Consider the following 72089-nt stretch of genomic DNA (forward strand, 5'->3'; position numbering starts at 1 on the left):
ATCTAATCTGTGCTGTTATAGGGCAGAGCCCTCTGCACTCCTATTACAGTTATTAGGCTGCCCCCTATAGGTTTAGCCAGGTTGACCACTCCCCTTGGCAGACTATATAGTGTCTTGCACAAAGAAGTGGCTTCCTCTTTTGGCTGCATGCTGTGTTCTGGGCAGATCCCAACTGAGCCTGGACCAGAACATAGGCCCAGAAGCCATTTGTACCCTAGGGGACCTCATACCCTAGTGATAAGTCGGGGACAGGGCCCCGTGAATGAGGTAAAGCCAGCACAGTCAGATTATTAATAGCACCCTCTAGGAGTGGTGAGCATAGATAGCTTATTTAGTAAGGGCAGCACTAGCCCCACCAAAGGAGACTGTAAGGGTTTAGTCTAACCCAGGCTTTGTATGCCTTGCTGTAGGGACCACAGTTAAGACGTAGGTTTCAGGCAGTTCCTTACCCTGAACCATAGTTGGCTGGAGGGGATCCGTTCCAGTAAAGGGCATCCATTCCTGGTATACAGCTAATACTCTGCATATCCTTTCAAGTGGGCTATACTGTTTCCTTAAGGGTCACATCTGCTGTTATTCTCTGTGACCATCCACTGCTGTGTCTGTGAGTATAACCCCTGCTGCACTACTACACTGTGCCTGTATCCAAATAAACTTGTACCATAGTTAACTATAAAGAATCCTCTGGCGTCCATTATTCTCTATTTGCACTACACACCTCAGCTAGTTGTGGTTCAACTACACCCTCGCTCCATCTAATTCTCCCATATAGCGGAGGCTCACTCCTTTGTATTATGTGTCGCATGTAACCCATGCTCTCCCTTATACTACTAGCCTGGATTTGTCCTTAAATAGGCCAAATAGGTGTTACATGTCTGTAACTGTATGTTACCCAACCACTTAGATTGTAAGCTCTACAGGGCAGGGACCTCCTTCCTACTGTGTCTCCTACCCCATGGCACTTACTCCCTGTGCATTTAAACTTATTCATCGTATTTGTTTCACTTGTACACTTGTCCTCCCTGTGTGTAATTGTGTATATTGTAAGATTGTACAGCGCTGCGTACCCTTGTGGCACTTTATAAATAAAGTTATACATACATACATACATGTGTCATTAACGGACTGAGATTTATACATTACAGAATCTGCATTAGGGATGCACAACAGTGACACCATGTGGTGAGAGTATTGTATAACAATGTGCGGCATTTACAGCCTGTGCTTATTGGAACCCTCTGGACCTCAGCACTTTAGTAAGCAGCCCCTGGGCTTTCTGTCTCAGCAAGTCCTAAAATAAAATATATCTCTGTCCTCAATACAGAACATATCTGGGAGGTTCATGACAGGCGCATCGTTGGGATTTGTTCCACCTCTTAACAACCTACCACACCACCCCTCGTAACCCAGAAGAATCACACAGACACCAAATTTTGGATGGAAAGGGCCGCAGAACATTTATTAACACTGAAGTTTAATTTAACACGTACCGTAAGCAAATAGCATAACACAAACATATGATAAACATAAACAAACATAACAACATGAAAATAAGATAACATATCATGAACATATGATAACTTGAACGTTTGTATAACAAACAACTGTAACAATCTAATAACTGCGCAACGCCACTAGCGCTGCCAGCTGCCATCCTAGCCCGGGACCACCTACTCCTCAACAAACTCACTTCCTGACACACCTCCTTACCCCTGAGGTGCCAGGCGTGCCAACCACCAATAACCATGCAACCATTGGTTACCGGACTCAACCACTCCACCAGCCAAACTATAATACCAACTCACCTGTTAGGGGAGGGAGGGTGGGCGTTTTCCTGCACTGTCTAAAATGGACTGGAAGCGGGAAACACCAACTGCCTATTTATACCCTCGCCTTGCTGCTATTTGAAACCACCAATCCCAAACCAGCTGGGAGTGGCCTACACCCCCCCACGACGCTGTCATGCCCCTGCTTCCCTACTCCCTGCTACGGGTCACCGGTCACTGGAGGGGCACTATACACTGTGAGCTCTATGTTCCTTTTCACCCACTGACTCAGGGAGGCCGATACTGTTCCTACGGTGCTCTCTAAATTCCCAAGGTGCCTCTCTTGCTCTTCTGAGCACTGCATGGTATTAGTGGTAAGTTACTGTGATATTATATTAAGCCGGCAGGTCTAGTGCTCCATCCCCTCTAGTCTGTCTGTAAGGTCAGTCATATAGTGTGGAACTACACTTCCCTGGGTACATTAATGGTAAGTTACTGTGATATTATATTTAGCCGGCAGGTCTAGTGCTCCATCCCCTCTAGTATGTCTGTAAGGTCAGTCATATTGTGTGGAACTACACTTCCCTGGGTACGTTAATGGTAAGTTACTGTCTAGTGCTCCATCCCCTCTAGTCTGTCTGTAAGGTCAGTCATATAGCGTGGAACTACACTTCCCTGGGTACGTTAGTGGTAAGTTACTGTGATATTATTTTAAGCCGGCAGGTCTAGTGCTCCATCCCTTCTAGTCTGTCTGTAAGGTCTATATAGGTGCATATAGCGTGCAACTACACTTCGCTGGGCCCCCACATTAAACTCTTCGGTGGGGCCTGGCCTGCATTTCAACTCCTACCGTCGCCTGCTGATCACACCCCCTGCCGCATGATCTCAGATAGGAAAGTACCCGGTGAGGGGGATATTCTTTACAGCTATAGAGGAAGCAGACCCCGCAGTCTGTGCCCAAGGGCTGCCATCAGAACTCAAGGGGCCCCATACAACAGAATTAGCAGGGCCCCCGGAAGCTTAGTGGTTTAAAAACAGAACACACATTGGTTGCCAGGGGACCTAAAGGTCCCAAGTGCTCCTTAAAAAAAGAAATATATTTCTAATATACATTTATTACAAAATTCATACAATTTTTATAAAAAAAAATATCATCCCTTGCCTGCGATTCCTCCTTTCACTCCATTCGTTCTGATTATTGAGTGCATAAATCTTGGTACTAACTACTACATCTGGTCTGGACGGCAGGAAAGCAGCTTTCAGGGTTGTTTCTGACCAAGGTTGGATATAGTGAGAGGTAAAGGCATAAAACAACTGTGTGCTGCCGCCCTGCCGTGAAGAATTTGGAGTAGCGCCAATTGTTTTACTGTTGTCCGGCCAGTGGGTGCCTAAGCTTTTGTGCAATCAGAAATCAGAGCTAGTGAAGTGAAGGGGGAACCACAGGGATTATGTTTTTTGTTAAAAAAAAAAACCCAGTATAGATTTTTTAATAAATGCATATTAAAAAAAAGTCTTTTTAATAAAGAACCTGGGACCATAAGGGCTCTTAGTTTTTCACTTTATTTCCCCTTAAAAATGTACTGCAATTCCCATTCTCTGATAATTTAAGGGGGGGCCCTGCGGTTGTAGGTGTGTAGGAAAGCATATCTTTATATTGTACTGATCACACCAGTCACATCCCTGTCACTAGGATCGGCTTCTGTGCGAGTCAGTTATAATCAAAACTTTGGCATTTAGCACCTGTCACTATTATACCTCATCTCATTACTGTTGCCTGAAAACAAACCCTGAAATATAAGCAAGAGACACTGAGTTACTATAAGTTGCACTGAACTGCTGTAATGAAGTTATTCTGATCAGTGCAAGATATAGGAAAACTGTAAATAAAAAATGCAAGAAAAGCACCAAATTACATTTTTAATGTGTTTTAAACAAGCTAGTAACTTACGCAGTGCTGGATTTCTTATTTGGGCGCCCTGAGGATGGCCCCCCACCGCCAAATCCGGGCCTGAGCTTACGTTCTTACATTGTATTACATTGTTTTATTAGCTTGCTCTCCTGTTGGCTATCCATTATAGTCAGAGACAGAGCCAATTAATCCACCTCCTTCAGCCAAGCCAAGGTTATGGTGTAACAGAGAATACCACTGTACAGGGCAGCCTGGAGGGGAAACAGTTGTCCTGGTGTGTTTTAGGGTCATAGGGGGACCGGCCATGTTGCACTTGGATTAGCAGGGCCCCCCTGCAGTCAGTGGCCAACAGCCTTCAGAACACAGGACTAGAGCTCAGGTGCCTGCTTCTTACTATCTCTGTGAGCTTCTCTGATTTAATCTGTTTTTCTACCATAAATAATGTTACACAGCATGATAAATAGGCCCTTATCTAAATCTGGTTGGGGCCTGGTCATATATCGATCAGGGAGGTCGGAAACTCCAGTCACCCAGGAGCAGCATCAGTCAGTGGATGGGGTTCTCTATTCTACACAGGCCCCTGTGTGATCCAACTGTTGGCCCCATCGTAAGGTCTCCTAAAAGTAATCATTACCTATGGCAAAATATCCCTCTTAAAGCAGAACTAAAACCTAAAAATGAATTTTAGCTAGAAGTATTTTATATAAATAACTTGGATCTTGTTGGGCCTTTTTTTGTGTCAGTGGCATTGCACATGCTCAGTGGGCTCTGGGCTGCTGTGGGGCAGCTAAGCTTGAATGTTACATGGAATCAGCAGAAAAAAAGATGGGGAGCTACTGGGGTATCTTTGAAAACGTTAAAATGTTAAGGGAAAGTGCAAGGATCTGAGGCTGAAGGGAAGAAGCAGCTGAGGCTGAAGGGTTTGCACAAAGGCAACAGATGGAGGGTGCCAGGTGGAGAACATGTCTGGATGTGGGTTTGCACAAAGTCAGCAGAGGGAGCCACATATGGAGAGACCTATCTGGCATGAGAATTGCTCATACACTGCCCTTTGGATAGAGAGTGCAGTGAGGGGAGAAAACATTGGCTTCCAGACCAAAAATATGGGGGTCCCATTTGGGGGGAGAGTGGTGGCTGGATGGCTGCAAGTGGGGCCCCAAAACATTCTACCCTGATGGGTTCCTCTATTCCATTTACGCCCCCACTCTGTGCAGCATTGCTATAGAAGAAGACTTGAATCAAATGTTTCAGGTTTCCTGTTTGATAAGAGAAACAAGATGCAATGCATTGTGGGATATGTAGTTTCCTTTAAGCAGAGGGGAAGAGTCATAAGCAGCGGTTGCTCTTAGTAACTATAATGTCACCTCTGAACATTCAAACTGCTGAACAAATTAGTCTAATAAATAGACAATATGTCAATTTCATTAAGATTGTGTCAACACCACATATTGGGAACAGATTGGCTAAGATGGCAGAACACCAAACTGGAAGGCAGAGTAGGTGCACAGAGAAACAATATAAAGAAGAGGCTGAGTGCAGTGATTACAAGAGAAGCCCCGTGTGTGGGAAAAGCATGGGCTGCTGGAAAGGTAGTGAAAGCAGTCTGGGGGGTTGTTTGGAAACAATGGGCTGCTGTAGAGGAGGGGAAAACTGAGTGTGGGACTAGGTGTAGGGGGAATTAATAGGTAGCACACAGAGAGGGATCATAACTAACCTGGGATTTTATTCCCTAAGTCTTACCAAGTCAGTACAAGCATCAATAAACTGTCATCCGCAAAGGAAAGGCAGAGAGATGGCAATAGGGGCCCCATGTGGTGTTTGGGGGGCTCTGGAACTGTGTGGGGGCAACTGCTGGGAATCCACCTGGCAGGGATTCTGCTTTCTGGCCTCGGGGATAACCCAGGCAAAGCCCATTTTAATGGAGGGGCAACCACTGAGGGGCTCACTGGCACTGGTTGTGTTCCCTGTACCCCTACAGAAGCCCATATATGTCTACTATGATAATTAGAGTTGGGCCTGGCTGTTTGCAACGGTGCAAAGTGTATTATTTATTTGGGGAATTTTTAGCAAAAATGTTAATAAATTATGTTGTCTGACTGGTTATTATGTTGGGTTAAAAACCCACAGACTGTTCTTCCACTTCTTCTTATTCTTAGCACCCCCCATTTTCTAAACGCTACTCCTCCTACAGTTTTAGGGGTACAACACCCAAACTCCCCACACTTCTACGCCCTATAGCGGAGCAGGTTGCTTGTGCTTTTCTAAGCGATCCCGCCCCCCGTCTTTTTGTGGCGCCGCTCCGAACCCCCCAATTTTCCCATTGACTTTGACAGGGAAGATTTTCAAACTGCTGCCAATCTTACAGCTTTGAAGCTACACTCCCCAAACTTAAATAACATAATAATAGGGTCACCCTGAATGAACGGCAACATTTGTTGGATTTCCCCAAAGTGGGAGGGGCCAACAACAGCCAATCATATTTCAGCCATTGACTTTTATGGGGAAATTGAAACTGCTGCCAATCTTACAGCTTTGAGGCTACACTCCCCAAACTTGAATCACACAGTCATGGGCTCAGCCTGAATGAAAATATAATGATTGTTGGATGCCCAAAAGTGGGCGGAGCTGTGAACAGCCAATCAGATTTTACCTATTGACTTGGCGGAAATCCAACCTGCTGCCAGTCTCACAGTAATAACGCCGGGGTCCCCAAACTTTTACAGGCACCAGGTAACTGTGGTTCAGAGTTAAAAAGTGGGAGGAGCCACCAACAGCCAATCAGATTTTAACTATTGGTTTTCAATGGGGAAATCCAACCTGCTGCCACTCTCACAGTATTAACTATGGGACTGCATTTTTAGGTTTTAAAAAGTGGGTGGAGCCCCAACAGTCAATCAGACTTCACCTATTGAATCTTTTTAGTTTAAATTTAAAATGCTTCTTTTCTCACACCATTTATGCCAGGGTTCCCAAACTTTGCACAGTCAGTCACTAGATGACTACATATTCAGGGTTAGAACAAGTGGGCGGAGCCACCAACAGCCAATCCATGTCCACCCATTACATTTAATTGGTTTATATTTAAAAGGATGCCATTATTTAAGTATTAATTTCAGGGTTGTTAAACTTTCCACTGGGTATTTGCAGTTCAAAGTTAGAAAAAGTGGGCAGAACCACCAACAGCCAATAACATTTCACCTATTTACTTTCCATGGTGAAGTGTAAAATGCTGTCAGTCCCACAATTTTTATGAGTCCCCAAACTTTGCGAAGTTGGTCACTGGGGGACTGCAGTTCAAAAAATAGGGAAAGTGGGTTGGGCCACTAACAGCCAATCAGATTTCATCCATTGAATTTTATTGGTTTAAATATAAAATGCTGCCATTCTCACACTATTTATGCCAGGGTGCCCACTGTTTGTCACTGGGTGACTTTGAATCAAGGTTAGAAAAAGTGGGCACCCCCACCAACCACCAATCACAATTCACCTATTGACTTTTATTGGTTTAAATTGAAACTGCTGCCGTTCTGTAACTATTAATCCTAGGGTCCCTAAACTTTGAGTTAGTCACTGGTTGACTACATATTCAAGTTTGAAAAGAAGTGGGCAGAGCCACCAACAGCCAATCAGATTTTACCTATTGACTTTCAATGGGGAAATTTAAGTTGCTGCCATGCAGACACTATTAAAACCAGGGCCCCAAACTTTGCACAGTGGTTTTTACTCTATAACTGTGGGTCCAAGGTTAGAAAAAGTGGGCGGAGCCAACAACAGATCAGATTTCATTCAGTGACTTCATGTTTTTCAACCCAACATAAAGTTTGTTCTTAAGCTTCCCTCTCTAGTTATGATTACAATCTTATGATAGTTTCAAGTTTCAAGTTTATTGTCATATACAAATAACAATGAAGCATCATTACTGTAATGAAATTTTTTTGACCCGTGTTCCTCCCAACTTTACATAGACAAACAAAACAAAAAACAAAAAAATACAAATATTAAATATAATAAAAGTGTGCAATAAAGGTACAAGTATTTACAATAATAAAATGCAATGCAATATTTGAAATTGTGCAGTGAGGATTTAAAGTGGCTTTGCTTAAAGTGACACTGCGAAGAGTCCAGTAGTTATGGGGAGTGTGTGTTGGGCAGAATGTCAGCAGTTCAGAAGCCTGATGGCTTGTGGGTAGAAACTGTCTCTGTATGTGCTGGTGCGGGTCTGGATGCTCCTGTACCGCCTGCCTGATGGTAGGAGCGTGAAAAGTCTGTGGCTGGGGTGGCTGGGGTCAGAGAGGATCCGCTGCATCTTCCTCCTACAGCGCTGTCTGCATGGCCGGCAGTTCAGTCCTGGGGATGCGCTCTGCTGATCTCACCACCCTCTGCAGAGCTTTGCAGTCCAAAGCATTACAGCTGCCATACCAGGTGGTGATACAGCCGGACAGAATACTCTCAATGGTGCATCGATAGAAGTTTGTGAGTATTCTGGAGTCCATGCCGAACCTTCGCAGGCGCCGCAGAAAGAAGAGCCGCTGTCTTGCAGCTTTTGTGATCCCACCAACGTGGTGAGACCAACTCAGATCCTCACTGATATTGATGCCCAGGAATCTGAAGCAGCTGACTCTCTCCACCTCTGCTCCCTCAATGTAAATGGGGGTATGGCCTCCTCCCTGCAGTCTCCTGTAATCCACAATGAGCTCCTTAGTTTTGCTGACGTTGAGCAGCAGGTTGTTGTCCCGGCACCATGATGTCAGGGCTCTCACCTCTGCCCTGTAAGCCGACTCATCTCCATCAGAAATGCAGCCGATGATGGTGGTGTCGTCTGCAAATTTGATGATAGTATTGGAGCTGTGTGTTGCTGTACAGTCGTGGGTGAACAGGGTGTACAGCAGGGGGCTGAGCACACATCCCTGGGGGGCACCGGTGCTAAGTGTCAGTGTGGATGAGGTGATGTTGCCGATCCGAACCACCTGAGGTCTGTTTGTCAGGAAGTCCAGGATCCAGCTGCACAGGGAGGAACCGATGTTCAGGTCACGGAGTTTCATGACAAGTCTGGATGGTATGATGGTGTTGAAAGCAGAGCTGTAGTCAATGAACAGCATCCACACGTATGTGTTTCTCTGGTCCAGGTGGGAGAGGGCAGTATGAAGTGCAATTGCTATTGCATCGTCTGTAGATCTATTTGACCTGTAGTCAAACTGAAGTGGATCAAGTGAAGCAGGGAGTAAAGATGTGATGTGAGCCTTGACTATACGCTCAAAGCACTTCATGGCAATGGAGGTGAGTGCTACTGGGCGATAGTCATTTAGGCAGCTCACATTCATTTTCTTAGGGACAGGAATGATGGTGGTCCTCTTAAAACATGTTGGGACAGCAGACTGGAGCAGGGAAAGGTTAAAAATATCTGTGAAGACATCTGCTAGCTCATGGGCGCATGCTTTGAAAACACGACCTGGGATGTTATCTGGTCCAGGAGCTTTCCGTGTGTTTACTTTTCTGAAGTGTTTACACACGTCTGCCTGAGATATCTGATAAGGGCGACCGTCCTCTTCCAACAAAAGCTCCTGAGATAGGTGTTTATCAAAGCGTGCATAGAAGGTGTTCAGCTCATCAGGTAGAGAAGCAGTTACCTCCCCCACTCTGCAGCTCTTTCCTTTGTAGTCTGTGATGGTCTTCAGTCCACTCCACGTGTTCCTGATGTTAGAGTTGCTATAGCAGGACTCCACCTTTTCTCTGTACTGTCCCTTAGCTGTTTTTATTGCTTTCCTGAGTGCATACCGGGATGATTTGTACTCACTTGGGTCTCCGGATTTAAAGGCTGCAGTCCGCGCTCTGAGGGCTGCTCGGACCTCTCCATTAACCCATGGCTTCTGGTTGGGGTAAGTCCGTACATTAACCCGCGGTACGACGTCATTGATGCATTTGTGAATAAAGTCCATTACGTACTCAGCGTAGTTGTTGATGTTGTTGTCAGCGGCAGTCCGAAAGACTTCCCAGTCCGTGATGTTGAAGCAGTGACGCAGGGTGCTGTCTGACTGGTCGGTCCAGCGCTGAACCGAACGCATCATAGGCTGCTCGCGTTTCAGCTTCTGCCTATAGGCTGGCAGCAGCAGGACTGAGGAGTGATCTGATTTGCCGAAGGCTGGTCGAGGGCGGGCTTTATAGGCATGTGCGTACGGAGTGTAAACATGGTCCAGGATGTTCTCACCACGCGTTGGAAAGTTTACATGCTGGTAAAACTTCGGCAGAACTTTCTTCATGTTGGCTTTATTAAAATCGCCAGCCACGATAAAAGCAGCCTCCGGGTGTAACGTTTCCTGCCGGTCGATAGCATCAAACAGTTCATCCAGTGCCCGTGTGGTGTCGGCGTGGGGAGGAATATACACAGCGGTACAAAATATTGCTGTAAACTCCCTGGGCAGATAAAAAGGTCTGCATCTGATCATAAGATATTCAAGATCAGGAGAGCACCCAGATGAAACTGTCTGTACATCAGTACACCACAGTTTGTTGGTCAGTACACACACACCACCCCCCCGGCATTTACCTGAGTCTATTGTTCTGTCCCAGCGGTGAATGGAGAGTCCCTCAGGAACAATGGCAGAGTCAGGGATGGAAGGGACAAGCCATGTCTCTGTAAAAACAAAGGTGCTGCAGTTCTTAATGTCCCTATGAAAAGTTATCCTGGCTCTTAGTTCATCCAGCTTGTTTTCCAAAGACTGGACGTTCGCTAGAAGAATGCTGGGAAGTGGGGCGCGGTGTTGTCTGTTCCTCAGCCTGACCAGGATCCCAGCTCTTTTCCCTCTTTTCCTCCGGTGTTTCTTCTGCCAAGGTAGCCAAGGTAAGTCACCTCTGTTCCTAAAAAATTCAGTCTGTGAAGGTCCGGATTGTGAATTTTGTCGAATGTCCAGGAGAGTTTGTCTGTCATAGGAGATGAGAGCATTGCAGGTTGCAAAAAAACTAAAAAATAACACGACAAACATAAGAAAAAAGCAAAGTTGAGGAGGACACTGAGCAACGGCTGCCATCCTCACCGGCGCCATCTTGAGAGCTTGATAGGAGTTGGGGGTTTTGCTTTGAGTGACAGGAGGTTGATTACACGCTACAGACCTTATGGGAAATGTCAGATTTTAGGATTCTGCGCTAGACCCTGCCCCACAGGCTGGTAACAAATCTTCAGGCAGTTGCTGGGGCTGCGGAGTCTCAGGTTAATCAGTCACAGCAGTAAAAATGAAAGTGAAAGCTGTATCTGTGGCGGGAAATTCTAATCAGTCCAAGGGAAGATTTCTGGAGGGAAGCCGTACGGTGCCATTATGCCCCTGCACAGGGTCCCACTGAGGGGAGAGTTTCCATTCCAGAAGGTTACGGTTATATTGCTGTGTCTGGCTCATACTGTAGGTAAGAAACATGGTCCTGATATCTCTATATAGTACCCACACCTGGCATTCTCCTGCACTTGTACTGTCAGCCATGTACTGTGAGATACGTGCTTCTCACTAAATAGCCTATTTATATGTCTCATCACCCCCTACTGTTATTATAAGGGATAATGTACCCCCTACTGTAAATGATAAGGATATTAGCAGTCACTGAGGGGTTCTGTGCCCATATAAAGGCACAAGGCTGCAGGCTGAGTTATACAGGGAACTCTGAGTATCACTCATGTATTATAAGGGATAATGTACCCCCTACTGTAAATGATAAGGATATTAGCAGTCACTGAGGGGTTCTGTGCCCATATAAAGGCACAAGGCTGCAGGCTGAGTTATACAGGGAATGCTGAGTGTCACTCATGTATTATAAGGGATAATGTACCCCCTACTGTAAATGATAAGGATATTAGCAGTCACTGAGGGGTTCTGTGCCCCCCATATAAAGGCACAAGGCTGCAGGCTGAGTTATACAGGGAACTCTGAGTATCACTCATGTATTATAAGGGATAATGTACCCCCTACTGTAAATGATAAGGATATTAGCAGTCACTGAGGGGTTCTGTGCCCATATAAAGGCACAAGGCTGCAGGCTGAGTTATACAGGGAACTCTGAGTATCACTCATGTATTATAAGGGATAATGTACCCCCTACTGTAAATGATAAGGATATTAGCAGTCACTGAGGGGTTCTGTGCCCATATAAAGGCACAAGGCTGCAGGCTGAGTTATACAGGGAACTCTGAGTATCACTCATGTATTATAAGGGATAATGTACCCCCTACTGTAAATGATAAGGATATAAGCAGTCACTGGATTAAAAAGGCAAAGGGGCCGGATGTGGCCCGCGGGCCGTAGTTTGCCCACCCCTGTCCTAGAGGCATAATGCACCAAGCCCCATGCAGATAAAATTCTCAGAGGGCCCTGCGCACCTACCCAGCCCTCCCTCCAGCCGTCAGCCCACCTGCCTGTGTTCCCTGCTCCCCAGCCGCTCCCACTGAGTAAGTAAGCAGACCCCATAGTCTGGGCCCCCTGTCCCCCTGCGATTGTGTGGTCTGTTCCCTCTATAGTTACGCCACTGGCTAATCCAAAGGCTGGCCTTGGTGCATCCCAATATAAAATAAAATGTCATTTATTATTCTTTTTTCCCATAAAAACAATCAACGCACCAGAGGCCCCCCCTATAGATTAGAGGAAAGGAGCTTCCATGTGAAGCAGTTTAGGGGGTTCCTCACGGTGAGGGCAGTGAGGTTGGGGAATGCCCTTCCTAGTGATGGGGTAATGGCAGATTCTGTTAATGCCTATAAGAGGGGCCTGGATGAGTTCTTGAACAATCAGAATATCCAAGGCTATTGTGATACTAATATCTACAGTTAGTATTAGTGGCTGTATTTATAGTTTATGTATGTGAGTGTATAGATTGGTAGGTGTGGGTTAGGGGTGCTGGGTTTGGATGGGTTGAACTTGATGGACTCTGGTCTTTTTTCAACCCTATGTAACTATGTAACCATCAGTAACTCTCTCTCAGTAACTGCTATGTTTCTTTCAGTAACTGAGCCTGGGGTAAAATGCAAGCTCCTAGGGCCTCCCGTTATAGGGGGCAATGCTACACTGAGGTGCCAACTCCCAGGATCCTTTGAGGTTCTGCAGGTAACCTGGCAAAGGAGCAAAGATGGCTTCCGAGAAAACATTGCTACCTACAGCAAAAGGTATGGGGTTAATGTACTGAGCCCCTTTACCAAACGTGTAGAGGTCAACACAGACCCAAAAAAGTCATCCATGAAGATTTCTGCACTGACAGAGGAGGATGAAGCCTGTTATATTTGTGTCTTCAATGTCTATCAGCACGGAGCCTACACTGGGCAAGTCTGTCTCCCTGCCCTGGGTAAGTTTAAATATAAAGCCCTCGAAGTATAAGAAATTCAACTATAAGGAAAGTTGCGGTTGAGGTTGTTTTCTTGCGAGGGGACATAAGTAATCTTTACATGTACATTAGAGTGCATTAAAGACAGATAGAGAAAGAACTTTTTTCACGCAGTGAGGGGGTTGGGGAGTGCCCTGCCGGAGGATGTTGGGTAGGGGGTTCCTCGCACTGAGGGCAGTGAGGGGGTTGGGGAGTGCCCTGCCGGAGGATGTTGGGTAGGGGGATCCTCGCACTGAGGGCAGTGAGGCTGGGGAGTGCCCTGCCGGGGGATGTTGGGTAGGGGTTTCCTCACAGTGAGGGCAGTGAGGCTGGGGAGTGCCCTGCCGGAGGATGTTGGGTAGGGGGATCCTCGCAGTGAGGGCAGTGAGGCTGGGGAGTGCCCTGCTGGGGGATGTTGGGTAGGGGGATCCTCGCAGTGAGGGCAGTGAGGCTGGGGAGTGCCCTGCTGGGGGATGTTGGGTAGGGGGATCCTCGCAGTGAGGGGGTTGGGGAGTGCCCTGCTGGGGGATGTTGGGTAGGGGGATCCTCGCAGTGAGGGCAGTGAGGCTGGGGAGTGCCCTGCTGGGGGATGTTGGGTAGGGGGATCCTCGCAGTGAGGGCAGTGAGGCTGGGGAGTGCCCTGCTGGGGGATGTTGGGTAGGGGGATCCTCGCAGTGAGGGCAGTGAGGCTGGGGAGTGCCCTGCTGGGGGATGTTGGGTAGGGGGATCCTCGCAGTGAGGGCAGTGAGGCTGGGGAGTGCCCTGCTGGGGGATGTTGGGTAGGGGGATCCTCGCAGTGAGGGCAGTGAGGCTGGGGAGTGCCCTGCTGGGGGATGTTGGGTAGGGGGATCCTCGCAGTGAGGGCAGTGAGGCTGGGGAGTGCCCTGCCGGAGGATGTTGGGTAGGGGGATCCTCGCAGTGAGGGCAGTGAGGCTGGGGAGTGCCCTGCTGGGGGATGTTGGGTAGGGGGTTCCTGGTTGCGGTGGCAGATTCTGTTAATGCCTTTAAGAGGGGCTTGGATGATGTGAGATGTTTGCTCTATGGTATTTTTAAATTGCTCTTCATATCTTTCTTTTCTTTGGTTTTTGAATTATTTAGCTTTTTGTTCAGCACCTCTCCAAGGTGGAATTTTAGAAGCTATCTGATTGCTACGGGTCTAGTAACCAGGCAGTGGCTTAAATGAGAGACTGGAATATAAATAGCAGGGGGGGTTGAATAGACAGATAAGTAATAAAAATTAGCAATAACAATGAAATTGTAGCCCCACAGGGCAATAGTTTTTTGGATGTTGGGGTCAGTGACCCCCATTTGAGACCCCCATTTGAAAGGAAAATAATTTAGAAACTAAAAAAATGACATGGTGGCACAATTATGAATGCTCAAGCCTTCGTATCCCAAATCCACGTGAGAGTTCCCAAACTCGCGCATAGTTTCTGTAAATCGGTTTCTCTTTTCCCCGACCAAAAAATAAAAAGCTCAGCAGGTTTTAGGTTTAAGTTTTTGGTCAGAGAAAATAAAAACCCGATTTGCATGAATTGGCCTAGACGCACTAGTCTGGGAATTCTCGCATGGTTTTGGTATATGAGCGTTCATAAATGCCCCATAATACTTGGTCTGGTTTAGTGCTGGGCTCTGTGCCTGCTGTTAGTAATAAGGCTCCTTATACAGGATACAAAAATGAATGCAGGTAAAGCACTTGATTCCAACTGACCCAAAGTGAATTCCAATATATTTAAGACTTTTTCCTTTGCTTCAGTTTCAAGCAATGCATTTATTTGCTCTGCTGATGGGTCTGAGGAGCATATCCCCAATATAACCCTGAATCCCCCCAAAACCAACACTGACCCTACACTGCAGTCAGAAGGTGGAATAATAAGGGCCATACGGAAAGGCACCCTTACAGGAGAAGACAATCTGACCTGTACTTTCCAGCTGCCCAGGACAGGCAGGCAGAAACGGGATATTACAGGTAAATTTTATTTTACACACTTTTGTTTTACTATTTATATATTATTTGATGGGGAATAAACAGATAAATGTGTTTGATTTTATTATGCGAGAGAAAAAATAGAGTATTATGGTACTGTATAGGCTTTCAAACTATTAACAGTTTGACTGCCTTCCTTTCCCCAATGTAGCTTGCCATCCTAGCCCCACCCTTTGAGTTACAGACTTCCTGTCCCGCCCCTTGTAAACTGCCATCAGAGTGTTCTACTCCCACCCACTGTTTGAGGCAGAAAACCCCTTCTTTCCCATACAACACTACCTTTTTCCTTTCCAATAAAAGTTTATTGTTTCAGCTGCACCGGCTTCAGGCCTGTCACTGGTTGTAACAGAACCTTTCATTTTCCTTTAGAACAACATAATGATCTGGATGATATATCTGAAGAAACTGTCTCCATAAACTGTTCTGCATCTGGCAAAACGAAACCTTATATAACATGGGAGTATGAAGGGAAACCCATCAGTACAGAATATAAAGAAAAAGTAATTGGTGATATCACAACGGTCAGAAGTACTCACTGGTACTCACAGGCCTGGCTATTGGCACAGGATAAGCCAATCATCTGTCATATTACAACCAGGCCCAGTGACACAGGTGAGTTCTATACCTATTTTATATATATATATATAAATATATATACAATGCAGAGACACAATCAATTCTCCTAGTTATGGTTAAGTTTAATTTTTACTTTGGTCAGTAGTGGGCAGAAACCACTAAAGGCTGGCTATGACTAAGGTCCACTGGGAAGTATTTATTATGAGGACGGTTCCGGGCTGTGGAACATATATATATATATATATATATATATATATATAATAAACAAAAATATGAATCGCATCGCTCAGGACTTATAACAAAATTGTAGTTTATTAAGTGTAGAAACAGAGAACTGACGTTTCGGCCACAATTGCAGCCTTTCTCAAACTTTGAGAAAGGCTGCAATTGTGGCCGAAACGTCAGTTCTCTGTTTCTACACTTAATAAACTACAATTTTGTTATAAGTCCTGAGCGATGCGATTCATATTTTTGTTTATTATCTACGCTGAAGAGGACTGCACCCAGGCACCTGAGATTTCATTATATCGTGAGTGCTGTTTATCGGGAACTCTTATGTATATATATATATATATATATATACTGTATATATATATGGGTATTGAGTAAGAGGAAAAAAGGAAGAGCCTCTTTGATCTGATTAAGATCTCTAATGCACCTCAGGAGGCACTTGGTAAGGGGTGCAGTTGGTCCCCATAGTTATATCTGTCAGGTTACACAAATGTAATCTCTCCTTAGGCAGTTAAGCTACGTGTAGTTAGCACGGGCAGCTTGATGCAACGAAGAGGAGGTTAGTCAGGTAGTGACCCCAGCGAACACGTTGCTCTTCAGGAAATCTGTTACAGTTATTGTTGTTTACACCATGAGTTTCAAAGCTGTAAAAAAAAATGGATCCTATACACAGCAGTGTCATTCATTGTATTATTATTCAACTTGATCCCTTAGGTAACAGAAGAGAACCCATTTCTACTCAAGAGGACACTGCTCAGAATTTACTCCTACATTCATTTGGTAAGGGCTTACAGAATGAACTGAAATTTTGCATGGCCAGTAACCCCCAAGAATGGATCATAGACAAAAGTATAAGTGTTGCCAATTTGGCCACCCAAATGGACAGCTTAATTAGGCTGATTCAGTTGTTTGACCTAAGGCCAACAACAGGATCACATGTAGACCAATTATTACCACTATTCGACGCATAGCAACCAATGAGGAATTTCCTTCCATTATTATAATTTCTATACAGTGGAGATTGCAACTGTTATTTACTCTGGTTACTGAATTTGGGACACTTTTGTCCATGTAACTATATGTTTACAAATTTGCTCATATTTTTTCCCTTTAGGCAAGCAAATGGCTCATACACAAGGAAACCCTTATGTCCGTTTAGTCGCAGTAATTGGTGCAGTTGGTGCAGTATTTGGTGCAGCTGCAGTCATTGCGCTGTGCCCTGTGTGTGTCACTTACTGGAAAACAAAAGCTCGGCCGTAAGTAACAGATATCTGAGAAACCTTTTCCCATACATTCATTATTTCTATCCTTCTAGTTTTTGAGATATTTCATGATACAGTATATAACTGATCTCTCTCAACCTAACATTTTTCCTGCTGCGAACATTCAGTCATGCTGTGAGTCACAGACTGATAGTGGGAGCAGTTAGAGACCATTGCTAGGGACCTGATTTTGACTTCTGTAACAATGGAAAAGAAGACAAGTCTCCTCTAGGTCCGTTAATCAGCTGGCTTCATTGCTATGTTGTTTCAGGAGTCTGACCCAGCAGTGCAGAGAATACAGATACTTCTTTCAAAAGCAATTACATTTCCAAATACCTTTAAACCCACAGACAATAATTAATGAATGTATTGTGCCTTTGCAATGAGCACTGGATCAAAATTCTGGCACTTGGTAAAGAGAGCAGCGTCAGGGGGTTCAGCAGAGCCCTGTCCTCAATGCCTGCTTTAGTTGCATAAGGACAGGGCCTAAATGGGTGCTGCACCTACTGACGCCCCTCAGCTTGACTAAGACTGCCCTTGGTCTCTGTTTTTACTCTTTCTGATGCACATACACAGCTCTGAAGTTTGGGGTAATGTGTGGTTATTATTTCAGCCAAAACAGAGATCCTCAGTCACAGCCACTGAAAGAACCTTCGTGTGTATCCAAAGAGTGTGGGACACCAAACACACACAGCCCTAGTGCTACAAGTGTAAGTAGTGAAGTACTTTGTTCTTTGCCTCTGCCACCCCTCATATCTGCACTTACTAGGTCTGAACTGGGTATCAAAACTGGCCCTGGCATTTCAAGTTCACAGAGGCCTAAACCTGCCCATTAAATAGTGACTGTCTATGGCATATTACAGCAGCCCCTCTGGAATTTGCCAGAATCCAATTGCCAGTCTGGGCCTGTAACTTACACAGAGGGGAAATTTGCCCAAACTGGGACTAATATGGGGTAAGGCAGATGTCAGCCATGATTGTTATCCCTCCCAACTGTGACGATTTCCATGGGACAGTCACGATTTTGACAGCTTAGCCCGATTCTGAAAAGTCCCTCATTTCCCTTTGATTTCCTGCACTAAATGCTAAAAAAGATACAAAGATTCTCAAACTTAATTAGATAACGGGGCTTTTGGAAGAGCCCAGAATACTCACCCCCCTGCACCCCAGCATCCATACATGGAATAGATACAGTGTAATAGCATTTTTTATTATTAGAAGAATAAAAGGCCAAGTGGCTACATACAATCTCACAATAAAATACAGCATTTATAAAAGCAGTGTTCAGCGTGATTAGCGTAAAAATTAGCCACGCTTCCTCAGGAACCAAATGTATATACACTGTACATATTGGCAGCTATTTAAACACAATGCGCAAATGCATGACGCCTACATGTATGTAAGTGAGCCATTGCACGGACGAAAAAAAGCCTCGCACCCAATGTGAGGTCTATTAGGTACTGTGCCCCCCACATAGGGAACTGACTCACTCATGACCATAATGAGCATCATACGATCCCATGTCATGCACATAATAAGCTAGAAAAATAGCTCATTATGCACATGCATTGCCCCAGCATGGCCGCCTACACCTTGAGTGAGGTCCTGGCATGGGGGGCACAGTAGTCAATAGGGAGCCATTCATTAAACAACCCGCTGTTTCCCCTTTGGGAGAGAAACTAAATTTTTGCAAAAGGTGCCCTTTAGCCTGGGGAGCTCTCTGTGTGGGGTTTCTATATTGTTATCATGCCTGGGATTCATCCAGTTACCCTGTTTCCTCTCACAGTTCTGCCAGCCCCATACACGTGAATACATAATAAATACATAATCGTACTTACTTGCTTTACAGATTCCCATCCCAAGTACCCCAGGGTCTGTTTTGTCAGAGAGAAAAAAGAAAAGACACAATGAGGAAACAGTAAGTGGCAAAGTTATTACTGAGAATGGGAGTTTATATTTGTATTGCTGTGTGTGCAGCGGCACCATGGGGCCGGCTCCATCTGTTCTATTTCCTCTACTGATCCAACAGTCAACAAATGCTTGTGTTTGGCCGGCCGACTGTTTGCATGTGAGTAGTTACACTGTGCGGCCTGTATTCATACTTACAATGTGATACACAATAACAAGGGAAGATATTCAAATATAAGATTCTGGCACACTAACGGGCACATTTATCAAAATCCATAATCAGAACGGTTTAAAAAAACAAAAAAACACAAAAAAAACAAAAAAACACAATGCTGGTGTGCTCATTGGTTTGAATAAACATAGGGGCCTTTCCATCTAGAATGGATCTAGATGTTAAAGGGGAACTCCACCCAAACACAACTTAAGCTTTTTGAAAAGTAAACATTTGAAGCAACAATATATATTGATTAGAAAATATTCAGCCTTTTTATGATGTTTAATGTAATAATATGGTTTGGAACAGTTCCCTAAGCCCCGCCCACTGCAGATCTGGCTGACTACTACAATCCCACAATTCCCTACACGTGATGTCAATAAGGAAAGGAACATCCCAGTGCAATGCATTGTGGGTTATGTAGTTCCTGCATGCTGTCTGTAAGCTGTGGGAAGTTGTTACAATGTGTAACATCAATGTTTTAGTCCCTCCTCCCCTGCCAGGATTACAAATGATGCAGAAAGAGTAGAACAGTTTTGCAGCTGGATTTCAGCATATAAAATGGGATTTATTCCTACTGTTTGAAGGAACAGATTACAGGGATAGGGGTATTAGGGGTTTCTGTGTTGTGTGGGGCTCTTTAACTAATTTTGGTTTGGAAGCTGGAGTTCCTCTTTGAGATAAAAAAAAAAAAATTTGATAAATATCAAACAAATGTCAGTCTGTAGTAGAAATTTGTGCACATAATGACATTTATAGATTCAATTTATGATAAAATGCCCCTATGATAAAATGTTACTCACATCAATAGAAACAATTACAAGTAGTAAGAAGATGCAGCGGCTCATTTAGGGCTGATACAGTCATATGAAAAAATTTGGGAACCCTCTTAATTCTTAGGATTTGTGTTTCTCATTGGCTAAGCTTTAAAAGTAGCAACTTCCTTTCCATATACAACATGCCTTATGGAACAGTTGTATTTCAGCAATGACATAAAGTTTATTGGATTAACAGAAATATTACATCAATACCTACTTGAGCCCCTTTCGCAAATGTAACAGCCTCTAGGCGCCCCTATAGCCATTGATAAGTGTCTGGATTCTGGATGGCGGCATTTCTGACCATTCATCCATCAGATCATTTGAAAGTTGCTTTGAGTAACCAATGCTGTCACTCTTCAGAGGAGAGTCAAACAGAAACACAACTTGCAATTGGCTACTTTAAATACCTTTTCTCATGATTGGACACACCTGCCTATGAAGTTCAAGGCTTGATGAGCTAATCCAACCAATTTAGTGTTGCCAGTAATCAGTATTGAGCAGTTACTTACGTTGAAATGAGCAAAATTACAAGGGTACCCACATTTTTGCACAGCCAGTTTTTCACATTTCACATGATTTTATTTCCTACAACTAAATAAGGCTTCACTAGAAATCTGTGTTCAGAAAACAGCCCAGTACTCAGATGTGATGGGAAATGAAAGACATACCACTGTTATCTTTGTTGAAAGTTGAGTAAATTATTATGCAGGCTGAGAGGGGTTTCCATACTTTTTCATATGACTGTAAAAAAGAAATCAGAGCTACACATTACTGTATATCACTACAGCCCGCAGCAGCGACTCACATTTTGACTGCTCTCCCGTTAAGTGTACTTTTTGCTTTTCAGGAAAATATCACAGCGACCCCCAAATCTGCTGCGCCAGAAACAAGGCCGGATTTCAAATCAGATCAGGAAAATAAACCTCCAAAGAGAAAACTGTTTAAAGACAGACAATAATCTTTTTTAAAACCACTAGAATGGACCTCTCAAATGGTAGCCTTGGAGCGTTCATGGATAAGTAAATGTGCCCCTATGTTCCAATCCCCTACACACTTCCTACATGTCTCTCAGTATAAGCACTACCAAGCAGGGCCCTTATTCCTCCTCCATTGGCTATTATTATTATTATTATCCTTTTATACTGTGCAGCTTTACAGAGATTTCATCCTATGTGCAAAGAGGATTTAATAATAAAAGTTTGTGAAAAAATGTTTGCGGCTCAGTGTTCCGCCAATGCTTGACTAGATTAAGGGGGAACAAGATGGAGGATCATTCTGTAAATGATTTGGGCAGCCAGATGGAGGCTATCACTCTGGGAAAGCACAAAGCCCCCCCCCCCCCGGTAAAATGTTATTTAAAAAGATATTTATTGGTGGTGGAACTGGATGGCAACATTAGCCAACTCCATATTCCATATTGTTTTGCCAAGTTGTATCCATGAGTGTTCATGTTTGTGTACTGGAACAGTTGCATTCATTTTATATTACATGCAGCATTTTAATACATTTGAGGCATAGGCTTATTTAGAAAGCTGTGTAATGCTGGTGTAAGATAAATAGCATATTGATAAAACTGTATTACTCGTCACTTTCAGTTGCCGTTCTTTGTGATTCCTGGAATCACCCACTAAATAGGAACAATGGGGTGTTTATAAAGGTGAGTGTTCCTTTAACGCTGCCCAAAAATTATCTAAAATTTCACACCACATGTCAAAGCAATATAAGGGTGTTTGGCAGAAGTGTACCTATAGAGCAAGCTGACCTGGCAACTGCAGCCCTGGTAGGAGGCCCATGGAAGTAGTTGTCCCTAAATGTACAGGCTGATAAAAGCTGCTGAGTTGGCAGCTTATTGGCCATATATGGGGCCTTTCATCAGCGTGCCCAACTATATCTTTTATCTATAGGGAGGCACAGAAATTCCCATCAAGTGATGGGCACATTTGTGCAGTTATGCAGCCCTCTCCTGGTGGTTCCCCTAAGCCCTCAACCTGCCCAATTGTACCTTTTCCCTTCCCCATCTCCCCTCGATCCACTCTCTACCTTCCTGATGTACAGTAGTCCCACCCCTTATGACAGCACCCACCTTACCATGCCCCCTTTTATCACTGACCCCCAGCCTGCCAGTAAAAATTTTTTTAAAAGGTGGCAACCCTACTGCCTGCTTGAGGGTAGTACCATTACAGGGGGCACGCCAATCAGATCCTTGCCCTGGGCCTGCTGGCTCCTTAAATTGGCCCTGGTCTAGTCTGTCTGTAAGGTCAGTCATATAGTGTGGAACTACACTTCCCTGGGTACGTTAATGGTAAGTTACTGTCATATTATTTTAAGCCGGCAGGTCTAGTGCTCCATCCCCTCTAGTCTGTCTGTAAGGTCAGTCATATAGTGTGGAACTACACTTCGCTGGGCCCCCCACCTTAAACTCTTCGGTGGGGACTGGTCTGCAACTCCAACCCCCCCCCCCCCCCGCATCCACAATGATCTCTTGTCGGATCCTAATTGCTGTAGGAAGATCATTTTTTGAGGCAAGAATTGTTTTCAAGTTCCTCACTGTGTTTCTTTATGTATATAGCGCTATACAATAATAGATAAATACAAAGTATGATAATACAAATAAATAGGTATGGTTGCAATAAGTTAAGAATCAATGAGACAAGAGGATGGAGGTTCCTGCCCTGTAAAGCTTACAGTCTAAATGGGAGGATAACTTACAGACACAAACAGTAGGGTATTTACAGTGTGTAACACAGCAATATAAGTGCATGGTGGTTCCAGTGCAGTTTGTTCCATACAAAAGCACCAGCCTAGGGACAGAAGTTAGTTATTTAATACACAGGGGGTGTTTGACATATTGCCCCCTCACCTCAGTGTAATCTCTCCTTGTCCATAACTAAGTTATGATACCTGTATATGAATGATAATTCCCTTTTTTAAAGAAGGAAATCTTGTTATGCAAGATTTAATTTAACCATTTATTAATTTTCACTGTTTTTCTACCATAAATAATTTTTAAATCTGATATCCGGTTGTGGCTTGGCCATATATTGATTGGGGAGGTCGGAAACTCCAGTCACCCAGGAGCAGCATCAGTCAGTGGATGGGGTTCTCTATTCTACACAGGCCCCTGTGTGATCCGACTGTTGGCCCCATCGTAAGGTCTCCTAAAAGTAATCATTACCTATGGCAAAGCAGAACTAAAACCTAAAAATGAATTTTAGCTAGAAGTGTTGTATTTTATATAATTAACTTGGATCTTGTTAGGCCTTTTTTGTGTGCCAGTGACACTGCACATGCTCAGTGGGCTCTGGGCTGCTGTGGGGGAGCTAAGCTTGAATGTTACAGGGAATCAGCAGGAAAATACATGGAGAGCTCCTGGGACATATTTGGAAATGTTAAAATGTTAAGAGAAAGTGCAAGGATGGGGGGCCTGAAGAAACAGCTGTGACTGGAGGTTTGCACAAAGTCTTGGCAACAGATGGAGGGTGCCAGGTGGAGAGCATGTCTGCATGTGGGTTTGCACAAAGTCAGCAGAGGGAGGCACATATGGAGAGACCTATCTGGCATGAGAATTGCTCATACACTGCCCTTTGGATGGAGAGTGCAATGAGGGGAGAAAACTGTCAGTTTCCAGACCAAATGCATGGGGGCCCCATGTGGGGGGAGAGTAGTGACTCAATGGCTGCAAAGAGTGGGGCCCCAAAACATACTCCCCTGATGGGCCCCTCAATTCCATTTATGCCCCCACCTATAAAAGGAGAATTAAATCAAACATTTCAGGTTTCCTGTTTGATAAGAGAAACAAGATGCATTGTGGGGGATGTAGTTTCCTTTTAGCAGAGGGGAAGAGTCATTAGCAGCAGTTGCTCTTAGTAACTATAATGTCACCTCTGAACATTCAAACTGCTGAATTTTAAACAAATGAAAATATGTCAATTTCATTAAGATTGTGTCAACACCACATATTGGGAAAAGACTGGCTAAGATGGCAGAACACCTCTGTGAAGCTCTGCATTTCAGGACATGCTATGGAGGCACAGGCAAATGGGGACAGTGTCTGTGATGGAATTGAAGTGGGGGTCTGAGCACAGGAGCTAGAGCAAAGGGGGCAGCGTGTGTGGGACTAGGTTCAGGGGGAAATAAAAGGTAGCACACAGAGAGGGATCATAACTAACCTGTGATTTTATTCCCTAAGTCTTACCAAGTCAGTAAAAGCCTAAAAAAACTGTGAAAGGCAGAGAGGTGGCAATAGGGGCCCCATGTGGTGTTTGGGGGGCCCTGGAACTGTGTGGGGGCAATTGCTGGGAATCCACCTGGCAGGGATTCTGCTTTCTGGCCTCGGGGATAACCCAGGCAAAGGCCATTTTAATGGAGGGGCAAGCACTGAGGGGCTCACTGGCTGTGTTCTCTCCTGTCTCCGTACAGAAGCCCATACATGTCTACTATGTCAATTAGAGTTGGGCCTGACCATTTGCAACGGTGCAAAGTGTGCATTATTTATTTGGGGAATTTCTAGTAAAAATTTGAATAAACATGGCCTCTCATTTTTTCAAATCTAATTATGTTGTCTGGTTATTATGATTACTATCTTGTGATAGGAGTTGGTAGTTGGGGGTTTTGCTTTGAGTGACAGGAGGTCAATTACACGCGACAGACCTTATGGGAAATGTCAGATTTTAGGATTCTGCGCATGACGCTGCCCCACAGGCTGGTAACAAATCTTCAGGCAGTTGCTGGGGCTGCGGAGTCTCAGGTTAATCAGTCACAGCAGTAAAAATGAAAGTGAAAGTTGTACCTGTGGCGGGAAATTCTAATGAGTCCAAGGGAAGATTTCTGGAGGGAAGCCGTACGGTGCCATTATGCCCCTGCACAGGGTCCCACTGAGGGGGGAGTTTCCATTCCAGAAGGTTACGGTTATATTGCTGTGTCTGGCTCATACTGTAGGTAAGAAACATGGTCCTGATATCTCTATATAGTACCTACACCTGGCATTCTCCTGCACTTGTACTGTCAGCCATGTACTGTGAGATACGTGCTTCTCACTAAATATTTATGTGTCTCATCACCCCCTACTGTTATTATAAGGGATAATGTACCCCCTACTGTAAATGATAAGGATATTAGCAGTCACTGAGGGGTTCTGTGACCATATAAAGGCACAAGGCTGCAGGCTGAGTTATACAGGGAACTCTGAGTATCACTCATGTATTATAAGGGATAATGTACCCCCTACTGTAAATGATAAGGATATTAGCAGTCACTGAGGGGTTCTGTGCCCATATAAAGGCACAAGGCTGCAGGCTGAGTTATACAGGGAACTCTGAGTATCACTCATGTATTATAAGGGATAATGTACCCCCTACTGTAAATGATAAGGATATTAGCAGTCACTGAGGGGTTCTGTGCCCATATAAAGGCACAAGGCTGCAGGCTGAGTTATACAGGGAACTCTGAGTATCACTCATGTATTATAAGGGATAATGTACCCCCTACTGTAAATGATAAGGATATTAGCAGTCACTGAGGGGTTCTGTGCCCCCCATATAAAGGCACAAGGCTGCAGGCTGAGTTATACAGGGAACTCTGAGTATCACTCATGTATTATAAGGGATAATGTACCCCCTACTGTAAATGATAAGGATATTAGCAGTCACTGAGGGGTTCTGTGCCCATATAAAGGCACAAGGCTGCAGGCTGAGTTATACAGGGAACTCTGAGTATCACTCATGTATTATAAGGGATAATGTACCCCCTACTGTAAATGATAAGGATATTAGCAGTCACTGAGGGGTTCTGTGCCCCCCATATAAAGGCACAAGGCTGCAGGCTGAGTTATACAGGGAACTCTGAGTATCACTCATGTATTATAAGGGATAATGTACCCCCTACTGTAAATGATAAGGATATTAGCAGTCACTGAGGGGTTCTGTGCCCATATAAAGGCACAAGGCTGCATATATTATAAGGGATACTGTACACAGTAAATGCTGGACTTCGTACATCCCAGTATAAAGGTAAATAATAATAAATGCCCAGTAATAAACCCTCTAATATTGTTCTCACTAAATAACTGCTATGTTTCTTTCAGTAACTGAGCCTGGATTAAAATGCAAGCTCCTAGGGCCTCCCGTTATAGGGGGCAATGCTACACTGAGGTGCCGACTCCCAGGATCCTTTAAGGTTCTGCAGGTAACCTGGCAAAAGAGCAAAGATGGTCTCCGAGAAAACATTGCTACCTACAGCAAAAGGTATGGGGTCAATGTACTGAGCCCCTTTACCAAACGTGTAGAGGTCAACACGGACCCAAAAAAGTCATCCATGAAGATTTCTGCACTGACAGAGGAGGATGAAGCCTGTTATATTTGTGTCTTCAATGTCTATCAGCACGGAGCCTACACTGGGCAAGTCTGTCTCCCTGCCCTGGGTAAGTTTAAATATAAAGCCCTCACTTATCATTTATGCACTTTTCAATGTGAAAGCTGGAAAGATATAGACAAAGATGGCAAATAACTCAAAAACTATAAAAAAATAAATAATGAAGACGCATTGCAAAGTTGCTAGGAATAAGGAAAGACTATGGATATTGGGTTTGTTTCCCTGTTGGAATGGCGCTTGCGATAGGACAGGGCTCTGAACATGATTCCAGATGAACCAATAATAATGACTTTTTCCTTTGCTTCAGTTTCAAGCAATGCATTTATTTGCTCTGCTTATGGGTCTCAGGAGCATATCCCCGAAATAACCCTGAATCCCCCCAAAACCAACACTGATCTTGCACTAATGTCAGAAGGTGGAATAATAAGGGCCATAAAGAATGGCACCCTTAGAGAAAGAGACAATCTGGCCTGTGCTTTCCAGCTGCTCAAGACGGGCCGGCAGAAACAGGATATTACAGGTAAATTAACTTTTATTTTATACAAGACTTTTGTTTTAGTACAGGTATGGGATCCTTTATCCGGAAAGGCCATCTTCCATAGACTTCATTATAAGCAAATATTTCTAATTTTTATAGCTGATTTCCTTTTTCTCAGCAATAATAAAGTACAGTAACTGTACTTGATCCTAACTAAGATATAATTACCCCTTATTGGGGCAGAACAGCCCTATTGGGTTTATTTAATGGTTAAATGATTCCCTTTTCTCTGTAATAATAAAACAGTACCTGTACTTGATCCCAACTAAGATATAATTACCCCTTATTGGGGCAGAACAGCCCTATTGGGTTTATTTAATGGTTAAATGATTCCCTTTTCTCTGTAATAATAAAACAGTACCTGTACTTGATCCCAACTAAGATATAATTACCCCTTATTGAGGGCAGAACAATTCTATTGGGTTTAATTAATGTTTTAATGATTTTTTTGTAGCCTTATGGTATGGAGATTTTAATTACGTAAAAAACCCTTCCTGAGTTACTGGTTCCCTGCCCCTCCCCCCACTCAAACCACTTTATTCTTCTCTTTTCTGATATGTAATTGTTTCAGCTGTACCGGCTTCAGGCAGGACATTGGGAAATGGGCTGTAACAGAACCTTTCATTTTCCTTTAGAACAACATAATGATCTGGATGATGAGTCTAAAGAAATTGTCTCTATAAACTGTTCTACATTTGGCAAAACAAAACCTTATATAACATGGGAGTATGAAGGGAAACCCATCAGTACAGATTATAAAGAAAAAGTAATTGGTGATATCACAACAGTCAGAAGTACTCACTGGTACTCACAGGCCTGGCTATTGGCACAGGATAAGCCAATCATCTGTCATATTACAACCAGGCCCCCTGACCTAGGTGAGTTGTGTACCTATTTTATTTATCATTTATTCTTTCCCAAGATTTGTCGCAGTTCTGGAGCTATTCAGAACATAATATCTGTATAGCACAGTAAGTGACAATTTGGGGGTTGGGTACTTGGGCCACACTATCAATTTTACTTTTCTTTCCTTTTTCTGTATTATATAAAGTTACATTATTCACTTATTAGCAATAATGAGCCATTCAGTGACCAATTTTTTATTTCACATTCTGCCATATTCTACCCATTCCCTTTCTGATCTACCCTTCTCCCTTATCCATTCATTATCCCACTGTCTACTGTCCATTTCTCCTCTGCACAAGGATTTTCGGGTATAAAAATATGTTGGGATTGCTGTTTGTATTGAATTATTAAATCTTACCTTAGAGGTAAGGGTTTGGCTAGTTAGCAAGGGCAGCCAAGGCCTCAGTGAGGAAGTTAGTTGGGTAGGACCAAGGCAAAGCTGTTTGGGTTAATGTTGTTTATACCATAAGTTTCAAAGCTGTAAAAATTTAATAACACCCAGCAATCCTATACACAGCAGTGTCATTCATTCTGTTTAAATGCACTTGATCCCTTAGGTGACGGAAGTAAACCCAGTGTTTCTCAAGAGGAGAATTCTCCACTTTTTTTTGGTAAGGACTTACAGAATGAGGAGAAATTTTAAAGGGTCAGTAACCCCCAAGAATTGCCACTTGCATATGAAAGTAAAGCTGACCATGCATGGGAAGATCTCATTTTTTGGTGGGGTTGGCAAATGAATGGATCTTAGCCAATAGAGCAAAGCCAATTAGGCCACCCAAATTGGGGGATTAAATTATGCTGATTCAGTTGTTTAACCCCAGGCCAACACTAGGATCACCTGTAGATCCATTTGTGAGCACTATGTCACTTATGGGACATTAAATATGTTGCCTATAGCAACCTATAATGAATTTCCTTCCATTATTACATTTCTATAAAGTGGGAAACACCAATGGTTGCTTTAATAAAAGGGTTTCTGAATTGGGGACACTTGTCTAATTAACTGTATATTAATGTTAATGCTAATTTAATCATTTTATTTTTTCCCATTAGATAAACAAACGACTGATAAACAAGAAACCCTTGTTGCTCGATTAGCCATAGTATTTGGTGCAGTTATAGTCACTGTCCTGTGCCCTGTGTGTTTCATTTCCTGGAAAAGAAAATCTTGTCCGTAAGTAACAGATATCTAAGAAACCTTTGCACATAAATCCATCATTTCTTTCTAATAGTTTTAGAGATATTTCATGCTACAGTATATAAGTGAGCTCTCCCGGCCTAATATTTTTCCTGCTGCGAACATTCACTCACAGAGCAGTTGGTGACCATTGCTAGGGGTCTGGTTTTGACTTCTGAAACAATAGAGAAGAAGGCAATTCTCCTCTAGGTCTGTAAATTAGCTGGCTTGGGGTAACATGTGGTCATTTTGTCACCCAAAACAGTGACCTTCAGAAACAGCCACTGATAGATCCTGCATCTGGATTCAACACGTATGGGACACCAAATACACACAGCCCAAGTGCTACTGACGTAAGTAGTAACCTATTCAGGTGAATAGCCTGACAACTCTTCCAAAAACACGGCTGTCCAGGTGAAAACTGGACAAGTTTCAACCCTATACAAAACTATGCAGCCCAATTAATTCCACCCAGGATGTGGCATCTTTGCAGCAGGATCTAGACAAACTGGCAATCTTGGCGGCTAAGTGGCAGATGAGATTCAATGTGGATAAATGGAAGGTCATGCACCTGGGATGTAACAATATGCAGCCACTTATACCCTTAATGGGACTGCACTAGGCAAATCCATAATGGAGAAGGAGCTTGGAGTCCTTGTAGATAATAAACTTGGCTGTAGCAAGCAATGCCAGGCAGCAGCTGCAAGGGCAAACAAGGTTCTGAGCTGTATTAAATGGGGCATAGATTCACGCACGGGAGGAGGGGGTTATTCTTCCCCTTTACAGAGCGCTGGTAAGGCCCCATCTAGAATATGCTGTTCAGTTTTGGTCTCCAGTGCTCAAACGGGACATTATTGAGTTAGAGAGGGTCCAGAGAAGGGCAACTAAGCTGGTAAAGGGTATGGAAAGTCTCAGTTATGGGGAAAGGCTGGCCCAGTTGGGTCTGTTTACACTGGGGAAGAGGCGCTTAAGGGGTGACATAATAACAATGTATAAATATATAAGGGGATCATATAATAACCTCTCTATTGCTTTATTTACCAGTAGATGAAGGGCATTCACCATTTACAACTAATTCTCCCTGAATCAGTGGTACTGGCTGATACATTATATAGGTACAAGAGGGGGCTGGATGGCTGTTTAGCAAGTGAGGGAATACAGGGGTAGGGGAGATAGCTCTCAGTACAAGTGAGGGAATACAGGGGTAGGGGAGATAGCTCTCAGTACAAGTGAGGAAATACAGGGGTAGGGGAGATAGCTCTCAGTACAAGTGAGGGAATACAGGGGTAGGGGAGATAGCTCTCAGTACAAGTGAGGGAATACAGGGGTAGGGAGATAGCTCTCAGTACAAGTGAGGGAATACAGGGGTAGGGGAGGTAGCTCTCAGTACAAGTGAGGGAATACAGGGGTAGGGAAGATAGCTCTCAGTACAAGTGAGGGAATACAGGGGTAGGGAAGATAGCTCTCAGTACAAGTGAGGGAATACAGGGGTAGGGGGGATAGCTCTCAGTACAAGTGAGGGAATACAGGGGTAGGGGAGATAGCTCTCAGTACAAGTGAGGGAATACAGGGGTAGGGAGATAGCTCTCAGTACAAGTGAGGGAATACAGGGGTAGGGGAGGTAGCTCTCAGTACAAGTGAGGGAATACAGGGGTATGGGAGATAGCTCTCAGTACAAGTGAGGGAATACAGGGGTAGGGAAGATAGCTCTCAGTACAAGTGAGGGAATACAGGGGTAGGGGGGATAGCTCTCAGTACAAGTGAGGGAATACAGGGGTAGGGAGATAGCTCTCAGTACAAGTGAGGAATACAGGGGTAGGGGAGATAGCTCTCAGTACAAGTGAGGGAATACAGGGGTAGGGAAGATAGCTCTCAGTACAAGTGAGGAATACAGGGGTAGGGAGATAGCTCTCAGTAACAAGTGAAGGAATTACAGGGTAGGGAAGATAGCTCTCAGTACAAGTGAGGAATACAGGGGTATGGGGGATATCTCTCAGTACAAGTGAGGGAATACAGGGTAGGGGGGATAGCTCTCAGTACAAGTGAGGGAATACAGGGGTAGGGAGATAGCTCTCAGTACAAGTGAGGAATACAGGGGTATGGGGATATCTTCAGTACAAGTGAGGGAATACAGGGGTAGGGGGGATAGCTCTCAGTACAAGTGAGGGAATACAGGGGGATAGCTCTCAGTCAGTGAGGGATACAGGGGTAGGGGGTATCTCTCAGTACAAGTGAGGATACAGGGGTAGGGGGGATATGCTCTCAGTACAAGTGAGGAATACAGGGGTATGGGAGATAGCTCTCAGTACAGTGAGGGAATACAGGGGTAGGGGGGATAGCTCTCAGTACAAGTGAGGAATACAGGGTAGGGGAGATAGCTCTCCAAGTGAGGAAATACAGTGAGGAACATACAGGGGTAGGGGAGATAGCTCTCAGTACAAGTGAGGGAATACAGGGGTAGGGGGGATAGCTCTCAGTACAAGTGAGGGAATACAGGGGTAGGGGAGATAGCTCTCAGTACAAGTGAGGGAATACAGGGGTAGGGGAGATAGCTCTCAGTACAAGTGAGGGAATACAGGGTATGGGAGATAGCTCTCAGTACAAGTGAGGGAATACAGGGGTAGGGGAGATAGCTCTCAGTACAAGTGAGGGAATACAGGGGTAGGGGGATAGCTCTCAGTACAAGTGAGGGAATACAGGGGTAGGGGAGATAGCTCTCAGTACAAGTGAGGGAATACTTGGTTATGGGAGATAGCTCTCAGTACAAGTTGATCCAGGGACTGGTCCATTTGCCATCTTGGAGTCAGGAAGGCTTCAAATGGGTTTTTTTTGCCTCCCTCTGGATCAGCTGGCAGTTAGGCAGGTTATATATAGGCATTAAGGTTGATCTTGAGGGACATGTGTCTTTTTTCAACCTAACTTACTTTGTTTACTGTATAGCAGTTTACTGCCTATTGGTTCCAGTTGATCTGGGGGTCACAGGGCTCCCAAGCTAAGAAAACAGGAGAAGGACTTTTTCCTGCCCGTAAGGACTATAGATGCAACTGATGACACCATTTAAAATGCCCCTGACTGGCCGTGTGTTACTCACATCAATAGAAACAATTACAAGTAGTGAGAAGATGCAGCGGCTCATTTTGGGCTGATAAACAAGGAATCAGAGCTACACATTACTGTACAGCACTACAGCCCGCAGCAGCAAATCACATTTTGACTGCTCTCCCGTTAAGTGTACTTTTTGCTTTACAGGAAAATATCACATCGACCCCCAAATCTGCTGCAACCGCAACAAGGCCGGATTCGAAATCAGACAAAAAATGATAAACCGTCAAATAGTTAACTGTTTTATGACAGATTATAAACTTTTTTTTCTAACATTTCAAGTACGTCAAGTACTGTTAAGGGTTGTCTTAGTTGGTGCATAACTGACAGCATTAGATTAATAATAATGAGATTTTTAGGGAAATCTTATGGGTAAGTTTTAAGCCACTACATGTCTGCTAAATGTCTGTTTGAGTATATGCTCTATCCAGCAGCACTCTTATTACCTTTTGTATTGTATTGGTTATTATTATCCTTTATTTATATAGTGCTGCTTTACAGAGATTATTCATCTTTCACTATAGTCCCTGCCCCAGTGAGCTTACAATCTAAAGTCCCTATCACATTCCCATCAGTCCCTGCCCCAGTGAGCTTACAATCTAAGGTCCCTATCACATTCCCATCAGTCCCTGCCCCAGTGAGCTTACAGTCTAAGGTCCCTATCACATTCCCATCAGTCCCTGCCCCAGTGAGCTTACAATCTAAAGTCCCTATCACATTCCCATCAGTTCCTGCCCCAGTGAGCTTACAATCTAAAGTCCTTATCACATTCCCATCAGTCCCTGCCCCAGTGAGCTTACAATCTAAGGTCCCTATCCCATTCCCATCAGTCCCTGCCCCAGTGAGCTTACAATCTAAGGTCCCTATCACATTCCCATCAGTCCCTGCCCCAGTGGAGCTTACAATCCAAGACCCCTATCACATTCCCATCAGTCCCTGCCCCAGTGAGCTTACAATCTAAGGTCCCTATCACATTCCCATCAGTCCCTGCCCCAGTGATCTTACAATTTAAGGTCCTTATCACATTCCCATCAGTCCCCGCCCCAGTGAGCTTACAATCTAAGGTCCCTATCACATTCCCATCAGTCCCTGCCCCAGTGGAGCTTACAATCTAAGGTCCCTATCACTTTCCCATCAGTCCCTGTCCCAGTGAGCTTACAATCTAAGGTCCCTATCACATTCCCATCAGTCCCTGCCCCAGTGGAGCTTACAATCTAAGGTCCCTATCACTTTCCCATCAGTCCCTGCCCCAGTGGAGCTTACAATCTAAGGTTTCTATTACACTCCAATCAGCCCCTGCCCCAGTGGAGCTTGCAATCTAAGGCCCCTATCACATTCCCATCAGTCCCTGCCCCAGGGGAGCTTACAATCTAAGGTCCCTATCACATTCCCATCAGTCCCTGCCCCAGGGGAGTTTACAATCTAAGGTTTCTATTACACTCCAATCAGCCCCTGCCCCAGTGGAGCTTGCAATCTAAGGTCCCTATCACATTCCCATCAGTCCCTGCCCCAGTGAGCTTACAATCTAAGGCACCTATCACATTCCCATCAGTCCCTGCCCCAGTGAGCTTACAATCTAAGGTCCCTATCCCATTCCCATCAGCCCCTGCCCCAGTGATCTTACAATCTAAGGTCCCTATCACATTCCCATCAGTCCCTGTCCCAGTGAGCTTACAATCTAAGGTCCCTATCACATTCCCATCAGTCCCTGTCCCAGTGGAGCTTACAATCTAAGGTCCCTATCACATTCCCATCAGTCCCTGCCCCAGTGGAGCTTACAATCTAAGGTCCCTATCACTTTCCCATCAGTCCCTGTCCCAGTGAGCTTACAATCTAAGGTCCCTATCACATTCCCATCAGTCCCTGCCCCAGTGGAACTTACAATCTAAGGTCCCTATCACTTTCCCATCAGTCCCTGCCCCAGGGGAGCTTACAATCTAAGGTTTACTTCATGCACACCCACTAGGGGCAGTTTTATCATAAGCCAATTAATCTGCCTGTGTGTATTTGGGTTTGGGGGGAAACCCACATTTTTAGTTGTATTTTCATTGTCATCCCTATATTCAGTGTATACAGCAGAACACAGGCAGCACTGTATTCATGGGTGTGGCCTTAAGTCCCTGTGCAGCAGAAGAGCAGTGGAAGGCAGTGTGCAAAGAGCAAAACCATGGTTAGTTACATCTGTTTTTTGCACTTTGCATCCCATCTTTTGTGTTGTAAAGCAGCCCTTTATTTTCCTTACCACTTAAAGCTTGTTGGAACTGCCTTCCTCTATTCGCCAAAATTAGAGTAGTCACATTTTATAGTGTTTTTTCAAATATCACATACTGTGTATTGATACATTGGACACATAGGGCAGTGTTTGTAAAACGGTGTAATTTATGCTGGTGTAAATTGTAATGTAAAATAAATAGCGTAATTCTAAAGCTGTTTTGTTTGTCAGTTTAAGTTGCTGTTCTTTGTGATTCCTGGAATCAGCCATTAAAAAGATGAGTGATGAGGAAACGATCGCTGTAATTTACCGTGCCGTTACGGGTGCTCAGCAGCAGTATACATATAGAGTAAACAGGCCCTGCAACTGCTGGGGGGGGAGGAGTGTGTGAGGCCTCACAGGGTTCTTATTAATAAGCAATTTCAACACATATTGGTAAAACTGGTCAACTTCTGGAAGTTTTGGGGGGCCCTGAAATGAATTTGCTGTGGGGGCCTCATACATCTCGTCATGCAACAGACACTTAAACCTGCTCCTTGAACGCATAAAAAATGTTTTAATTTCCCCAAAACACCTGAGTGTATTTCCATTTTACACAGTGTATGGCTGAAATATTACAGCTTAGTGGTCAATTACAGGAGCAGCTTTTTGCTGCTCCTAGTAGCTTGCAGGGCACTGCCCCTGAGGCAAGGGCTGGAACAAGTGGCAGGCTAAAGAGGCATCTGCCTAGGGTGCAACGATGGGGGGGCACTAGGCAGGTACCTCTTCTCCCTCCCCCTACTCCGCTCCCAACACCTCACAAGGTGCGCTCCACCCCCCAAGCCCAGGCAGGTTACCAAAGTGCAAACCCACCAAGGTACAGATTTGGGCTAGTTTTGGAGCCTTGGTGGGTTTATAGTTTGGAAACTAGCCAAAGTTTTTTTCCCTCTGACCTGCCTGTCCCACTGCATGCTGGGTAATGTAGTTTGTATCTAACAATTAGCCTACAGCTAAGATTAACATAAAACTACAATACCCAGCATGCAATTGGACAGTATAGACAGAAGCTCCCTTTTCTATTCTTCTTTGCTCAACCTGAAGCTGCAAAACTACTATAACCTGCATGGACTGGGCATAGAGGGCAGGGAAAGCCATCAGCCATCCCAGTAATTGGAGAATGGCACAGGGCATGGGTAGTAATTATACGCTTTAAAGGGCAGGTTTTCCCATATATACTTTTTATATATTTTTTAGAATTTTTGGGCTACTTTCGAAGTGGCTTTTGGCTAGTTTTGGGCTGGTTTTAAAACTGACTTTGGCTGGTTTGGAAAAATAAATCTGCTGACCCTGGTGTGCCCAGTGCTTCTATAGTAATGGTTGGTATAAGGGGGCCCTTGATGCAATTAATGGGGGTGGCCTCTGGGTGCCCTACAGTGAAATCCGGCGCTGCGTGTATGGCCACCTTTACTTACACAATAAAGCATAAATCTTCCTTAAATAGACCAAGCCTGGACTTGATTTATTTTTTTATTTGAAACCTTATTGAAAATCCTGTGGTCAGATAAAGTTAGAGATATATAGCTGATAGCGGAGCTGATCAGCATGAAACCAAAAAATACTTGAGGTTAAAAACTCTTAGGAGTTAATATACATAAGAATGGATGGTGATGCCAAAATTAAGGCAAAGTCAGCTGCTGAAAAGATATGTACCCTCACTGCATTTACTGTTCTTTTTTATGCCCACATACCCGACCATGGAAGTTACTGACACATGGGCATTAACTTATAGTACTGAATGTACTTACATGGATCCTGAGTGGATTTGCAGCAACATGTCTATAAAAAAAAAAAATAAGTGGAAGAGTTAACTGTCACCACAAAAAGTTACGGATTGGCATTTGCTTTTAAAATATAAATATAGAGGTATAGAATCCCTTATCTGGAAACGTGTTATCCAGAAATTTGCGAATTACAGAAAGTTCGTATCCCATAGACTCCATTATAACTAAATAATTCTAATTTTTTTAAAATTATTTCCTTTTTCTCTGTAATAATAAAACAGTACCTTGTACTTGATCCCAACTAAGATATAATTACCCCTTATTGGGGCAGAACAGTCCTATTGGGTTTATTTAATGGTTAAATGATTCCCTTTTCTCTGTAATAATAAAACAGTACCTGTACTTGATCCCAACTAAGATATAATTACCCATTATTGGAGGCAAAACAATCCTATGGGGTTTATTCAATATTTAAATGATTTTTAGCAGACTCATGGTATGGAGATCTAAATTATGGAAAGATCCCTTATCCGGAGGACCCCAGGTCCCAAGCATTCTGGATAACAGGTCCCATACCTGTACTTTAAAAATCTCACAGAACCAACCGCATCAATTTCCGATACACTGCCACCTAGTGGTCAGAATTTAAAAAAGAAAAAATGGGGGAGAAAGTCCGAAAGTAGTGCTGCTCATTCAGTCAGTTTATGCAGCAGCAGCTCCCTTGCAATGGCTGGTAAGGTAGGAACTGCATGTTTATCTCTGTCTCTAGCTATGTATTCACAAGGCTCAGCTCTTACACTGTAGCACTGTCGGTTCTGGTTTGGGGCAGCTGGAGATGTCACTTTAGTAGCTGCGACTGGGGCAGGCTGGGTAACTGCTTGCTCTCCCAATACTGTGCTGTGACACTTGTATTTTGTATTGCACCAAACAAATGTAAAGGGGCAATATACTGGGAATGTGGAAATAGTCTGTATTCTCTGTGGCTTGTTTTAATTGGCATGGATGGAATTTTATATAAAGGAGAGATAATTGGCTCATAATATGTTGTCAGCTAAATAGAAGCAAACTGCTTTGGCAATGGGATTTACTTGCAATACATTGCTGAGTTCTGGGGTATGATCCCCACCCAGGGGTATCTCCATAGAGTTGGGTTGATATCACTGAATGAGGGGATTCACGAAAAAGGACTAAAATATTTCTTTACACCTTAATATCTTTTAAGAGCAAGTTCTTTTTCCCACTAATCCCATTAGAAAATTTTCCTTCCTACATCAAAAAGTTGAATCACTTAACTTCATCTTTCTGAAGCTGAGGACATTATTCTGGCAAGCAAAATGTTCTTAAGAGAACAGTAACACCAAAACATCAAAGTAATTAAATTATAATGTAGAGTGGCCCTGCGTCAGTAAAAGTTGTGTGTTTGCTTCAGAAAGGCTTCTATAGTTTATATTAACAAAGCTGCTGTGTAGCCCCGGGGGCAGCCATTCCTGCACTGGTACAGCTGGGGTGTTTGCTACAGAAACCCTACTATAGTTTATATAAATACCCCGCTGTGTAGCCCCGGGGGCAGCCATTCCTGCACTGGTACAGCTGGGGTGTTTGCTACAGAAACCCTACTATAGTTTATATAAAAACCCCGCTGTGTAGCCCCGGGGGCAGCCATTCCTGCACTGGTACAGCTGGGGTGTTTGCTACAGAAACCCTACTATAGTTTATATAAATACCCCGCTGTGTAGCCCCGGGGGCAGCCATTCCTGCACTGGTACAGCTGGGGTGTTTGCTACAGAAACCCTACTATAGTTTATATAAATACCCCGCTGTGTAGCCCCGGGGGCAGCCATTCCTGCACTGGTACAGCTGGGGTGTTTGCTACAGAAACCCTACTATAGTTTATATAAATACCCCGCTGTGTAGCCCCGGGGGCAGCCATTCCTGCACTGGTACAGCTGGGGTGTTTGCTACAGAAACCCTACTATAGTTTATATAAATACCCCGCTGTGTAGCCCCGGGGGCAGCCATTCCTGCACTGGTACAGCTGGGGTGTTTGCTACAGAAACCCTACTATAGTTTATATAAATACCCCGCTGTGTAGCCCCGGGGGCAGCCATTCCTGCACTGGTACAGCTGGGGTGTTTGCTACAGAAACCCTACTATAGTTTATATAAATACCCCGCTGTGTAGCCCCGGGGGCAGCCATTCCTGCACTGGTACAGCTGGGGTGTTTGCTACAGAAACCCTACTATAGTTTATATAAATACCCCGCTGTGTAGCCCCGGGGCAGCCATTCCTGCACTGGTACAGCTGGGGTGTTTGCTACAGAAACCCTACTATAGTTTATATAAATACCCCGCTGTGTAGCCCCGGGGGCAGCCATTCCTGCCCTGGTACAGCTGGGGTGTTTGCTACAGAAACCCTACTATAGTTTATATAAATACCCCGCTGTGTAGCCCCGGGGGCAGCCGTTCCTGCACTGGTACAGCTGGGGTGTTTGCTACAGAAACCCTACTATAGTTTATATAAATACCCCGCTGTGTAGCCCAGGGGGCAGCCATTCCTGCATTGGTACGTTTAACGCCATTATTTATAAGTCTAATGTCAGTTTCCTCCACTTTGGTGCAATTCCTTTCCCCCCCTTGCCAGTGTGCATGTAACTTGAATGTGCAAGTATGGGATTGCATAAGATTGTATGCTCCACTGGTCACTGACTAATAGGAATCATTTCAGCATTCTTGTATGTCACTTTATGTTTCAGGGTTCTATTTATAATATGTAATTTCTCAGCAAAATAAACTGAGTTATATCAATATAAGCAGTTCCCCTTATATTGATAACAAAGAAGAGGTAGATCGGTGGGATACTTTTTGTATTACAGTTATGGGACCTGTTATCCAAAATACTTGAGACCTGGATTTGGATCTCCATACCTTAAGTATACTAAAAAATCATTTAAACATTAATAAACCCAATAGGGCTGTTCTGCCCCCAATAAGGGGTAATTATATCTTAGTTGGGATCAAGTACAGGTACTGTTTTATTATTACAGAGAAAAGGGAATCATTTAACCATTAAATAAACCCAATAGGGCTGTTCTGCCCCAATAAGGGGTAATTATATCTTAGTTGGGATCAAGTACAGGTACTGTTTTATTATTACAGAGAAAAGGGAATCATTTAACCATTAAATAAACCCAATAGGGCTGTTCTGCCCCAATAAGAGGTAATTATATCTTAGTTGGGATCAAGTACAGGTACTGTTTTATTATTACAGAGAAAAGGGAATCATTTAACCATGAAATAAACCCAATAGGGCTGTTCTGCCCCCAATAAGGGGTAATTATATCTTAGTTGGGATCAAGTACAGGTACTGTTTTATTATTACAGAGAAAAGGGAATCATTTAACCATGAAATAAACCCAATAGGGCTGTTCTGCCCCAATAAGGGGTAATTATATCTTAGTTGGGATCAAGTACAGGTACTGTTTTATTATTACAGAGAAAAGGGAATCATTTAACCATGAAATAAACCCAATAGGGCTGTTCTGCCCCCAATAAGGGGTAATTATATCTTAGTTGGGATCAAGTACAGGTACTGTTTTATTATTACAGAGAAAAGGGAATCATTTAACCATTAAATAAACCCAATAGGACTGTGCTGCCCCCAATAAGGGGTAATTATATCTTAGTTGGGATCAATCACGAGGTACTGTTTTATTATTACAGAGAAAAGGGAATCATTTAACCATGAAATAAACCCAATAGGACTGTTCTGCCCCCAATAAGGGGTAATTATATCTTAGTTGGGATCAATTACAAGGTACTGTTTTATTATTACAGAGAAAAAGGAAATCAGTTTTTAAATTCTGAATTATTTGATTAAAATGGAGTCTATGGGAGACGGGCTTTCTGTAATTCGGAGCCTTCTGGATAACGGGTTTCCAGAAAAGGGATCCCATACCTGTACTACATGTACAATTAATTATCTGTAAAATCAATAGTAACTTTTCTCTGGGCCTAACAGATCCATGTTTTAAATGGCATCGCAGTGGTTCTAGAGAAAGTCCTGATCTTAACTTGTGATTCAGTTTTGCACCCTTAGAAAGCAGTCTCATACTTATATACAAACTATTATTTATGTGTCTTATGGGTTACATAATAGAAGGTTCAAAGCTTGCCAAAGGTCTAGACATCAAGGAAGCAGGTAGCATTTACCTGCAAAAGCAGTAATCTTATGGGTTGCTACAAGTTACTGCAACTCGGCAAACTTTGTGCCTTTCATTACACATTGGGGTAAATCTAATTTGCTTTATAGACTTCTATTTACCTCATGAGACACTTACCCTCACATTCCCATTTGCTGTATGTACTTCCTGGTTACCTCATGAGACACTTACCCTCACATTCCCATTTGCTGTATGTACTTCCCGGTTACCTCATGAGACACTTACCCTCACATTCCCATTTGCTGTATGTACTCCCGGTTACCTCATGAGACACTTACCCTCACATTCCCATTGCTGTATGTACTCCCGTGTTACCTCATGAGACACTTACCCTCACATTCCATTTTGCTGTATGTACTTCCCGGTTACCTCATGAGACACTTACCCTCACATTCCCATTTGCTGTATGTACTTCCCAGGTTACCTCATGAGACACTTACCCTCACATTCCCATTTGCTGTATGTACTTCCCAGTTACCTCATGAGACACTTACCCTCACATTTCCCATTTTGCTGTATGTACTTCCCGGTTACCTCATGAGACACTTACCCTCACATTCCCATTTGCTGTATGTACTTCCCGGTTACCTCATGAGACACTTACCCTCACATTCCCATTTGCTGTATGTACTTCCCAGTTACCTCATGAGACACTTACCCTCACATTCCCATTTGCTGTATGTACTTCCCGGTTACCTCATGAGACACTTACCCTCACATTCCCATTTGCTGTATGTACCTCCCGTTACCTCATGAGACACTTACCCTCAACATTCCCATTTGCTGTATGTACTTCCGTTACCTCATGAGACACTTACCCTCACATTCCCATTTGCTGTATGTACTTCCCGGTTACCTCATGAGACACTTACCCTCACATTCCCATTTGCTGTATGTACTTCCCGGTTACCTCATGAGACACTTACCCTCACATTCCCATTTGCTGTATGTACTTCCCGGTTACCTCATGAGACACTTACCCTCACATTCCCATTTGCTGTATGTACTTCCCCGTTACCTCATGAGACACTTACCCTCACATTCCCATTTGCTGTATGTACTTCCCAGTTACCTCATGAGACACTTACCCTCACATTCCCATTTGCTGTATGTACCTTACCTCATGAGACACTTACCCTCACATTCCCATTTGCTGTATGTACTTCCCGTTACCTCATGAGACACTTACCTCACATTCCCATTTGCTGTATGTACCTCCCGGGTTACCTCATGAGACACTTACCCTCACATTCCCATTTGCTGTATGTACTTCCCAGTTACCTCATGAGACACTTACCCTCACATTCCATTTGCTGTATGTACCTCCCAGTTACCTCATGAGACACTTACCCTCACATTCCATTTGCTGTATGTACCTCCCGGTTACCTCATGAGACACTTACCCTCACATTCCCATTTGCTGTATGTACCTCCCGGTTACCTCATGAGACACTTACCCTCACATTCCCATTTGCTGTATGTACTTCCCGGTTACCTCATGAGACACTTACCCTCACATTCCCATTTGCTGTATGTACCTCCCGGTTACCTCATGAGACACTTACCCTCACATTCCCATTTGCTGTATGTACTTCCCGGTTACCTCATGAGACACTTACCCTCACATTCCCATTTGCTGTATGTACCTCCCGGTTACCTCATGAGACACTTACCCTCACATTCCCATTTGCTGTATGTACTTCCCGGTTACCTCATGAGACACTTACCCTCACATTCCCATTTGCTGTATGTACCTCCCGGTTACCTCACAGACTATTCCCATAACACTCACAAGTTCAAATCTGCACCACACACACAGGACTCCCTAATAGATAAGACAGTACACAGGCCAGATGCTCGCTTGGCCCACCTGCTAACATTTCAGGTGATGGCAGCTAGTGGCCATATTGCTACAGTAGTGATAGCAAGCAAATATGGTTAATTGATCATGGATTTAGCTCCCACAACGGCCTATCCATGGCCTTTCAAAAGAGTAAAGCTCCATTTTTCATTTGGTAATATTGTATAAGACAATTTATCAGCCCTCTAACTCTTACCACGGATCTGTAGCAAATTTTGGTAAACTCTGATTGCCCCATATTGTTCCGTACTGGCTCCACAACCACTGGCCACTTTGGGGGGTTAACGAAATTTATACTTACAAATTGGAAGACTATTAGGGGGTTTTCACATGGCAAGTTTAAAACTAAACCACAGAAGACCTACTTACATATATTAATTTTTAACTGCTATACATGTTCTGTTAATCAGTAGTTCTCTGTTTCAGTTAATAAAAAAACAGCATTGCAGGATTTTTCCTAATAATGTCACAGACAAAGCTTTAGTCATAGGCTCCTTATTCTTATTCATGAAGTTCCTTATCGGATATGCAGCCACAAAAATACTTACAGTGGAAATCAGTGTTTAGGTGATAATGGTCACCCATTGATGAATCAACACATTATGGTGTCAGGAGAGGGAAGGAGGCAAGCGGCTGCTGGCAAGAAGGAAGGGTTGGAGAGGGTGCAGATGAAGCGATGTTCCCTCCTAGACACACATTTTAAGGCTAATAATTGCAAAGTTTAATGCAGAGAATTTTGTGCAACATATCATGTAGCACATATTTTTTCCCATTCTACTTTTTGTACACACAAGGAAACCCTTGGGGATGCCGATATGTCAGACATTCCCAGTGATGGGACGGTAGCAGAGTAATTAGGGATTAAACATTTACTGGCAAATACATTGCTGGTAAATCTGTTATGCCAGCCTCAGCCCTAGATGGTATTTTACTGACTAAGCCTGTGAAATACCAGCAAGGTGGCAACCTTAAAGGTGGTGTAAAATAATGGTGCAAGGCTAATGGCTCACAAGTCAGTTTTTCCACTATATACACTACAGACTGGGCAGCATAAATGTAAATACACACCTTTATATACATCAACTAGCAATGAGCAATTTGGAGGAATGGGATGAAAGTGTAAAATCCTGTGTATGGAGAAACACATCACTATAAATAATTTAAATACACTATTTATTTGGCCACACATTTTTACACCATTATTTCAGCATATATATTTTTTATGCAGCTTGATAACTAGGCCCCATATGTATTTTAACTGACCCAACCATGCCCTTGTACACTCCTGGCCATGAGAATGGCCACGTCCCCAGCTCTGTTGGCTGATGCCACACTTAGGGGCTGATTTACTAACCCACGAATCCGACCCGAATTGGAAAAGTTCCGACTTGAAAACGAACATTTTGCGACTTTTTCGTATGTTTTGCGATTTTTTCGGATTCTTTACGAATTTTTCGTTACCAATACGATTTTTGCGTAAAAACGCGAGTTAAAACTTAACGCTACGAAAAATGCGCAACTTTTCGCGTAAGTTTTAACGCTGCGAAAAATGCGCAACTTTTTACGCAACTTTCGTAATGGATACGAAAACTCGCGTTTTTACGCAAAAATCGTATTGGTAACGAAAAATTCGTAAAGAATCCGAAAAAATCGCAAAACATACGAAAAAATCGCAAAATACCGATCATTACGAAAAAAACGCAATCGGACTCCATTCGACCCGTTCGTGGGTAAGTAAATCAGCCCCTTAGCGTATGGCGTATATTTTCCACTTGTCAAAAATACCACCATACGTACCTACCTGTGCCTGCACCCGAATGAATGAAATGTGCTCGGGTGCAGGCACATGTAGCCAATATCCGCCGAAGATATGAAGTCTCGCTTTTTTGGCGGATATTAGCTACATGTGCCTGCACCCGAACGTATTCCATTCATTTGGGTGCAGGCACAAGGTAGGGTAAATCTACAGTGGAGGGGCGTATTCTCGGCAAGCGTTTTTCGGCTTGCCGAGAATACCCCCGTGTGGCATCAGCCTAACTTTGCTTGTATCTGAGGTGATTAGTAGAGACCTTACAGCTCTTTTAGGCCGATGCCACACTGAGCGTATGGCGTATATTTTCGGCAAGCCAAAAATCACTTGCCGAAAATACCGCCATTCACTCTACTTGTGCCTGCACCCGAATGAGTGGAATACGCTCGGGTGCAGGCACATGTAGCCGATATCCACCGAAGATACAAAGTCTTGCGTTTTTTGGCGGATATCGGCTACATGTGCCTTCACTTGAGTGTATTTCATTCATTCGGGTGCAGGCACAGGTAGGAGGCGTATGGCGCTATTTTCGGCAAGTGATTTTCGGCTTGCCGAAAATATACGCCAAGCGCTACATCTGCCATTAGCCTTATATACATCAACTAGTTATTTTTAATGAGCAATTTGGAGGAACGGGATGAAAATCACATTTTATGTAGCTTGATAGCTAGGCCCCATATGTATTTTAACTGCTTGTCTGCCACAGAGATCTCTCAACTCACTCCCTCTTGGCCACGCTTTGTTCTGACACAGCCATGCCCTTTTACACCCCTGGCCATGACAATGGCCATTGCCCCAGCTCTGTCTTAAGCTGGTCATACACGCACCGATATCGTACGAAACCTCGTTTCATATGATATTCGGTGCATGTATGACAACTCGGCAAGGCGACCGATATCGCAGAAAGCTGCAGATATCGGTCAACTTGCCGATCAAAGGCGCCTGAGGAAATTCTATGTTCAGGGCTGAATCGCCAGAAGTAGGTAGAATTCCTATTGTTTCTACCTCCATATCTGACAATTCATCCCTGAACGTCAGTGGAGGGTTGGAGCTATCTTTTGTGCGACCATCGGTCAAAGATCAAAAATCACCACGTGTGTGGCCACCTTAACTTTGCTTTTATCTGAGGTGATTAGTAGAGAGCTTAGGCTGATGCCACACGTGGCGTTTTTACGCTGCGTATTTTCTCAGCCTAAAAACGCCGCACAAGCCACACAGCCCCTGACTATGGCGTTTTTCAGCCTAGTACTGGTGACGTAGCAAATCCCGTTTCCATGGTGCTAATAGTGCGAAATAGTAAAAAACGCCATGTGTATACATAGGAATAGCTTGCTGTGCAAATACTGGCGTATTTCGGCAAACACTTGAAAAATCCGTGCTAAGGCGTTTTCTAGCGTATTTACGCATTGTGTGATTTGCTTCGAGTCTTTTCAAGTTATTTCTATGGATGATGATATAGTGCGTTTTTTAGCCGCCGAAGAAAATACGCAGCGTAAAAACGCCACGTGTGGCATCAGCCTTACAGCTCTTTTAAGTTTAAACAAATTCAGGTGCAGCTTATTTGAAGAGGGGGTTGGGTCTGTTACTGTGGAAGACAAAGTGAGGGGCAAAAATCGGGTAAATCCTGAAAACTGCAGGCAATTTTTTAATGCTTACCGCTGTAATGCCAATGATTATAAATTTATATATCCAGTTAAATTTTTGCTCTAAGCCTTATTGTGTGTTGTTTGGCTAAAAGTGACATGGCAGTACTAAAATGTCCCAGCAATAAGGGTTAAACGGAGTGGTCACATATAGAATTATTTTATTACAGTATTGAAACTATGCAACTCTGGGGCTCCACCATTTGGGCTGTTCAGGAAATAGGAAGAAGGAGATGCCTGTGTGACGGGCAGTGTACAGGACGGCCTGAGTGCTGAGCGCAGACCTCTAGGATCAACAGTGGAGTGAGGAGGTTGTTGCCGGCTGGATAGTAAAGTGGACCGGTAACTGCTGTATAACTGAAGGACTACTCCAGACAAATAAAGGGAAGGGAAGATAAAGGAACAGAACATCTGGTATTACACTTGCTTTACTACAAAAATGTTTATTTGTCCCTCAGTAAATGAAGACAATTATCGGAAACAGATTGGAGATTTTCTTTCTACTTTAATCAGTGAGATAAATGATTTAACGTTTACACTGCATTAGTCTGGGGTAAAGTACAGTATCTGCACCGTATGTATGTATATATATTTATAAAGTGCTACTTAATAATAGATAAATACAAAGTACAACAATAAATACAGATAGATACAAGATAAATACAGCTGCAATAAGTTAAGAGTCGAGGACACAAGAGGAAGGAGGTCCCTGCCCCCGTAGAGCTTACAATCTATATTACTACCGTATGCAGTAACATGGGAGTATCCAAGCACCGGTATCGTTTACTGATTTACAGTTTGAAAGCCAGCATGTGATTGGTTGCTATGGGTTAATAGCATGGGGCAAATTCTGTGACTGTTATGTGAACATGAAAATATCTCACTATACATTTAATTTGACTTGCTATTATATTTCCCAGGCAGAATCCATAGAAGAATCCATGTTTCTCCTGTGCCTGCTGTGTGCGGTGTGCATGGTTTCCAGCGTCCGTGGTAAGTCCGTGGGATAAAGGATGTGTGTGTTTATACTAAGTATTTTAAAAAAATGAAACCAAAGGGTCATTGCTGCCTCCCCGTACTGGGGTCCTGGGTTTGATTCTGACTAGGCGACTGCCTCTATGCAGGTTCTGTGGGTTTCCACCATACACAGTCCAAAAAAACATACAGACAGGGTAATTGGCTTAGCAGCTACTTATGTGCCTGATAGTAGGCAAATAGATTGTAAGCTCCATTGGCAGGTGAACTGATGGCAGTAACTAAAATAATAAAATAGATGGAGCTATATGGAGTTTATAATTTGGTACTATAGATGTACAGTAAATATACAGGTGCGGGCACAGAAATGCCAAGGCTGTAAATCATGAGAGGAATCTCTGCCAATTCTAAAGTAGCAGAGATTTCTCCTTGCCGAGTGGGATGTACAGTTCAGTCACAGCTGCGGTGGGTATTACAAGTGGGTGGGAGAATACACTTACTGTACAAAAGCACACAGAGCCACCTCTGTAAGCCTGTACTTTTATCCTTCCACCCAGACTATTTAGAAAGTTCCATACAAAAGCCCTGCCAATAAACGCCAACGTACATCTGAATTTTCCTCTTTCGGGCCGTTGGATCTCCGTGTCGTGTAACTTCTGGTTTTTGTAAGCTCTGCTTTATCTCCTTTTCCCTCCCACACTTAAGGGGTCTTGTGAGTTGGGACACTTTATTTGGGAGGGACCCTGCTTCCTTAGATAATTATCCTTTGGTGTATATGTTTGCCTGGGTCTTGTTTCCTTTACCACTTCCTGTCCAGATATCTCCATGCAGTGTCTAAAGTGAAGCTTAAAGGGTAGAAATAAAATTATAGCCTCTGAAAACCAGTTGTTAATTGTGTTAAAATACTACTAGTATCATGACATTCCACACTGTGTTTTTAGCAAGGCTAAAATGCACTACACCTTGTGTCTCAAGCCTTTCTCCTTGTAGAGTGTAAGCTCTTTTGGGCAGGGCTCTCTTCCCCTCCTGTATCGGTTACTGATTGCTTTATATGTTACTCCTTGTAGAGTGTAAGCTCTTTTGGGCAGGGCTCCCTTCCCCTCCTGTATCGGTTACTGATTGCTTTATATGTTACTCCTTGTAGAGTGTAAGCTCTTTTGGGCAGGGCTCTCTTCCCCTCCTGTATCGGTTACTGATTGCTTTATATGTTACTCCTTGTAGAGTGGAAGCTCTTTTGGGCAGGGCTCCCTTCCCCTCCTGTATCGGTTACTGATTGCTTTATATGTTACTCCTGGTAGAGTGTAAGCTCTTTTGGGCAGGGCTCCCTTCCCCTCCTGTATCGGTTACTGATTGCTTTATATGTTACTCCTGGTAGAGTGTAAGCTCTTTGGGGCAGGGCTCTCTTCCCCTCTTGTATCGGTTACTGATTGCTTTATATGTTACTCCTTGTAGAGTGTAAGCTCTTTTGGGCAGGGCTCTCTTCCCCTCCTGTATCGGTTATTGGTTGCTTTATATGTTACTCTGTATGCCCAATGTATGAAACCCACTTATTGTACAGCGCTGCGGAATATGTTGGCGCTTTATAAATAAATGTTAATGTAATTTGGGTAACATAGGGTGGACACATTTAGAAAATCCAGCTAGAAGGGCTGCACTGATTACAGTTTAATATAATCAGTGCTTCCCTGCAACATGCATTTTTATATGTGTCCCTAAATTTTCAAGTGATCTGGTTACCCTAGGGTATCACCATGTGCTATTGCTTCAGGGCAGGGGTCCCCAACCTTTTTTACTCACGCGCAACATTTAAATATAAAAAATGTTGGGGAGCAACACAAAGAAAAAAAAAAAAGTTCCCAGGGGGTGCCCAAAAAGGGCTGTGATTTGTTATTTGGTAGCATAATGTGGACTGGCAGCCTACAGGAGGCACTGCTTGGCAGTATACATGGTTTTATGCCTCCAAGCCAGAAATTCAAAAATGGGTACCTGCTTTGAGGCCCATGGGAGCTACATCAAATGGAGTGGTAAGCAACATGTTGTTCACAACAGCACTGGTTGGGGATCACTGCATTAGGGTGAAGGCACATGGAGCTACTAGTAGCAGCTACTTTTTCACGGCTACTAATCTCCAGAAAATACCTTGCCGTAGAAATTAATGAGATTTGCCTCTGCTAAAACACACGTAGAGACAATTATCAGTAAATGATAATTCTATTGGTCTATTTTAGTAGCCACAACAAGTAGCTGCTACTAGTAGCTCTGTATGTCTTCACCCTTAAGTGTGCAACATGTGCTGCAGTAGGAAACCATACAAAACACAGTGAATTCACTAAAATCACATTTACTTTCTTGACGTAACAGGAAACATCTTAACCGAAAATGTAACGCTGGCAAGACTGGGTGAAAGTGTGACTTTGAGATGTAAATTACAAATGCCAGGGGAACCTATTCAGGTGACATGGCAGAAGATTGTAAGAAACAAAGAGGATCAGGTTGCAACATACACGGCTGAGGGTGGCCAAAAAGTCCTGGCGCCATACCAGAACAGAGTGAACATCACCGTGTTGGGATTAAAGGAAACTGCCATTACCGTGTGGAACACCCAGGCTGATGATGAAGGGATGTACCCCTGTATTTTCAATATTTTTGCAGTTGGTTCTGTAAAAGGGATAACTTATATCAGCTTTGGTAAGTAGTGACTGCCCTCGCCCCCCACCCCCTACCCCCGGATAGTGTAGCATTCCAAGACCATGCAGGTTGCTATTTGCATAACCTTGTTATGGGCTAAGGGGGCCCAGCCTGAAGGCCAGTTAGGGGGGGATTTGGGGTGAGTGCTTATTTGTGCCCTGGGTACCCCTGGAACTATAGTGGGGTGACTGTTACCCCAATGTTTCTATATATCTGTAACCTTGTTATGGGCTAAGGGGGCCCAGCCTGAAGGCCAGTTAGGGGGGGGATTTGGGGTGAGTGCTTATTTGTGCCCTGGGTACCCCTGGAACTATAGCAGGGTGACTGTTACCCCAATGTTTCTATATATCTGTAACCTTGTTATGGGCTAAGGGGGCCCAGCCTGAAGGCCAGTTAGGGGGTGATTTGGGGTGAGTGCTTATTTGTGCCCTGGGTACCCCTGGAACTATAGCAGGGTGACTGTTACCCCAATGTTTCTATATACCTGTAACCTTGTTATGAGCTAAGGGGGCCCAGCCTGAAGGCCAGTTAGGGGGGGATTTGGGGTGAGTGCTTATTTGTGCCCTGGGTACCCCTGGAACTATAGCAGGGTGACTGTTACCCCAATGTTTCTATATATCTGTAACCTTGTTATGGGCTAAGGGGGCCCAGCCTGAAGGCCAGTTAGGGGGGATTTGGGGTGAGTGCTTATTTGTGCCCTGGGTACCCCTGGAACTATAGCGGGGTGACTGTTACCCCAATGTTTCTATATATCTGTAACCTTGTTATGGGCTAAGGGGGCCCAGCCTGAAGGCCAGTTAGGGGGGGATTTGGGGTGAGTGCTTATTTGTGCCCTGGGTACCCCTGGAACTATAGCGGGGTGACTGTTACCCCAATGTTTCTATATATCTGTAACCTTGTTATGGGCTAAGGGGGCCCAGCCTGAAGGCCAGTTAGGGGGGATTTGTGGCAGTTATTTATTTTCTTTGCTGAACACCAAATTGAAAATTCCAGGTGATGTGCTGACAGAAAAGTCCAAAGCCGTAAGGCTGGGTGAAAGTTTATCTCTAAAATGTGTCCTTCGGAAACCTGTGGAAGTTACTCAGGTGACATGGCAGAGGACTGTAAAAGATAAACAAGACAATGTTGCAATTTTCCGGAAGGAAGGGGTGGAAGTCATGGACACCTATAGAAATAGACTGAGATTCTCCAGTCTGGATCTGAATGTAACCGAGATCATTGTGTGGAAAGTACAGGCTGGTGATGAAGGAGCCTACCGCTGTCTATTCAATACTTCCATGTCTGGAACTTTATCAGGGGAAACCTCTATTTATGTATATGGTAAGACCAATTTCAGAATTGATAATGAAGCACACAGTGGGGATTATTGACTTGTCTCGTACCTGCATTAGACTGATCGAAACCTCATTAGATTGATCAGAACCTGCATTAGACTGATAACAGCCATAAATGGTGATTGGTCACTATGGGTGTAGTGGATCATAGAATCTAAACCACTGCTAGAAATGGACTGAACTGTCTTGTCAGTTCATTGAAAAGTATATATGGCACACGTAGCAGCCAGATCAGCCAGTCGACAAGCAAAGGTTTCCATATGTGATTCCATATTGTCCACTATCAAAGAAAAATCAGTGTTTCTAGAGAAATACCAAGGACTGACACATGACTTTTATTATCAGTTATTTTTTCATTTATCTATTTTTTTGAGAACCACTCTTATTCATATACCAGTCTGTCAATTCAAACGAGTGCATGGTTCCTCTGGTTGTTAGGGAAGGTGGACCCATAGCAACCAGACAGCAGTATAAAATACAGAACAAGGTAACTAATAAAAGCCACCAAATATACACTTGTTTCAAGGTAAGCTGCCATTTGCCAGATCACCAAACCAGTATATCTTTATGTGATGGGTCTAATCTATTGAATTCAAACTTTTGGCCCTCGGGTGAAAGATGGGTTACATGAGAAGGCCTATGCAATGCTGATAGCACAGACCATACAATCTGGCTGTAGAAGTGAATGGCCCATGTGACTTTGCAGTTTGCACCCTTCCCAATTTATATTTGAATAGGCTATGATCAGGGCAGCAATCATTGTGGGCACATACATGGGAAAATAGCTGCCAAATTAGGCAGAAATCCTGATTGTGTTTGATTTCAGCTTTTATGATCAGTCTAATGTTTTCTGCTGTGTTCTTCCTCCCAGAACCCCTCAATGCAAACATGGAAGTCAAATCCCTAAATGGCAGGACAAACGTTACTTGTTTGGCTACCGGCTATCCACAACCTAATACTACCTGGAATGGCGTGGGAGAAGGAAATCTAAATGGGAGCAAGTTGGAGACACACGGTGGCATTGTAACTGTAAAAAGCTGGATTGTTGTAAACGCCACCGAGAGCGAAGTGAGGGAGAAGCTGGAATGTCGAGTTCAAAATGGAGAAAAGCCAAGAATCTTTAAAATACCGGTGAAATCATGTAAGTACTGTACTCAGAGAATGGTCCTATCAGGCTGGAGCATTGCCCAGAAACGCATTGTATGGTGATTGGTAATGACAATGGTTTTTATTTTGTTTGATTCCTCAGATCCCCAAACAACCATAGTAGTGCTAATCGTAGTGTTGCTGGTGTTGGTCCTGGCCCTTGTATTAGTGATCTGTCGAGCCAAGAAAAGGAGAAAGTAGCGGGATGTGTCAAGGTGTGTGTGTAATATAAACTGAATTGTGTCAGCCCTACACTGGTATAAATATAACTGCAATTTCAATGGGAAAACAGAAAGTTAAGGTAAGAAATGGTACATTTTCAGTCAGGTGGTTTATATGTTGTACAGCAGGGGTTTACAGTATGACATTCAAGCACACATTTTGATGATCAAACCTCCCCAGCCGCCAGATTAAACCTATTGAAATCCGGTTAGCGGTGAGGGTGTCCTCGAGGAACATAGGCGTATAGGAAGTGACATCACACATATAGGGAGTGACATTATGAACCTTGTATGCATGACATCACTTCTGGAACCCAAGGGGAGCATTTAGGTCCAGTGCTTAGGGTGGCACCGGCCCTAAATACAACCCTGGGTATAACCAATTGTTGGGCTTCCAGCCTGGGACTCACAGCATGGGTAAGTTGTTGGCAGCAGGAATAAAAGGGTAGGTTGAGGTTCCAAGGGTTCAGTATTCCCAAGCTTAGGAGCGTGCTTTATATTGTTAGACCTTAATGTTAACTCTATAAACACCCAGCTCCTCTTCGCCTGCCTTTTCAGGCTGCCATTGATCTGACCCCTTTACCAGCACCATCAGGTACCTGCCTGGATTGGTTCTTGTACATCACTGACTCTTTGTAGGAAGGTGGGTGTTGTAGTAAAACAACACCTGGAGGGTCACAGTTGCCCATAACCATTCTAATATCAGACTGTGACTAACTTGTGTTTTTGGTTGCTATGGGCTCCAGCTAGAGATGTATCCAATGCAGGATTTGGTCCAGGATGATTCAGCCCTATTCCAGTACTTTTCACTAAATCTGAATTTTGAACGTAATACTCTGAACAACCAAACACTGCAATTTTTGGTTCACAGATTATGCAATTTGTTTTTGTTTTTTCAAACTGAAATACAGTGTTGGATGCAGTTTGGCAATCGGTTGAATCTTATATGGTGGTTTGATTATTTGTCTCAAACCAAAAATGATGGATTTGGTACATCACTTTACAGGACTAAGGCAAACATTGTGTTTGTGCATCATCCCCCCTGGTCCTGCAAAGGTACATTGCACACCTGAATGGACCTTCTGCTTGTAAACCATATGGACAATACGTAACATATTGTGTTTCTCTCTCAGGTTCGGGTTTAAATACAACAGAGAACCAGGCAGCTGCTGTATGTAACTTCTTGTGGAGCAGAGAAGAAGTTATTTCTGTTAGTGTTAATTGTTTGCTTTAAGATGGAATATGCATTTCATGTGCCACAGGGCCCCCGAAGAGTTGCTTTATAGGTAGAAGGGGGACTAATAAGGACCTGCAGTCCTCCAGCACAGGGGATTGTGTGTCCTGTACCTGGTGTTTGTGGGGCATGTGCTCCTGATGATTGCCCTTGTTTTCCCCACAAGATATAGGGCCCCCCCCAGTGATCTCCTGTGAATGTGCAGCCCCACACATACAGTATACACCAGTATCCTGAAGTACTAGGCAGTGCATAACAGATCATTTTGTGAGCCTACAAGGGAGAAAGCAGGGCAGACAGTTGGGGTGTGGGAAGGAAAGAAAAGGCATGTATTTGTAGTTGCTTTTCAAAAAGCCAAAACATGCTGTTATTTAAAGGGAAATATACCCCTTTTCTTGACATGGATTTATACAGTTGGGCATATGTAGAAAAAGTATATAAACATAATCTGATCTTCCAGAAACAGAGACATACCTGATTCTAAGATTAAAAGGAGACCGTGATAGTCTGACCCACCGGTGCTGTGACCCAACCGCTCCGCACTGTTTGCCTTTTACCTCCTGGGGAGAGGAGAGGGGAGAGGGAGCGCACCCAGGGGCGCTTGGACAGGGGAATGGACTTGGGTCGGTGGGCCAGGGCCCAATTCAACCCTTGTCTGGTTCTGTTAACACAGTATAATGCAACCCCTGCCTTACTTAGTTCCAGTGCAATGTGATGGATTCTGCAACTTGAAATCCCTCTGCTTTCTAAAGGGACTATAGAAAGCAGAGGGGCTTCAAGTCCCAGAATCCTTTACTTCAAGAGAGGGGTTGTATTATACTGTGAGCCTAAGGGATGATGGGAAGTGCTTTGTCGGTAGCATGATTTCCTTTCAATCTGTGGAATTGGCTATGTCTTTCAAAAATAAGGTGCTTTCTACCTAAGCCCAAGTGAATGAGCTTATGTCAAAAAGGGGGGCATGTTTTCCCTTTAGGGCGCTGCTATTTCTGTGCCATGCATGCTAGTGAATGTGTTGGGGATCACTGTTGCGTTGGTTCCTGTAATTGTTCCTATTTCCTGTTTCAAAGACCGGGACAGACTGTGGCAAAAACACCCAAAGTGCCTTAAGTTTTATATTTTGTTATGAATATATACAAATATATGTGTGTGTTGCACATAGGAACCAGCTGTTACTAAAACATAATATTTTTTCTAAACATAAAATAAAGTTGTTTGAGAAGCAATTGTTCTGAGCTCATTGTCTTTCGCGTGCAGAATGAGGGTAAATATAGCATCTTTGGGGCTGAGCCAGCAAACAGCACAGGAAACTAGCATATTTGATTGAGGCTCAACAATTAAAGGGATATTTTCATGAGAACATAACGACAGGGGTTGAAAATTCCCCTTGAGATCTGTTGACACCCTCCAGGAAAGTGCCGGCCCTGCTGAAAAGGTTCCTCTTGGTACCTGTAATAATAATGGCCCAAAGGACGGCCAGTGCCGAAAAAGCCCTGCGTGCCATTACACTAAGTGCCAATTTTGACCTTTTTTGCATCTGAAATAACATTGGGCCTCAGAAATAAAGTATATTCCAGGGCCCACCACCACCCTATGTAAGGCTGGCAATCAATGGCCATGCATGGGTGGGTGATAGGGGGCCAAAGGGTTCCAGAAAAGCCTGCCATGCACAGGTAGGTGCAGGGGTGCTGAGAAGGCCCTGTGTTCCATTACCCTAAGATTAATATTTGACTATTTTTTTTCACCTGACATAACACTGGTCCCCCACCAACACCCTATGTACACGGCCATACACAGGTGGGTGGTAGGGGCCCTTTGTGTGCAACCCAGCAGTGGTATCATGTGACCAGGCCCCCCTACACCCTTGGGTCCTGCTGCTGCTATACTTACTCATTGCCCCTTATGTGCCAGTTAGACCAGATGCAGCAGTGCTTGGAGGTACTGATGCAGCAATGAGGATTTGGGTCAGTAATCACTGTGCAGATATAAAGCTACTGAATGAGAGGTGTGGGAGAAAGAGAAGGGAACGGGCAGAGACAGAGGAAACAAGGTCAGACAATACGGACATTGCAATGAGCCGGCTGACAGAAAGGCCACTGTAGGTGGAACAAATAAGGGAAAGATTTAGAGAAGCTGCTGAGTGATTTGTGTCTCTGCGGAACCAATAGGCCATTGTACTTGCATAAATATATGCCTATTGTTCCACATAGCACCCAACACGTTCCTTAGTGGGACCCAGTGACAAAACACTCTCTGTGCACTGAGTCGCCCTATATTTACCACAGGCAGTAGTAATAAGGCCTAGCAATGATTCTTTGTTTATTGCTTCCATAGACAAGTCTCCGCTTTAGCTGGGATGTCTCAGGTACAGAACTATTGACTGGGTGAGCAGTGGGATATCTATCTATCCTATCTATCTACACATATCTATCTATCATCTATCTATATATCCTATTTATCTATCCTATCTATCTACACGTATCTATCTATCATCTATCTGTCTCTCATCTATCTATCATCTATCTGTCTATCTATCTATCTATCTATCTATCTATCTATCTATCTATCATTTATCTATCTCTTTATCATCTATCTATCTCTCATCTATATATCTATCATCTATCTGTCTCTCATCTATCTCTCTATCATCTATCTATCTCTCTATCATCTATCTGTCTCTTTATCTATCTGTCTCTCTATCATCTATCTGTCTTCTATCTATCTATCTATCTATCTATCATTTATCTATCTCTCTATCATCTATCTCTTTATGTTAATTGTATAGGGCAGGGCTGTCCAACTGGAGGCTCGCAGGCCAGATGTGGCCCTCCAAAGGATTTTTATGGCCCCCAGTCTGCTCTAGGGCCCCATATACTTAATTGTATGATATCATCATTTTTATATAATCTGACCCTCAAACATGCAGTATGGGAAGTAATCGGCCCACTACATGTAATAAATTGGACAGCACTGGTATAGGGAATGCTTTAAAGTGACGTTGTTTAAATGCTATTTGCAGAAAATACTATATAGAATAAAAGATGACATACCATGGGTAATACCATACCAAATAACTTTTTTTTTTTTTTTTTTTATGGAAAAATACATTTTAATCCAGGTAAATAAGCTATCATGAACATGTAAATGTATATATATATTTATTATTTTCCCTAACATAAGCATTGCAACAAAAAAAGCTCATCTTTCTGTCTTGCTGATTTTACGATTATTCAGCTAAATAAGAAAAGTGATGATGGGTGGGAATAGTTCCGCTGAGCTCTGTATGTATATAAATAACAAAGGGAGGAGTGTTCCCATTCTTTAGAGATGCCCTATAGATTATTCCTGTGCTCTGTGGGGGAACCAACAGTTTGCAGATTGTTGTATCTATTCTAAGGGAACATATTTACATCGTCAGATTAAATACAGTGACTCATTTCTCTCCTCCCCAATGTCTAGGATAGTGTCTATAATTAGAAAATGCCTTAATGTGACAGTGTGTTTAAACCAATACTGTCATGGGAAAACATGTATTTTTTCAAAACCCATCAGTTAATAGAGCTTCTCCAGCAGAATCCTGCATTGTAATCTGTTTTTCCCATGGGGCTAACCATATTCTTCATTTCCCAGGGTGCCACAGCCATGTGACCTGTGCTCTGATAAACTTCAGTCTCACTTTACTGCTGCGCTGCAAGTTGGAATGATATCCCCCCCCCCCCCCCCTCTCCCCCAGCAGCCGATCAGCAGAACAATGGGAAGGGAGCAAGATAGCAGCTCCCAGTAGGTATCAGAATAGCACTCATGAATAGCACTCTGATACTTTCCCCATTTATTAACAGTTTCCTGGCTCTAAGGAGATGTTTTCTGTAAGGAACCTCTGAGTGTCAGTTGTATTATAAGGGATAAGATACCCCATATTGTAAATGATAGGGATATTAGCAGTCACTGAGGGGTTCTGTGCCAATATAAAGGCACAAGGCTGCAGGCTGAGTTATACAGGGAACTCTGAGTATCACTCATGTATTATAAGGGATAATGTACCCCCTACTGTAAATGATAAGGATATTAGCAGTCACTGAGGGGTTCTGTGCCCATATAAAGGCACAAGGCTGCAGGCTGAGTTATACAGGGAACTCTGAGTATCACTCATGTATTATAAGGGATAATGTACCCCCTACTGTAAATGATAAGGATATTAGCAGTCACTGAGGGGTTCTGTGCCCATATAAAGGCACAAGGCTGCAGGCTGAGTTATACAGGGAACTCTGAGTATCACTCATGTATTATAAGGGATAATGTACCCCCTACTGTAAATGATAAGGATATTAGCAGTCACTGAGGGGTTCTGTGCCCCCCATATAAAGGCACAAGGCTGCAGGCTGAGTTATACAGGGAACTCTGAGTATCACTCATGTATTATAAGGGATAATGTACCCCCTACTGTAAATGATAAGGATATTAGCAGTCACTGAGGGGTTCTGTGCCCCCCATATAAAGGCACAAGGCTGCAGGCTGAGTTATACAGGGAACTCTGAGTATCACTCATGTATTATAAGGGATAATGTACCCCCTACTGTAAATGATAAGGATATTAGCATTCACTGAGGGGTTCTGTGCCCATATAAAGGCACAAGGCTGCAGACTGAATTATACAGGTCAATAAATTCTTGTGTGTTTTGTACACTCATACATCCCTTTTTTGGCCTTGTGAGTTCATACGGTCATTGAACTCTGTACTTATATACAAGGATCAATGATTGTTATGACAAAATCCACTAAGAATCAACTATAGCAGATAACATAACTTGGCACCACTGACAGTTGTTTATGGACTATGTGTAGAATGGACACTAGTTAAGAAGATACAGCAGTGCACAAGAGACACCTGGGTTCTGTACAGAAATCGAGAGGTCCATTACAGTTTAAAGTAATGAGATGGGTTTGTTTATTGAGATCTGTCAGACTGAGCAGGAAAGTGAGCAGATTCCAGAATATCCTTTCGAAACAGTCTCAAGATGTTTCCTGTTACGAAAAATTCTAATTACGGCAAGGAGGAGGCAGCCGCCATTGTTTAGAGCTGCTGTTGGCAAGCAGCAGTAGCCTAGCAACATCTGGGAGGCCTCCGCCCCTCAGGGGTCAGTGTCTGTGTGAGTAATTGCTGTCTGACCCACAAGAAGCTGCGGGAGCTAAAGAGGCTTCCACTCTAGTGACCAGTGCACAAGTGTGTTATACCTGTAGGAGACTGCCCTCCATTCTACCCTCTCTCCAACATGGCTGGACAGCTGCCAATCACTTGTCTTGCTGGATATAGTTGCCTCATAAGTATCAAAGGAGAAGGAAAGCTACAGAAGTAGTTTATTGCCAATAGATTATCCACAATAGAGCAAGCTAGAACGCTATATATATTCTGTAGAAAGCTTTACCATATCTGAGTAAACAGCCATAGAAGTTTAAGATAGTAGCTGCCATTTTAACTTGGTCTGACATCACTTCCCTGTCTGCAGGCTGCTGCTCTGGAATCAGATTACAGCAGGGAGAGGAGGGGGAGAGAGGAGCAAGCTGAGCAGGCTCAAGCCCCTGCCCTGGAAGTATGAGATGAGAGAAGGAAGTCTGATACAGAAAACCATGTGTGCACAATAGAAGGCAAGAAATGCAGTGTTTCTTTTGACAGAGGACTCAGAGCAGCAATACTTTATATTTATTTATAATATTTATTGGTGTATTTACATAGACCTTTCTCATTAAACTTACTTAGTTTTAACCTTTCCTTCTCCTTAAGGTACCTCTTTAATGTTCAACTAGACCAACCCAACCTGTTGGGCATTGATCAGTGTGTTGGTTCTGTTTTTGGCCAGTTTGATCAAATTTCTCCTTTCTATACTACCCTCCCCCTATTGGGTTACAAGCAGTTTTGTATCTATAGTCCGTGCATTTCTGTTCCTGATCCGCCAATCAGTTCATCTCTAAATATTTCCCTTGGGTAAATATTATCGATGTGCCTTCTGCTTATCTGAAACCAACTCTTTCTGTTCTCTTTGGCCCACGTTCGATGGATATTTCTCTATATCGGGAGATTTTATAGTTTCCTCTCATTATACATTTTACTACTGGTTATATTATAAAGTTAAAACAAACTTTTCCAGCAGGAAACCAGCAAGGAGTAAGGTCAGACTGGGCAGACTGGGCAGGGGCCGGCGAGGAGACCTGGAAAGCTCTGCCCTTAGTTAAAAGAAAGGGCAAGTCAAACACAATGCCGAATGTGCGAGGCAATGATAAGACTTTTGTCATTCGGAAATGGCACAGGCAGAACTGTTGGAATAACCCCATGCTGATTATTTTAATTCATATTTTACGGTTTCTAAAATAATAGGAGGGGTTCAAACCCAAAGCTTTGTTATCAGGGAGTTGGGAGAAGGCACTGGAAAAATCATAATCGCCTAGAAAGTTTAGAAATATGAAGTCAAATAATATGTTTAGTCTTTTTCCTCCTTGTTTTCTTTTTTTCCATACTCTCTATTTATTCTCTGTATTGTAGGATCACATATGCTTACGTCATGACCCAGTAGGGTCGCCATCTGTCCGGTTTTGATATAGACAGCCCAGTTTTCGGTAGGGCTGTCCGGGTCAAAAGTACCTACCTGGTTTGGAAACCTGGGCAGGATTCTTTAAGATTCATGATAATTGGCGATTGGCCAATAGTCGATCGCTGTGTCATAGCCCCACCCCCATGATGGCATGGCCAGCCCCCTGTGATGTCAAGCCCCACCTCCCTGGCCAGAGTTTCCGGGCAGGAGAGGTGGCAACCTTTTGACCCAGGATGAGACTGGGGTGTCCGAGGCCCACCCATTCACCAATGCCTGCCTCTCCCCCCCCCCAATGTACGTACCTTATACTTTGGGGAGGTAGGGCCAGGGGGGGTGGCAGGTGAGGATAGGGTTTGAGTGGGGCTTATCACCCAGTCCACCGCTGGTCACACCTGCTTTAGAGAGGGGGTGGTAACACTGGCAGTACCACTGACATAACTATAGAGGAAGCAGACCCCGGGGGGACAAGGGGTCCAAGAGAGGACAAAAGTTGTAATTCCTCCTCCCCAGCCATTTTCCTACCTGCGGGTGGGGGGAGCTGGCAGTCAGGGGCAGAGTGTGGGAGGAAGAGGGGCCAGTAGGCATTAATGTGCCCCTCCAAACATGATTTTGCAGGGGGGCCCGGTGCTGAATATCTATGCTGCTGACCAGTACATTTTAGGAACTGGGTGTAATGTTAGTTTTAGGAAGAAAACCCAAAGAAGGACAGATCTTAATGGTTCTCACCATGCCGAGTTATAGTTCTGTGCTGGAGACTTCACTGGAAAAATGCCTTATTCTTGTATGAAGGCCAAAACTAATGAGCAATTGGCAAGATACTGTGGGGTATCATGAGAAATATTAACGGGAGTCACTAAGTAGACAAATGCATTGCTCACCCCCCATATTGGCCATTTGTATGCTAGAAACTAAAAGACCAATGGGACGACAGAAAGGTGCTAGAAATATACCTATTTATAAAGCATCAGTTGGAATAAAGTACATACACCAGCAATGAGATCAGGCTCAGATAACGGCAGAATGTATCCGGCTAAGGAAGACAAGCCCACGGCTAATGAAAATAGATAAAAGGAAATGTGGCCGTCCTGCCTCCCTGAGCTGTAGGGAGTTATAGGGAGAAAGATCAAAGGTCTCTAGGAGGACAATATTAGCAAAGACTTTTACAGATTAGAAAAAAAATGTGATGTTGTAGGACAAGAGCCAACAAGTGATTCGGGGCACAACCTTTGGCAAGAAAGAAGCGACTCGGTTGTGGGAAAATGTTTCCGTTCTTGATGCAACTCCCTAAAATGGTGAGATTTGTCACAAGAGAAAATACTAAATAAAGGAGCGACTGAGGGAAATGACTTATATTATACTGTATGTAAGGAATAACCTACTCCCTGTTATAAGCAATGAATCCCAGGCGACTTCTAATATCCTTATATTAAAATTTAGGGGGCCCCCTCAGGTGATTTTTCTGTAGGGGTCCCGGTGCGACCAAGTGATGCTACTGATTTATACTATTGTACAGAAGGATCCCGAGTGGAGATATGTAGAGAAGAATGTTAACTATCTTGTGCTGCCCCCTTCTGGCCAAAGAACAGTTCAGTGTAAAAATAAAACTGGGTAAATAGACTGCAAAATAAAAAATGTTTTCAATATTACTAGTTAGCCAAAAATGTCATCTATAAAGGCACCCGCACCAGATGGAATTCACCCTCGGGTACTGAGAAAGCTTAGTTCAGTGCTAGCCAGGCCTTTATTTATGATATTCTCAGACTCACTTTCATCTGGAATGGTATCTGGCAGATGAGATTCAATGTGGATAAATGGAAGGTCATGCACCTGGGATGTAACAATAGGCAGCCACTTATACCCTTAATGGGACTGCACTAGGCAAATCCATAATGGAGAAGGAGCTTGGAGTCCTTGTAGATAATAAACTTGGCTGTAGCAAGCAATGCCAGGCAGCAGCTGCAAGGGCAAACAGGGGTTTGAGCTGTATTAAATGGGGTATAGATTCACGGGAGGGGGGGGTTATTCTTCCCCTTTACAGAGCGCTGGTAAGGCCCCATCTAGAATATGCTGTTCAGTTTTGGTCTCCAGTGCTCAAACGGGACATTATTGAGTTAGAGAGGGTCCAGAGAAGGGCAACTAAGCTGGTAAAGGGTATGGAAAGTCTCAGTTATGGGGAAAGACTGGCCCAGTTGGGTCTGTTTACACTGGGGAAGAGGTGCTTAAGGTAGGACATGATAACTAAGGGGATCATATAATAATCTCTCTAATTCTTTATTTACCAGTAGGTCCTTCCAACGGACACTAGGGCACCCACTCTGATTAGAAGAAAGGGGGTTCCGTCTGAATATTCAGAGAGGTTTTTTTACCAGTAATTATACACGTCTGTTTATACCCTTACGAGATTCGCTTCAATTAGAAGGGTGTTTGGATGGGTACTTTAGCAAGCTGAGAGAGGATATCAGGATATGGGGACTAATGCTCTTACACAGTACAAGTAGAGGGAATACCTGGGGTAGGGATACCTCTCAGTACACAGTGAGGAATACAGGGAGTCTGGAGATACGCTCCATCCAGTACAACAGATGAGGGAATACACGGGAGTATCTGCGGAGTAATAGCTCTCAGTACACTCAGTGAGAGGAATACAGGCGGGTAGGCAATGGAGTATAGTTCCTCAAGTAACATAAGTGAGGGAATATCAGAGGCTACCAATCGGACGGCGGTAACTCACGATATACAGTACAAGTGAGGGAATACAGGGCGTACCGAGACTAGCTCTCAGTTCACCAGCTGAAGGGAATACAAGAGTGAGGGGGGATAATGCTCACTTAGTACAAGTGAGGTGATGACCAAGGATATCTAGATGGCTCTCAGTACACAAGATGAGAGAGAATACAATAGGGGTGCGGGGATAGATCTCACGTACACAAAGATGAGAGAGATAAATCTCACATCAAGGAGAAGATCACAGAAGAAGGGGATACGCTCTCAGGCCCACGGGACACCTAAGAACCAACACCGACAACCTGAACACCAGTGACGGGGACACTCACCCAGGTCATGAGGCGACACTAAGCTCTAAGTACAACCAGTGAGGAACTACAGGATATATGGGAGATAGACTCTCAGTACACAGTTGAGGGAACATAACAGGATTATGGGAAGATATGCTCATAAGTTTTACTGAGTGAGGGAACTAAACCCCGGGGTAACCCTTCGGCGAGATAGCTGCTACACAGTACAAGTCGAGGATAAGCCAAGGATCTATAAGTGCGAGATCACACTTAAGCTCTCAGTACACCAAGTGAGCACGAATCACAGGGATAGGGAGTCGCTTATTTCAGATACACAGTACGAGAAATACAGAGGATTCTGCGGAGATTAGGATCTCAGTTTACAAGTGACGAGGAAGTAAGGCTACAGGTCAGACCTAACTCCACCGCAACACAAAGCGGGGAGAATAGCTCTCAGTACAAGTGAGGGATACAGGGGTAGGGGACGTATAGTCTCCAGGTACAAATAAGTGACGCCATTCGGAATACAGGGGTCAAGGGGGGATAAGCTATCAGTACAAGTGAGGAGCGATACAGGGTGAGGGGGAGTACGTCCATCTACAGTACAAGTGAAGAGGATACGCAGGGGTAGGCGGCACTACAGCCTCAAGTACAATGAGCAGAGCAGATTAACAGGGGTAGGAGATAAAGCTAATCAGTACATTCAGTGAGGTAATACCACAGGGGGTAGCGACACCGCGAGATAGCTTCATCAGCCTAAACAAGTGAGCGAGAGAAATACTAGGGGTAGCGCGGAGATCAGACTCTGCTAGTACAATTAGTAGAGAAGGAATAACAGGGGTAATAGGAGTAATAGATCACTCAGTAATAGTGAGGTGAATATCAGAGGGTAGGGGAGACTCGCTCTCACGCTATCAATAGTGGGACACTAAAGGTAGGGGAACGATAGCTCCATACAGTACAAGTGAGGGAATACGGGGTAAGGGCGATAGCTCTCCAGTACAAGTTGACGCGGTAACTCAGGGGTAGGGCAATAGCTCTGCGTACAAGTGAGAGGGACATAAGCAGGGTCAGCGCAGGATAAGCTCTACGATAAAGTGAGTGGAAACTATCAGGATATGGAGATAGCTCTCTAGTACAACCCATAAACCAGATGACGAGGATCCACGCGGTATGGGAATAGCTCATATAGTAAAAGTTGCCCCAGGACTTGTCCAATTGCATCTTAGGGGTCAGGAAAGAGAATGTCTATCTACAACCTCTCATGCAATTAGAGAGGCTTCAGCAAATGGTCGAGTTTCCTTGCCTTTCCTCTGACATCACATGGCCAGATCTCAGGATAGATAGATAAACTTAGGCCACATTATGGGTTTAACATTGATAGATGTGCTGTTCTATTTATTTCTCAACATTAACTTAACGTATGAGTTAGTCTCAAATAGTTTCTTCTTCAAGCACAAAGGCAACGTGACACATGAAAGTTATGTCCATGGGCCCCGGCATGATATACAAGCCAAAATGTCTAGGACTAACCAGTCTATAGAGAGATGTTTGGCTATTTGCAGAACAACTGGGTGGAACTTTAGACGGTGGGCAGAAGAGGATTACGTTCCTTCAGGGTGAAAAGCTGGGAGAGGTTAGCGTCACAGCCAGTGTACCTTTGTTGCACCCATACCACTCGAGATTCCTGTTCTCGCTTATATGATCTGTCTGTAACTTCTCCCGGTCCTCGCGAGCCCCATTATCTCTGCTCGTATATGCTTAGCCTCATGCTGGCCAGGGGGAGGATATCTCTTAGCGCAGATTAGAGGCGAGAACGCAAGGAAGGAAGGTTGAGATTGAATGTGTTGTGGTGACTTGTCGAACCTGCCTTGGTGTACATCAGAAATGGCATGCTTCAGACTCGCATCATATTCAACCTTGTCTATAGCGCATTTTGGCCCAACATAAATATAGTTTATAATAATTTTATCTATTCTCTGCATACAGCCAGTCTTAATTCACGCTCAGTATATATTTTATACAACTAGACTCGATTCCTTATGCCGACACACAGAGAGGCAGAGAAGTGATCGACAGTGGAATTCTTAAATCTGGATACTTCACTAATAGGATCCATAACGACCATGGAGTAAAAAATCTCCAACGAAGGCAATTCAGTTATTGATAAACATAACATCTATCCATTATTTTGTTTATATCATAGAAGTGATTTTATGGGGTGCATTATGGAGCTTATTATCAAGGGAGATACGCGCACCGTGATAGTATCTCAAAGTGCACCCAACATGATAAAATCGGTCCCACTAAAGGGCTCACATTCTAGACATTTGCAATCATAATAAAGAATCCTACTGAAAAAGGAATTAATCTGCAGGGCGATGCATGGATTTGGTGTTCTCGGCTAAGCCTACGACTATTGGCGACTTAAGGCTTGAGTATTCGCATGGGATTCCTACTTCACAAGGCACACTAGTGTCCACAATCTGTCCGCCCTACAACACCTACCTCCTTATTACAGTCCTTTTCAGGATTTTATCATTAACTGCAATTCTCCAAACGGGAATCAACCTGGAATCTGCCCCCACAAATATGGGTAATTCCTACATCGCGTCTGTGATACCATGGGCTGCCAAGGGAACTATGGGCACTAAGACGGAATCAATTAAATAATGATGGCCATACGCACACAAAGCTCAATTTCTGTGGAACTAAAGCACAAGCTTGGTATAGCCAAAAGGCCTACCCACAACACACGCAAATAATCTGGTATGCGTTCGAATTTGCAGCTGTTTCATTGCAGAATACATCTCACCTTGCAGTTTGTTATTTGATAGAACCTTCATGGTTAACAGAGACATTGTCCTAAAAGTTTCATCCTCATTTAATATCTTCATCATAATATAATCTACTATCCACGAGTGCTTCCTCCGACACCTTTCACGACAATTACTAAGCCCACTAACCCTCCATTCCTGCGCATCTAAATCCTTCTGAACACTGTGCTACGACATTATAGGGCTCGAATCCATTGAATAAAACAGTATGTGCTTGATTCCATACTCGATATAAATTACCTTATGGGGGCGAACAGCCCTATTGGGTTTATTTTAATGGTTAAATGATTCCCTTTTCTCTGTAATGAATAAACAGTACCTGTACTTGATCCAACTAAGATATGATTACCCTTATTGGGGCCGAACGTCCTATTTGGTTTAATTTAATGGTTATAATGATTCCTTTTTGTGTAATAATAAAACAGTACTTGTACTTGATCCAACTAAGATAACTAATTACCCTTTATGGGCAGAACAGCCCTATTGGTTTAATTCATGGTTAAATGATTCCTTTTCTCTGTAATAATAAAACAGTACTGTACTTGATCAACTAGAATATACATTACAGACACCTTCACTTACATTTAGGGAGGCAGAACAGCACATAATTGGTTTTATTCATGTGCTTATAATGATCTCCATTTTATCTGATGTAAATTAATTATAACAAGTACTAGTACTAGCTGATCCGGAAAACTAAAAGGAATTAATAATTGACACTCCAGAACTTATTGGAGGGAGATCAGACAGCCCTACTCTTGGGTTTATTAATGGTTAAACTCGATTCCTTTTCTCCGATATAACAAACTAGTCTCATCCACATTGTCCTACTGTCTGATCCACTAAGATATAATTACCCCTTATGGGCAGAACAGCCCTATTGGGTTTATTAATGGTTATGATCTCCCTTTTCATCTGTAAATCCACTCAAGCACAGGTACTGTACTCTTGATCCACAACTAAGATATACCAATAATTACAACGTTCTACCTTCACCCTTTATTGGTCCGCGAACAGTCCTATTGGCTTTATTTCATGGTTATAGAAGTGAAATCTCCATGATTTGGTCTCTGATAATTGAGACTAAACACATACCTGTCTTGATCGCAGCTAGATTATACAATCATCACACCTTATTGGGGGCAGAACAGCCTTTGGGATCTTATTTCATTGTTACAATGATCTCCCTTCTATCTGATATCAAATAACCAGTAGCTGTCTCATAGATCTCCAAACATCGCTTCAAAAGATTAGAGATTCTACTACTTTAATTGGGGCGGAGAACAGCACAACATCATCTGAGTTGTATTATCATAGGATTAATAATGCTCAGAGCCTGTCATTATATCATCTAAATGAATTATCACTGAGACAATAGCCAGATAAGTGTCGACAAAATACAGCTGGAGACAGGCTCAACGTTAGGCTCCTAACAATATGGGCGCAGATTAGCGCTTCATCCTACCTAACATCAGATACTGCAGACAGTGCTCTTTCTAGTTCAGGCACGGTATTGACTACGCACCGGTAGGAGAACAGGATTGACATGTATTGACTTTATATGGAGGAACTCTAGATACTAGACCATCAGAGGTTTCAACTAAACGGATTAAAGAGGAATAATTTAAAAAGTAGACTTTCACAATGCAAGAAGAGCCAGCCGTGACCAGGCACACGCAGGTGAGTTCCGGGGAGAGTTGTTTAAAGGACGTAGAACACTGTTCTCTCTCGATCTAGTCCTCTACATAAAATTAACACAAAGACCTCAATATAAACAACTATCCACAAGAGGTGAGTAAACAGGAGGCGCGGTGTGCGGGCGGAAGGGTGCTGGGAGTCCTACTAATTGCTATGATGCAAACGAGTCACTGACTTCAATTCAGAAATGATGAGTAATATTCCCTTTACCTCTTTCTTCTTCCTGGTCTTTATCTATAAAAAAACAAACAACCCACACACACAACTTAGACACAATATGCAAGAAATTCTACATCTTACCGGCCACGAACCAAGTCAATGGCTACTTCTATATTCGCTGAGGCCAAAGACACCTTAATGAAGATTTGACCTACTGTGGGTATCTACTGAGGACACAAGCGCAAGAGAACATCAAAAACACCATGGAGCTGGGCTAAAGAATCGCGCCCATAAAGTAAGAGACAGTGTTTACAAGGAGCAAAAATGGATCATGATGCTTCCAAAACTGTTAATTTATAACTAAATTAGATAAATCCCAAAAATATACTATTAACACAAAACTGTGTCTGATTGGCATCTTAATGTCCATGGAGAAATTGCAATGTGAATAGATACACTCGATTCTGTTGTAACAAGCTCTAAGCATCAGGTACAGGAGGAAATCCACTATGTGCAAACATAAGTAACCTTAATTGGTATCTTATCATCTGATAACCGCAGTAATGGAGCCTAACTTGAGGGGGACATGTTCCTGTGAATTGGTGCTTAGTACAGGAATCCGTATGATGCCCAATTAGTTTGTAGGTATGAGTAGTCATCCTCTTACAGCAGGGCCTATGAGAGCAATCACATACTTAAGGGGCGCTGTTCTAGCGGTGATTGTGAGACTTAGGTTACATATGGGGAATTCTATGGTGCGGATAGTATTTTTATGGTATCTTTTGCTCACAATGGCTTGAGCAAATCTAGGCGGGCATTGTTATCCTGCTGATGGTGCTCAGTATAACATGGGGAATCCATGTGCCTTAATACAGTTATTATGGAGATCTCTCTTAAGCAGGCTACTAGCAAACTTCGGGGCCTGTAATCCTGCTGAATAATAATCAAAGCCACATTGTGCTAGTAACAAGAGGAATCCCTATGTGCCATAGTTTTACATGGGCACTCCTCTCATGTAAACAGGATATGGAGCCAACTTAAGGGCATTGTTACCTGATGGAAATACGCTTGCACTTTAGTACCCATGAGGATCCCTATATCTGTTCCATAGTTCATAGGTAATCAAATCAATCTGATCTCATACCATAAACAGGCGGAATCCATGAGCAACACCTTCAGCGGGTCTGTCACCTGTTAGACTGAAACACTCATGGGTGGATTAGACAAGGACTCGTACTGTGCCATAAATCAGTTTTAGTGGGACTCTCTATATGTAATAGGCTAGTGAAGTACTGACTTAGCCAGTGGGCTGTTCTGCTCAGAACTTGGCTTAGTACCGGGGAAATCCCCTATGTCATATAGTTATTATGGTATCCAGCTCTCCTAGTACCTGACTCCATGCAAGCAAACCTTAGAGGGAGTGTCATAGTGCTGAATTCGTGCTTAAGTACAAAAAAGGGGTAATCCTCATGTGCCATAGTTTTATGGTATCTCTCTGTACAGGCTATGAGCAAACTTAGGGGGCTGTTCCTGCTGAAACCCTATACTAGTATCATTTGATGGTTGGTCCGGACTGTGGATTCTGCAAATGCCAGAGGGGCTGCTATAAGATGCTATAGACCAGTGCTGTCCAACTGGCGGTCCGCGGGCCGCATGCGGCCCGCGACCCCCCTCTGTGTGACCCCCCACCTTTGAGCAAGCATTAAATGGTATCAGTACTGAGATTAACTGCCCCCCCTGCATGGTTCTCACCTCAGATTCAGGCTGTAATCCCTCTGTATTGTTTAAACATGTAATCCCCTGTGTTTTTCACACCTTTTAATCTCTGTATTGTCCACCCCCTGCAGTGTTCACACCTCAGGCTCAGGCTGTAATCACTCCCATTGTTCACTTCTTCACACCTCAGACATAGGTACTGTAGGCAGAGTATGGCACATACAGCCAGCATAGGGCAGGTAGAGTATGGCACACACGGGCAGCATAGGTCAGGGAGGGTATGGCACACACAGGAAGGGTAGGGCAGGCAGAGTATGGCACACACAGTCAGGGTAGGGCAGGCAGAGTGTGGCACACACAGGCAGGGTAGGACAGGCAGAGTATGGCACACACAGGCAGGGTAGGGCAGGCAGAGTATGGCACACAGAGGCAGCATAGGGAAGGCAGAGCATGGCACACACAGACAGCATAGGACAGGCAGAGTGCTGCCTGTGTGTGCCATACTCTGCTTGCCCTATGCTGCTTGTGGGAGGTGAACCTGGCAGGGGTTTGTTGTGGGAGTTTGTTAGCAGTTGGAAATAGCCATTAAATGGTCCCTAAGGTGTGTAATTATGTACTGGGGGTTGCTCTGCTATCCACAGGGGAGGAGGAGGCATATGGAATTTAAGGGTATATCTTAATATGACATAATTCTTTCACATATGAATGACAGTTGATATCCCCACAGTAAGCACCAAGCATTTGGGATTTTGCTGTGCTACCACCATTGTGATAAAATAGGTGTGGTTTGAAGTGGGTGTGGTTTCAAAAAGGGGAGTGGTCAAAACTGGCTTCAATTAGCGGCCCTCCACCATGTATGCTAGAGGAATTCCGGCCCTCGGCACCGTAGAAGTTGGACAGCACTGCTATAGACAGTCACTATTTATTGGGCTGGTGGGGGGTGTTTGGGCTCCTGTGTACTTCAAATGGGGGGGCCTGTATTGAATTTCAGTGTGGGCCTGTGTGATGGTATCTCAGTGTATAGGCTATGGGCAAATGGGGGGCACATACTGTAGCACACAGACTGGCCCCATGGTACAAAATGATACAAAAGCAGGAAGAATAACTGCATATAAATTGATTTACCCCCATTTTTTGCACTTTGTAAATGAGGCCCTACTGCAAACTGCAACGCTGATGTGCCATATACACTTAGCATTCGCCTGGGTTCAGAATAACACACGCCGGGAACTTTAACCTCACACATTAATATTTAATCCCAAGAGAGCAAACTGCAAATGGGAAAGCAAAAATCTCCTTCCGTGCAGAGCCATAAAACCCCACAGCTCCAGCTCAGCGGGTAAGTTATTAACACCGATGATATTAATATGCTGAACTATGTCACTACCCGGGGGCATATCTATCAATAGGGTTCACCACAGTTCACTAGTGAGTAACTCATTCAGTTGTGTGAAGGTCTGGATTGTTCGAACCAGTTTCCAACTACAACCAAAAGGGTAAAAATAGAGTCACCAAGGAGTTTCAGTTTATACAGGTCATGGAACGCCGAGGGGAACAGGGGGTACATTATTTATCCATCAGTTAATAGAGCTTCTCCAGCAGAATCCTGCATTGTTATCTGTTTTTCCCATGGGGCTAGCCATATTCTTCATTTCCCAGGGTGCCACAGCCATGTGACCTGTGCTCTGATAAACTTCACTCACACTTTACTGCTGCGCTGCAAGTGGGACTGATATCCCCCCCTCCCCCCAGCCGATCAGCAGAACAATGGGAAGGGGGCAAGATAGCAGCTCCCAGTAGGTATCAGAATGGCACTCAATAGTAAGAAATCCAAGTCCGGCTTGGGACTCCTCCAGTTACATGGGAGTAGGAGAAACAATAGGTTAGCTGAAAGCAGTTCTAATGTGTAGTGCTGGCTGAAAGCTCAGACTCAGGCACACTTTACTGCTGCGCTGCAAGTTGGAGTGATATCCCCCCCTCCCCCCCAGCAGCTGATCAGCAGAACAACGGGAAGGGAGCAAGATAGCAGCTCCCAGTAGGTATCAGAATAGCACTCAATAGTAAGAAATCCAAGTCCGGCTTGGGACTCCTCCAGTTACATGGGAGTAGGAGAAACAATAGGTTAGCTGAAAGCAGTTCTAATGTGTAGTGCTGGCTGAAAGCTCAGACTCAGGCACACTTTACTGCTGCGCTGCAAGTTGGAGTGATATCCCCCCCTCCCCCCCAGCAGCTGATCAGCAGAACAACGGGAAGGGAGCAAGATAGCAGCTCCCAGTAGGTATCAGAATAGCACTCAATAGTAAGAAATCCAAGTCCGGCTTGGGACTCCTCCAGTTACATGGGAGTAGGAGAAACAATAGGTTAGCTGAAAGCAGTTCTAATGTGTAGCGCTGGCTCCTTCTGAAAGCTCAGACTCAGGCACACTTTACTGCTGTGCTGCAAGTTGGAGTCATATCCCCCCCCCCCTCACCCCCAGCAGCCAATCAGCAGAACAATGGGAAGGGAGCAAGATAGCAGCTCCCAGTAGGTATCAGAATAGCACTCAATAGTAAGAAATCCAAGTCCGGCTTGGGACTCCTCCAGTTACATGGGAGTAGGAGAAACAATAGGTTAGCTGAAAGCAGTTCTAATGTGTAGCGCTGGCTGAAAGCTCAGACTCAGGCACAATGCACTGAGATGGCGCCTACACACCAATATTACAGCTACAAATACATTTGTTGGTTCAAGAATAAAAGGTTAAATGGCAGAGGGAATTATTTGCTGTGTAACAGTGTCATTTAGAGATAAAAAGTGCCCCATAAATATCATGGCAGTATCCCTTTATGGTTCATTGGCTTCATAGTTTGAGCTGTGCCACAGACCTGGGCCAGTGGTGTCGGGCACTG

At 43.8% G+C, this 72089-nt stretch overlaps 3 protein-coding genes across 4 annotated transcripts; all 3 read left to right on the forward strand.

Moving 5' to 3' along the window:
• Positions 1-10920: 10920 nt before the first annotated feature.
• On the forward strand, positions 10921-17884 carry LOC116408944. The gene is made up of 8 exons (XM_031897470.1): positions 10921-11070; positions 12652-12987; positions 14762-14974; positions 15362-15604; positions 16514-16579; positions 16914-17055; positions 17675-17771; positions 17870-17884. Exons 1-8 carry the CDS (start codon positions 10986-10988, stop codon positions 17882-17884), a joined length of 1197 nt encoding a protein of 398 aa, XP_031753330.1. The 5' UTR covers positions 10921-10985.
• Positions 17885-24807: 6923 nt separating this feature from the next.
• Positions 24808-27409, forward strand: LOC116408571 (OX-2 membrane glycoprotein-like). The gene is made up of 4 exons (XM_031896168.1): positions 24808-24942; positions 26087-26422; positions 26681-26893; positions 27366-27409. The coding sequence occupies exons 1-4, from the start codon at positions 24858-24860 to the stop codon at positions 27407-27409; spliced, it is 678 nt and encodes a 225-aa protein (XP_031752028.1). The 5' UTR covers positions 24808-24857.
• Positions 27410-36783: 9374 nt separating this feature from the next.
• On the forward strand, positions 36784-54422 carry LOC116408739 (OX-2 membrane glycoprotein-like). Of its 2 annotated transcripts, none has more exons than XM_031896464.1 (7): positions 36784-36806; positions 46522-46594; positions 48938-49264; positions 50258-50584; positions 51470-51739; positions 51848-51959; positions 53099-54422. In XM_031896464.1, exons 1-6 carry the CDS (start codon positions 36795-36797, stop codon positions 51943-51945), a joined length of 1107 nt encoding a protein of 368 aa, XP_031752324.1. In that variant the 5' UTR covers positions 36784-36794; the 3' UTR covers positions 51946-51959; positions 53099-54422. The 2 variants fall into 2 exon arrangements, with proteins under 2 accessions (XP_031752324.1, XP_031752325.1); XM_031896465.1 differs by lacking the exon at positions 36784-36806 and adding an exon at positions 45679-46015.
• The last annotated feature ends 17667 nt before the right edge of the window (positions 54423-72089 follow it).

This window comes from Xenopus tropicalis, chromosome 2 (genome assembly GCF_000004195.4).
Source record: "Xenopus tropicalis strain Nigerian chromosome 2, UCB_Xtro_10.0, whole genome shotgun sequence".
Classification (NCBI taxonomy): Eukaryota; Metazoa; Chordata; class Amphibia; order Anura; family Pipidae; genus Xenopus; species Xenopus tropicalis.

Bases quoted from the DNA above. Each gene is read 5' to 3' on its own strand.
- LOC116408944 (XM_031897470.1), top strand. From the start codon at position 10,986: ATGCCCCTGCACAGGGTCCCACTGAGGGGAGAGTTTCCATTCCAGAAG. The intron at 15,605-16,513 runs GTGAGTTCTATA...TTGATCCCTTAG, and splicing joins AACCAGGCCCAGTGACACAG to GTAACAGAAGAGAACCCATT. The intron at 17,056-17,674 runs GTAAGTAACAGA...TTATTATTTCAG, and splicing joins TGGAAAACAAAAGCTCGGCC to CCAAAACAGAGATCCTCAGT.
- LOC116408739 (XM_031896464.1), top strand. The intron at 46,595-48,937 runs GTAAGTCCGTGG...TTGACGTAACAG, and splicing joins CATGGTTTCCAGCGTCCGTG to GAAACATCTTAACCGAAAAT. The intron at 49,265-50,257 runs GTAAGTAGTGAC...TGAAAATTCCAG, and splicing joins GATAACTTATATCAGCTTTG to GTGATGTGCTGACAGAAAAG.
- LOC116408571 (XM_031896168.1), top strand. From the start codon at position 24,858: ATGCCCCTGCACAGGGTCCCACTGAGGGGGGAGTTTCCATTCCAGAAG. The intron at 26,423-26,680 runs GTAAGTTTAAAT...CCTTTGCTTCAG, and splicing joins AGTCTGTCTCCCTGCCCTGG to TTTCAAGCAATGCATTTATT. The intron at 26,894-27,365 runs GTAAATTAACTT...ATTTTTTTGTAG, and splicing joins GCAGAAACAGGATATTACAG to CCTTATGGTATGGAGATTTT.